General features: G+C 39.7%; 2 protein-coding genes across 2 annotated transcripts; both read right to left on the bottom strand.

Moving 5' to 3' along the window:
• Nucleotides 1-24,571: 24,571 nt before the first annotated feature.
• On the bottom strand, nt 24,572-33,533 carry LOC137428488 (uncharacterized). The gene is made up of 8 exons (XM_078777087.1): nt 33,335-33,533; nt 33,164-33,192; nt 32,750-32,932; nt 30,294-30,361; nt 30,001-30,063; nt 27,671-27,747; nt 24,781-27,495; nt 24,572-24,723 (listed from the first exon to the last, which is right to left on the bottom strand). Exons 1-8 carry the CDS (start codon nt 33,531-33,533, stop codon nt 24,572-24,574), a joined length of 3,486 nt encoding a protein of 1,161 aa, XP_078633213.1.
• Nucleotides 33,534-33,650: 117 nt separating this feature from the next.
• LOC144891969 (uncharacterized) lies at nt 33,651-53,079 on the bottom strand. Its single transcript, XM_078777086.1, has 6 exons — nt 53,018-53,079; nt 51,351-51,440; nt 50,970-51,209; nt 50,724-50,817; nt 50,375-50,595; nt 33,651-33,705 (listed from the first exon to the last, which is right to left on the bottom strand). Exons 1-6 carry the CDS (start codon nt 53,077-53,079, stop codon nt 33,651-33,653), a joined length of 762 nt encoding a protein of 253 aa, XP_078633212.1.
• Nucleotides 53,080-58,365: the final 5,286 nt, after the last annotated feature.

The following is a 58,365-nucleotide window of genomic DNA, read 5'->3' as shown; positions in this document are numbered from 1 at the left end:
ATTACAGTAATTACATTACAGTAATTACCTGAGGTAATTACAGTAATTACAGTTCCGGTAATTACAGTAATTACAGTAATCATTACAGTAATTGCAGTAATCTTATTACAGTAATTACATTACATTAACTCAGGCACCTTTTGAGTAAGGAAGCTGATATTTGGACATGACACTGACCAAGTGATGTGGCTGTCAAGGAAAATATTGATTTATTGATTAATCATTTAATAAATTAACTCGTTGATTTATAAATGACTTATTTAATTAAAATTCCTGAGAGATACATCTTCGGATGAAATACTTGCAGATTGGTTATGCTATGAGCCAATTGATTAAGGAAAATATTTTGTGATGGCCATATTGGCAATTTCGTGGCCATATTCGTGGCAACTCAGTTAGTGCCACTGCACCTTTAAAATGCATCCCTGCGTTCATTTTTCGATCGATTGAGTTGAAATTTTGAACAATCGGATCTGGACTGTCGTTGTTAACGACTCTAGCACGCACTCGTCCAATCAGGATGGAGCGGTATGGTCCCCGGATCATCACTGCCCGCAGTTTTAATTAATTTTACTTTTTCTCTTGGTCATATAATTTTGAAGACATGCGTGTCATGATAGAGGAAATGTTTGTTCTGTTGAACGGAATAAATGTTGTTTATTTGTGTGGGAGTGTATTTTTGTGTATTTCTTGTGTATTTTGGATATATTTTCACGACTAATTCCAGTTAACATCCTGCAAAATTTGCTCGTTTGCTGGCCGAGTCGAAATTGCGTTGAGTTTCTATGGCATGCGCCATTAAAAGCGCTGTGTAATGGTTGAGCTCCTTTTATTTCGGTTTGGTCATGCGGATGAGCAAACAAAGTGACAAATGCTGCGGCTGGAGCAGTAGAAGCGATGTTTTTTTAATGGAAACGATGTAATGAGTAATTAAAAGTGGGAGGGGGCAACACCACGCATACCTCTTTTAAGGTGTGTATAAACCCTGGAATATTTCAGCAATCAATACAATGCTGAAACTATGTAAGTTAAGTTAATGAGTAATTTACTGAGTAATTTAATGAGTAATTTAACGAGTAATTTAATGAGTAATTTAATGAGTAATTTAATGAGTAATTTAACGAATAATTTAATGAGTAATTTAATGAGTAATTTAACGAATAATTTAATGAGTAATTTAATGAGTAATTTAACGAATAATTTAATGAGTAATTTAATGAGTAATTTAATGAGTAATTTAACGAATAATTTAATGAGTAATTTAATGAGTAATTTAATGAGTAATTTAATAAGTAATTTAATAAGTAATTTAATGAGGAATTAAAAGTGGGAGGGGGCAACACCACGCATACCTCTTTTAAGGTGTGTATAAACCCTGGAATAAACGTGGGAGGGGGCAACACCACGCATACCTCTTTTAAGGTATGTATAAACCCTGGAATATTTCAGCAATCAATACGATGCTGAAATGATGTAATTTACTGTGTAAGAGGGTCGACCTTGGGTTTGTTTGGGTTTGTTGTTTATTTTGTGGATGTGTATTTTTTGTGTATTTTGGATATATTTTCACGACTAATTCCAGTTAACATCCTGCAAAATTTGCTCGTTTCTGGCTGAGTCGAAATTGCGTTGAGTTTCTATGGCATGCGCCATTAAAAGCGCTGTGTAATGGTTGAGCTCCCTTTATTTCGTTTTGGTCATGCGGATGAGCAAACAAAATGACGAATGCTGCGGCTGGAGCAGTGGAAGCGATTTTTGAATTGTTCAATGATTATTCGATATTGTTATGACTTATTGTCAATAGGTATACTGAGTGGCCATGAGGTAGCCTGTTGCTATGTACAGTTTTATTCTATTGTTGATTATACCACATAATTGTGGTGATAAAGGAAATGTTCGTTTTAAATAGATGATTATGATATGACCATGACTATAAAATCATGATGATTATTATGAATGATATCATAGGGTTCAAATGCAGAATGATTGCATGAACTTGGGAAAGAACTTTCAAGCCCTATGGGATAAATTGGGTGTTACAAGCAATGGAGCTTCAAAATTTAGCATGATTGAAGGAATTTTACAGTCTTATTTCAGTAGTTTTACGAAATTTAAATTGCCAAGAGATTTTGGGTACTATTAAAGAAAAAAAATGATGAGATATTTTTTCCAATGAACTTTAATATCTGCCATCCATTTTGGCTGTCTCACGAATGAAGGATGAGTTGCCTTTAGTGGTTGCAAAGAAAATTTGTGGAGACCAGGCAAAATGGGGAAATATGTCAGATATGACCCTAGGACAGGACGGTGATTCATCAATTGACATGAGGTACGAACCAGAGGTGACGACCGATGAGTCGATCTCAGTCAATGGATGGACCTGTCCTGACATCATTGGGGAAAGGGCTTATGCAAGGAGTCATTCAAAATGATTAATTTGATTTATTGATGAATATTGATGAATTAATTGAAATTGAATAATTGATTGAATTGTTAATTGATTGAATCTAATTGATTGAATTTAATTGCATAAATTGAACTGAATAAATTGAATTGAATATATTGATTGTTTGATTGATGAAAATGCGGTCTCAAGAAAGAAGCTTTGATATCTTTGCGAGATATTATCAATGTGGAGACAACCTGGGAAAATTGAGCAAGGTGGTGAGTTTATATACAGATATATATGTGCGGTTACCATTGTGTGATTTCCCCGTCAAACAGAGCGGACACCTGAGGATTCACCCACTTCATACTGACCCTCCGGCTCATCTGCAAATACTGATCTGTGAGATTGGATTGTGCAAAAGCCACAGCTGAGGGAGATTCTCTGGAAATCACCGTGCGAACAGGTGGAGAGATCCTTCCTGGAGGTACGAGTGAAGCTTTAGAGGAACCTGGAACAAGCTACAACACATCCAACGCTACTTTGATAAAAGGCAGAATGGGAAATGGAGCCTGCAAGAACACACAAGGACAACCAGAGATTCCACAAAAAGGTACTTGTACACATCATATGTACGACCGTTATGGTGCCGAGGCTATAAGGCAGGTCGAGAATTGGTATTTGTGGACAAAGGGACATGATGAGGAGTTTCCAAGAGATGGTACATTTGAGCGAAGTCGATTGGAAAGATTGGAACAAAGATTGAAAGCCAGGAAGAGACAGAATCTAACGGTAGACTGGCTTGCATTCCATCTTTGGGATGGTGAATCCAGACAACGGGAACAGCAAGAACGGATAACGGAACTAGAACTTAAAATAAAAAGGATACAGGATACAGTGGAGGAGACAAATGCACAACTGCCCTCGAAATTAGGAATGAAAGTCACAGTTGTCCCATCTGATTTCCAGTTGTCTCCCCAAAAAGGACGGTACAGAGAATTTTTTCGTGTTTCAGGAGATAACGAGAGATTGCAGTGGCAACTCAGGGATGTAGAGATGCAGCCCAGCAATACAAGTGCACAGGCGCACAGATCAGACAACGACAGAAACAGGTGTTTCGAGTGTGGAAAGATGGGACATTGGAGAAGAAGATGTCCGTATGTCAACAGGAAGACAAGGTCATGGGGCAAACCAAGATCAAGCGTACCAGTGCTCACCGGTACCTCAGACAATGATTAGGCCTTCATTGCTGCAAATCCCAAATGATGATTGGCCTCAACAGATTCGATTACTGGACAAACATGAACAACTGTCATGAAATTCTTGTGTCTGAAAAGTTTTCAGAGCAAGAATGATTCATTTTTCTTTTTGCTTGTTAACAAATTAATAATTAATTGATCAAATGCCAAAATTGGATCTTCTATTTTGGGCACAGCAATTTTAAATTTACAAAGTTTGGAACAATTGCGTTGCAATTGTTGGCAAACCAAGTAACAAGAGTCACATGATGATCAGGTGGGAATTTCGGACTATTGTTCCGCACGATTGATAGGTCAATGGTCGACTGACATGCAAATGGGTGTGTAGTCAAAATTTGGATAGATTATTGTGAAGGCAGAAAGGGTAATTTCAATTTGACATCATAAGGGTTTTCTAAGAATGGACTTTTGGTTTATTTGTCTATAAGCATTTTGAATTTGATTGACAAATTTTATGAAATTGAAATAAAATTGACACCCATCTGATCTGTAAATAATGGTTCCAACGCAAACAAATATGCATAATGCATGTGTGTGTGTGTTTTTGTGTATCAATCTTACAAGATTGTTGACACCGACAGTGTGCCTGTCTGGAAATGGATAGTTATATGTGGATGGGATTGGGATATGTGGATGGGATTGAATATCCAGAGAATCCGTAAAATAAAATAGAAATATAATTTGATTATGAACATTATCTCTTTTGTCAAGGGAAATGGAATATAAAAAAATTTGATGTGCTGGGTTATGAGCAGCCATTAATTAATAGTAAAATTGTGAGTAATTTTGGGATTCCATTTTTGATAGAATGTATATGAGAATAACATCTATTTATGGATATGAGCTTCATAAAAGGAAATGAGGAAGTACAAAATCATCCAAATTTGGGAGAGGTCTTACACTGACTTCCCAGAATACTCTGCTCATGGATTTTATATATATAAACTTGAATTTTATCAGCATATAAATTGTGCTGTATGTATGGATGTGTTTTAGGCATAGATGATATGGGAAAAGAGGAAAGAAAATTTTGCTGGTTTGAACTATTGTGGGTTTTTCAGTTCTGGAGTTTAAACAAAGTCACTGGTTAACAGATGAGAAAGGATAGTAAATAAATTATTCTCTGCTGGGCAAATTAAGTACGATATTACTAAGACTTATGAGAGCTATTGTTCCGCCTTACAGCAGTGGAAAATTATTGGAAAAAATTAGATCCAACATAATGAATCTATAAAAGAATGTGATAGGGATAATATCCTCAATTTGTACTAATTATTTGATTGTGGGTAAAGGAATTAAGTCATCGTAGTGGATTGTTAACAGCAGCCTGAAAATGTCCTGAGAGTGTGCATCCATGTAATCAGAAATCCCAGATTTGTTTTTACAAACAACATTTTGGTAGAGGTCTTGTGTGGAACACTTCCTTGGTAGATAAAAACGGTACTGCATGCTGGCAGCCACTTTTGCGGCCAGTTAGGCCAAACAAATTGAGAGGAAATTGTAGTTAAATACGTAAGTTACACATGGCTATTTGTAAAAAAGGAAATTTGTTGAGATGGGAAACATTTTTTCGAAGGTTTATTAAGGTGTTATAATATGACATGTGGCAAGGCAAACTATTGGATGGGAAAATTAGATCTGGCTATAGAATAAATTTATTGACCCCTTGAAGTTAATTCTTCGAATCATTGTTTCACTGGCATTTTTGTTCAAATTGGAAATAGTTTGGTAGAGCTTTGGTTAAAACCTTTGGTTGCGGTATCTTGGAACGAATTGATAAACCATAGGAGATTGATAAGAATAGAAACAAATATGGACCCAAAATAGAAAGTTGGATTCATGCCTCTCATTGCAAGCAAGCACATGGGGCTAAGGTGGACGATCCCACAGAAAATGAGGCTGCACCTAGCAGCCCAGCAGAACATTCAGTGGTAGAAAAATGATAGTCATGATTTACAGTCATTTGAATTACATTTTAACACCCCTTGCATTGATAAACATTACATTTTCAACATGTGATATTCCTACTTGGAATAGTGACATTTATTTGCCTACATGACATACAATTACCTGCTGATATTAATACAGCATGAGTGAAAAAATGTATCACAACTACACTCATGACCAGGGGATTGAGTTCAACCCCGGGAGATAGGGGGATCAGGGTAAGACAAATAATCTGATTATGTTACATATTAAGGGATTTTCTTTATTTACCTTTTAGGAAGCTTGTTAGTTTGGTATATAATGTTAAATGTCATCGACATATAACTATGTCATAGATATGAATATATACAAGGAGTAGCAGACTTGTTTGTTGGTTTAGTAGTTATATTGGCAATTGTTTTAGTGGTGGCTTGCTTGAAAGCCTTAGTGACGGTGTGTTTGAATAAGGTAACCAACAACACGATGATAACACATGAAGTGACAAATGAGGAAAGAAATGTGGAACCAGAAAAGGAAGACTTTTATGGCGACATAAACAGTAGAATTAAGATAATGGCATAACGACAATGTTATGAGTTGTGTCAATTACAATATCAATGAACTCATATCACCACGAGTGACACACTGTTAGGAAAAAGAGGGAAAAGAAAAAGTGGAGAGGAATTATGGTAATAATACATTATGCTTAATTTGTTGGTTTGGGAAAATTGTTGTTGGGAATTAGGTATTCCCGTTTGTGATTGTAATCATATACAATGCTATTCTTAGTTTAGTAATAAAATACATACCTGATTGAATATTATTTGTGTGACGCATATAAATGAATATAACTTTTTGAGTTAAGGAAAAACAACAAATTGTTGAATGTGAAACTGTCGGAAGATATACATGATTATGCTGATTTCATGGTAAGATGTACCCTATCTGATTCAGTGTGTGCGGAAAGCAGATTCAGATATGACTGAGCATAAGGATAAGACGAGATCACATTTTGGAGGGATTGCTAACGGAATTGGGAAGAAGAAAGAAAGAAAATTTGTGGCTAAAAAATGAAGTTAATCGTGGCATACACCCTCTTTCTCAAAGAATGATGAAGACATTCTCCCGTGTAACTTGGAGATGAATGCTTACCTTCACCAAGGAAATTTATGTGACCATTTGCCTGGATCACACTGCAACATATGAAAGAAAGGCGATCACTTACTCTTGTTCGAAGACTTCGAACATTCACCACATCAGAAGTTGCAGGACAACGACATTTTACCTGCAACCTCTGTGAAATGCGGGGACATATGTTATTACTTCACCAACGTCCGGGGAACCAGCATGGAGCTGCAAAAAACGGCTGTGCCCTTGTCACAACAGCTGTGCACGATTCTGCTGGATTGCTCCTGGTAAGGACCATGAATGACCTGAACACCATGGTCCCAACATCATTGTGGATGCATCCGGCATCCCTGTTCCACATCTTGCTGGCCAATCAATGTCACACCAATACTTGCTGCCCACTCACAATAAGGGAGGAGGCAAGTCGACTACAACTGGGTGAAGGCCTTGTTCAGGAATTACTATGGTTTACAGCAAAAAGTGGCAAGAATGCTACAAGGAGAGCAGGGTCAGTCTATGACTCCGCAATGTTACCACAACAGCGAAATCCTACACGAAGTAGTGCAGGAGCTATGAAGACATTAGGAGAAAATGTTTCATACCTGGATTCAAACACAAGTGATCAGCCCTTCCTTTCAAACAAAGTCAACATTTGTGTGGAGGCAAACGTTTTTGCCAGATGGTGCAGATGCTTTACAAAACTTGAAAATGAAGTGAAATTGTTGTATCTTGGTGATGGTGAAGTGTTGTTTTGAAAATATATTTGTGATGCAAATGCAATAGATTGAACAATATGGAAGGAGTCAATGACCAACGAAATGTTTTGTGATTCTTGCAGGATGACGGTGTATGCCTAAGGGAATTTGATTACCAAAGTTATGATTATTTACTTATACTTGTAATGATGTTTACTTGTAGTGATTGATTGTTTACTTATATTGATGTTTAGATTAATGGTTAATATAAACAAAAACAAAAAGATGAGGGAATTGTGGAAGTGTAATTCAGTGTAACTTATTAATTGGCACTGGTAACTTATTGGTTGACCTAGTAACAAAGCAGATGCATTTTACATGCAAACTCTGTGGGGGACGGGTTTGTAAATGAGTTAGGAATGTGCACGAACATGATGGTCTCTTGAAACACCTGGTCACAGCCCCAGGCTGGAGCACCCCCCTATTGTTTGATAAATGGAACTCACAGCAGGGGGGGCTAGCTGGCGCCAGGAAGGCGACCGGTGACGTCGGCGGAGAGGAGATTACGAGTTCAGCGGACAGAGGATTAAGTCGAGTTGGTCCATATAAGCGGGAGCTGCGGCTGGAGTCGAGAGTACTTGCTACGTGAAGCGCTGACCGAACGGGAGTGTCGGATGGAGAGAAGGACCAGCGAAAAGAGTTAACCTGATCCATTATATTATGCGGTATCATTTTGGTAATTGGATGAAGTGAATACAGTTTAATAAACGAGACCTTTTGTAACCTGTGTCCGGTCTTTGGAGTCCTGTGAGTCCCCCAGTAAATTCCCTGACAATCTCAATGGTTCTGGGCAGCCCTTTAATCCTTCTTGTTGCACATGCAATTGCTACAGTGCTCCTGAAAGCAGGAACACAACATCTTTCAGCGTCACAAGCAACAATCTACGAGTTGCTGTTACTAACACCATCAAACCTTACCATTCAACGTTGTCCAACACTTAACCCAGCGTCGTTGCTGCCAACAATAGAAGATGGTGAATCCCATGACTGTGCGGAGATATTGGCACATGCGCTGACACTGCACATTGATCTGAAAGATGTCCCACTTCCAAACTCACACTTGGTACTGAATGTTGGCGGATCGTCATCAAGAGCAGTGGGCGGTTTGCAACTATCAGGATATGCAGTATGTACGGACAGTGAGACTTTGGAAAGTAAAAATTACCAAACACCTATTCAGCGCAACAGGCAGAGATTTTTGCTTTAACCAGAGCCTGTTGCTTGGCAGAAAACCAGGAAGTGACAATCTACACAGACTCACGCTACGCATTCGGCGCTGTGCATGACCTCGGCGCCCTCTGGAGGGAGAGAGGATTTTTAACATCTTCAAGAACCCAGATTAAAAATGGAGATCTGATAGCTGCCCTTTTGGATGCAATTCTACTGCCATCTGCAATTGCGGTAGTTAAGTGTGAGGCCCACACAAGGGGGGGAAGACGATGTTTCACGAGGAAATGCCAGAGCAGATGAGGCAGTAAAACATGCAGCTAGGTCTGAACAAAGCCCAATGGTTGTGCAAGCAGCTTTGACAATTCCTGAGAGTAGCCCAACATTAGAGGATGTAGGTGCTCTGCAGGAAGTTGTTGGTGACCAAGAAAAGGACACTTGGGTAAAAGCAGGATGTGTATATGATGTTGAGTCCAAATTGTGGATTTCCTGTGATGGACGTGTTGTTGCCCCACAACAGTTATTATCGTGGATTGCTCGTTTGGCTCACGGTGTGACCCATACGAGCAAGGGGGGAATGTCTGCATCTGTGTCTAAACAGTGGTATGCACCTGGATTTACTCCTGTGGCGGATTAGTATTGTGCTACATGTCAAGTGTGTCAAATGTATAACCCGGGGGAAAGGGGAAAAGACTGCTCAAGCAGCTCATCCACCACCTTCTGGTCCTTTTGTGCATGTACAATTAGATTTCATCCAAATGAAGAAATGTTGCGGGTTTGAATTCATTCTAGTAATTGTTGACATGTTCACGAAATGGACTGAAGCTTACCCCTGTAGGCCGGCGGATGCGAAATCAGTGGTGAAAATTTTGCTCAAAGACTTCATTTGTCGATTTGGGGTCCCCTGCAAAATTTCTTGCGATCAAGGAACACACTTCACGGCACAAATTGACCAGGAACTATGTAAGGCAATGCAGATGAAGCTTCATTTCCATTGTCCTTACCACCCTCAATCGGCAGGGGAGTGGAACGTCAAAATGGGGTGTTGAAAAACAAATTAGCAAAAATGTGCGCAGAAACCAACCTCAAATGGCCTGAGGCAATCCCACTTGCTTTGATGTCGATGAGGGCTACCCCCAATAGAAGAACGGGTTTGGCCCCACACAAAATTCTAATGGGCAGACCAATGAGAGTGCCCCACTCCCCTCCCCTAAAGATCAAGGAAATGGATATACACCAGATGGATGACTTGATGTACACATTCTGCATCACTTTGACCAACACAGTGAAGATGTTTCATTCTCAGGTGAAAGAAACTTTGCCGGAGCCAGCAGAGAACGAGTGTCATTCCTTCAAGCCTGGGGACTTCGTGTTCATCAAAGTTTTTAAACGGAAAAGTTATTTGCAACCAAGATGGACGGGCCCCTACCAAGTGCTGCTTACCATGCATACTGCCTTAAAATGCCAGGGAAAATCCACCTGGATCCACGCCTTGCACTGCAAGCGGGCGAACAAGACTGACAAGAGCAACTCGGCAGAAAAATAACTCATCATTATATGGTCATTGGGTTTGCTGACCTTTTCATGCTGTTTTACTTTGACTTTCATTATTGTGAGGATCATTGATTGTGCTGCTGAACAACACACTTCCACCCATCACACTGCACCCTTACTTCAGATGCCCATTACTGATGATGACAACTACACACATATTTTTCTTGACATTAAAAAAACACACAAAGGTCTAAATAAGACCTCACAGCTACACCTACCTCAAGGAGATTCTAATGGAACTTGTGGACAAATGAGGGTTAGGTAAAAGTGGAGAATAGGACCGCATGATCATCACCTACACCCAAACAGTCTCAATGGTATTAATGTCGGCCTCGGCCATATTTACTCTCAAACTAATCCTCTTGATATTCATTTGCATAATAGTTACTCGTAGACTATTTGCTAACTTGTTGTAAAATCCCTTTATAATCGTAACTTTCAGGGATCTTTTAAAATAATGTAACTGGTAATGTAATCGTTAGTGTAACTTCTTAGGTCAACTTGGTAAGGGGCTCTTTCCAGACATATGGCATTCAAACTCGGGTAACCTCTCTCTCTCACAAAGGATAATTCTGTTTGATTTCTCGCAAGGCCCGACGAGTGTGAAAACCGCCTGCTGGGAAAAGCAATTAATTCCACCCGGGCTTCACGTTATCTCGAAGCACAATTTACTTCAAGCCTGGCAGGCTCGGGGGAGTCATTTCACCAGGGAACGACCAGATCTCAAAGTTTTCTCAAGGTCTATGGACCTGACGTGGGCGAGGCCACGGCCGGGCACCCATTTGACAAGGTGAGCCTTTTTGAGCTCGAGATTATACTAAATTCTGCCCGCGTCATCCGTCAAGTTTCGATGTGTCCATTTGAGGTTGTCTGTGTTCTGACTCGAACGAAACGTAGGAAATTTGTAAAGGCGGGGCCTTTTTCCCCAAGTGGTAGAATTATTGGCCAACCAAAGGGTAAGGGTATGTCAGAGAGGAGGGTTTGAGAGGTCCTGCTCGTTTAAGAACGTTGCGGAAAGGGACCGAGAACATACCCAGGAATGACAGTCGGAGAGACGATTGTTAACATCAAGCGATGCAAGTGAGGCTCTCAAGAGATGGGCTGTACTGACAGAATACCCTGAGTGAAATGGCCAGAAGGCAGGAACTCCAGGTGGTGAGATGAAGCTCGCACCAGTTGAGTTGGAAGTAGTGAAAACTACAAGGTGAGTTCAGGTAGAGAAACTCACAATTAGGAAATCGAGTTTGAAGCAGTGAAACTCAAAAGAGAAAAAGAACAGAGCAGGTAACCTCAAGAGAGACAGGAGGGCCCACAGAGGGCCAGGTGATTCCACAGGTAGGAATGTCGAGGGAAGCAGATCCTCCTGGAAGTGCAGGAATTGGAATTTCCAGTCAGGTAAAGGGAGGACAGGATGCAGTAGGATTCCTACCCCCCCCCGAACCCCCACTCCCCTGAACCCCCGCCACCCCTCTTCCTTACCCCCATACCCCCCTCCACTGCTCCCTCTGCCCCTACTGTCCCACCTTCCCATACGCACCCCCTTCACACCTGGACTATCTCCCATAGCCCCAGGCGGACCCTGCACCCCATCCTCAAACCCTCCCCCAACCCCCCCCCATCAGAGTATGGGGTACTGACCGCTCTGTGGATTCCCCCCCCCCCCCCAAAATCCCTGCCTCCCCCCTATCAGAGTCTCGGGTACTGACCGCCCAGTGGAACCCCCCCCCCCCGAAACCCCCCTGTACTCCCCCCCCCCCCAACCCGGCATGAATGAAATGTGGAATGAGTGAATGGGTGGTGTCCGATGGTGGTTTTTCTTCCTTCGTGGTGTGTGTTTGTGTATGAAGGAGGAATGGATGGGTACGGAGTTGCGTATTGTTCTCGAAATGGGTGCGTGGCAGTGTGAGTGTTAAGAATGATGCGGAGGGAACATGAGGGATGATGTGATTATTGTGAATATTGTCATGAGGTCTGCAGGCTATGGAGAATAATCACAAGAGCATGTCGTGAGGTTCTTGTATGCTCCAGGATGCGGCGTGCTGTGCCGGCCGCCAAATGATTGTGCCCTCGTCTGTAAATAAGTGCAGAGAAATCCGTGCCGGATGTTTGATGTTTGAGAGATGTCGATTCTAACGTCTATCCGAGGGTCCTGGTGGTGTTCGTTAAATTGAGCCAAAATTGATCGCTGTGTTACGGTGTTGCTTTCGGTGTGCTTTGTGCATGGATGTGAGTTGAAAGTTTGGATTTTCATTTGTTTGGGACGAGAGGCGAATGGTTTGGCGGCAGTGTTCTGGGTCAGTGCAGCGGTTGGTCGTTCTATTGACGGTGTGGTGCGAGCCTGTGGTTCCTGCCGTGCGGCTCCGTGGGAGGTGCGTTGAGTTTGGGAATGGAGTTGTTGCACATTCGGGCGGGAGCCGAACGAGTTTCGGAAGCGACCTGTAGGAGGTGGATTATACCATGGGCGTGGGTGAATGGGTGGAAGGATGGAGAAAAATTAACTGTTCGCTCGGCAGGCTAAAATTGCGTACATAATTTGTGAATGAAAAGAGATGGCAGCTGTGCATATGTGAGTTCGGTGGGATGGCCGCTCGGATGAGCGTCAAGGCGGAAAAGTTTTGCAGATGGAAAGGTTCTGCTCACATGGGAATGAGGTTAGAGTTAATTTGCTCACCTTGAAAGGATGACAGGCTGAGTCAACCCACTGGCTGTTAATTCAACGGCATGACAGGGGCTTGAACTGGGAAAAAATAAACTGGGATCGCGGAGTGCGAATCGTGATGGCGCGTGGGCCAACTTGGGATCGCGGAATGCGTTGAATAAAGGGATGTGAATTAGTTAATGTATATTTAAATCGGAAATGATCGAGGCGATCCGAGCGGCAATTTTACTATAATTCACCAAATGTCTGTCCGTCTGTTCGAAGGTACCGCAAAAACGGCTCAACCGATCGAAACGATATTTTGTGTGGGTAATCCTGGGATCTCCAGGAGTAAAATAGGCTATTTAGTTTTCCCAAATTCAGCTTTGGTCTCAAGTATTCTCAGGTTTGGACTCCCACATAACATTCACATTCACATAACGTCCATTGTGACGATGTTCTCATTGTGACGATGTATGTGTTCGCGGTAGTGTTTGACGTGACGGTGTGAACGTAATTTCGTAATGTTTTTCGTTTTGTAATCCTTTAATGAACGTTTAATGTTCAATGAACGTTTAATGTTTAATGAACGTTTAATGCCCTTCGATATCCAGGGCCACACGCGCGCTACACTGGACGGGCCAGCATGTACCTTGCCCTTCGCCGTCAGGCTCGGGTAAACCGCTGAGCCCCATCCGTGATGGGGACTGGGGCTTGAGACAGTGTCCTTCATTAAAAGTATAATAAATACTGTCTCCATCGATCTTGCCAAGGCCGTAACAGCCGTAACGTTTAATCTCTACATGAGAGAATTCCACATAGCTATGTGGGCGGTGAATACGCAAACAGATCGCTCTCTCCATCGATCTTGCCAAGGCCGTAACAGCTATCGGCTCAAAATCCTTTTAACTGTTGATTTGGTACAGTTACACGTATCGGGAATTTGGTACACCTATTGGGAGTACATACGACATAGCGATTGTGAACACTATTACCGATCAGGATTCACGATCACGATCATCACGATCATAGTGTATCGATCACGATTTGAAACACGATGGAATAATATTTACCGATATGAACAGTGATGTGGCTTTTATTGAAATTCTGAAGATACTGTTTAGATTTTGATGATTTGCGTGTGATATGATTCAACGGATGTTTGTATGAATCGTTTAAATTTTTTTTAAACCTTCAATTTCTGATGTTTTTGCCTTTTCATTTGGGCTTCCCAATTGGAGCCCCGCCCATAGGGCAGGTACCGTTGCTAGTATGAATGAATAGAGTTCGCGTGTGAGGCAGGAAATGCTCCGTACAGTGTGAGATATGATTTGATATGAATACTGATATGATATGATATTTGCGAGATATGATTTTAAAGCACGGGGCCTGGCATTATAACGATCACGTGAGACCATGCGCGATAGGAGGTCCGCCCTGCGTGGTGGCGTGCGCCAGTAATCTGGCGACTCGGAGGCTTAGGTTGAGGGATCGCTTGAGGACGGGAGCTCTGCGCTGTGAGGTGCTGTGCGGATGCGAGTCCTGCCGGGAGAGCACTCGGATGAACGTTGATGCGAAGCTGTTTCTTGGGAGGGTTACGCTCGATGGGCTGCCTTTGCCTCTGCAGCAGCAGTTGGGCAGGAATAGGGAATTTGCTCAGAATGCCGGCGATAACCCGCCAAAGGACACCATGGGATTTAATGAGATGTGTAATGAGAAGGATTAAAGTTCTGGTGGTGTGAAATGCTGTCAAGGGTGTATTTCACACCTTGACCTGCAAGGGAATTATGGCCACCTGTGAATAGGATTCAGGTGACTCAGGTGACAAGTTATTTTTAGCCACTTACTTTTGTGATTAGCGTTTCATTGGATGGGAAAATGGGAAAATATGGGATATAATATGGAACCTCCCTGTTTGTCTATCTGTCTCCGGCACGGGTGTCGGCGGATCGGATCCACCCGAACAGTCTCTGTGGTATTAATACCTATCTTGCCTTGTCACTAATGAAAGCACAGAGCATAAATAAGAGTAAATGTTGGGTTTGCACACACATACCATGTGATGAAATCGTCATCCACGTTACGACACTGATGTTATTCTCCTCATGGCCGCTACGCGACCCTTTCGCGGTTCCTATATATATATCAGCGCAGACAGGAGATGTAGATCCATCACCGCCGCAATGTAACTCTATAGCTCCTCTGGGCTTCCATAGAAAGGTAACGATTCTGCTATATATATCATAAGCTCCTTTATAGTCATACCACCTGTACGCACCTGTATTCACCTGTAATGTTAATACAATGTTTATTGGTTTCTCTCTAGATGCTGTTGAGAACGAATTTCGATTAAACCTACCTTATGGGTCGAAGTTGTATCTTGATTTTACAACACTTAATCGAAATTCCTCTCCTGACATCGCTCGGAATCCAGATAATGCCCACGCTCCTGCACTGCTCGCCTCGGAGAAGAATGCCCAGCGGAGGGCCCGTCAAGCTAGCTCCAGCGACGGAGCTCCGACTACTCTCGCCACCGGTCTGCCTCAAAAGGGCCGGATACGATGGGGACCTCGCAAGCCTTTGCGGAACCGCGTCGTCAAAACGCTAACTGCTCTCCTGAGGCCCGAACGCCGGAGCAGGCATGACGGACTCCGGCAAGGCGCCTGCTGAAGGAGGCCACTGGGAAATGTCCTGGGCCGCAACCCTGTCGGAACAACGGACCCGCTTGGAGCCGAAGGTACGAATCTAGCCTCGGTTGCTCGAAACGCTAACGGCTCCGTCCGAAAGAATCATCCTCGATTTGCGTGCCTCGGCCCGAGATGAGATTCCCACGCGAGTGATCACGACTCCCATGTCGGCCATGCCCCCACACGGCCGGCACACTCCGACCACTCGCTACTCGGTGGAACCATCACCTCAGCGCGAATCGCGCTCTGCTCGTCGGAATCACGCCGTGCCTCTCACGACCGGCTCACTCCAACCACTCGCTACTTGGTGGACCCATCCCCTCAGCGCGAATCGCGCTCTGCTCGTCGGAATCACGCCGTGCCTCTCACGACCGGCTCACTCCGACCACTCGCTACTCGGTGGAACGCTTCCATTCTGATTCCGATCACCTCCTCGCCGCGAAGCCGCACGTTGCTCCCTTTGCGGGCCCTACTCGGCGAGGCCGGCGATTCCTATCGCTGCTCGCCGGAATCACCTCCTACGCACGAATCGTGCGCACTGCACCCATCGCGGGCACTCTCTGCGACGCCGGCGATTCCTATCGCTGCTCGTCGGAACCCCTCTTACGCGCGAATCACGCGCTGCACCATCGCTGGATGGAATCCCTACTATGCCCGACGCGCCAGTTGCGCGCGCCGCATCTTCGCTGGATGGACCCCTTTGCATGCGATTCCCCTCGCAGGCCCTACCTACCTCCATTGAGGCGATTCTGATCGCGGCTGACGAAATCCCACCTACATGTGGCTACTCAACGAGGCCGGCGAACTCTGCTGCCCGGCATCGCCTCAATGGAGGCTCGCTTGACACCATGCGAGGACTCGTCGCAGCACGGATGAGTTTCTAAGGACGTCGAGCGGGACCTTCATAGCCTTTCACGACACTCGGGCTTATGCTTATGAGATGATCGTATACCATGTGTATTCTATAAGATGATCATTCTTCTTCGTCCTTTGTTTTACCTGATTTGTTGTTCCCGGTCTTCAAACGGCGTATTCGTTAAACACCTGCGACCATTGTACACCGACTGCTTTCATTCCTTTTCCACACCCCGCGTTTCACCCAATTAATTTAATTTGATAAACTGTTGGATTGAATTAATGTGGTGTTGTTGTAGAGCAGGCTTGACGGACCAAATGGCCTCCTCTTCATCCTTCATGCTCAATGCTCCTCAAATGAGACGCTACTTCAGGGCGTGATATGTATTCGATCCTCTGACCCGAAAACGAGACGCTACTTCAGGGCGTGATACGTATTCGCTCCTTTGACCCGACAGCAAAACAAACGAGATGCTACTTCAGGTCGTGCAGTCTATCGCTGCCAAGCATGCTCGCCCTCTCGACTCGGCGGGCTCACCCGCACTGGATCAACAGGCCGAGCTCAACTTTCGGTTTCCCTCGTACGCGGTGCGCCCTAGATATTACTTTCGCCCGTCGACCGGGTTCGTATTCCGTATACCGATCTCGAGCTCGCTCGAATGCTGCTGCCCAATGGACGCGAGACTTTAGATTTCGGAGTGCTTCTTTACTCCGTCTGGGGATACTGCTCAGCTAGAACTCGCCGTCAAACCCGCCCGCACACGCCCGAACTAATTGATGACGTCATCGACTATATCACGCGTTTGCTTTACAGCGTCATTAACGTAATTGCGTGCTTCACGCGATCTCATCGGGGATTCGTTTACATTTCCATGTACCTTGGTAAACTACGTACCAAATGTCCTTTACGTAAACGACGTAAACAACGTAACGCGGCGCTACCTCAGGGTCGCGCGCCAGCGCCGTTTAGGGAATACACGGTGACCTCGTGAAATGGTGACATTGAGCGTCGCGCCCGACTCCCTTGTCACCTGCGCATGTAACGGGGGCACCGTACTGCCTGCTCGCCCTTGACTCGGGGCCCGTTGTTTATCGGACAGAGCTCTTGGCTCGTACATTTCGAGACTGCGAGACGCCTCGTCTGATTCCATTTCCCTCTGCCCCAGTCTGACTGTGACTCAGCCTGACCCAGACTGTGAAGGTCGTCTGTCTTCGGTATGCAGCGCGCTGCTGCAACCTCGGTGGGGGGAGGGGGGGGGTGGGATCGGGAGCCTTAACAGATGTTTCGTCTAGGATCGGGAGCCTTAACAGATGTTTCGTCTTCCTCGATAGATAATCTTATGGTTTGTGGATATGTCCAAGGGATATGACCATGATGCTAATCTGCAGCGCTTCCTTGAGGTCGCGCTGGTATCACTTAACTATACGATGGATAGATTTTCTGGGGTACACCGTGGCCCATGGCTCTGTCGCTCCGGGTAAGGAGCATCTGCGACCTTTGCTCGACATGGCCCCTCCCTGTGATCGGGCCTCCTCGCCCCATGTGGGGGCCCGGGAGGTTATTGCCGTCCGGTAGAACGACTCCCACCTCGCCCCTTGTGGGGGCCCAGGATGGCGTCCATGGATGACTTTGTGTCTTTGAGTGAGTCTTTGTGTCTTTGAGCGAGACTTTGAGTCCATGGATGGTCGATCCGAGCCATTCCATGAAGGTGTTGAATGGATGGATTGGTCGGACATCCGTGGATGGACAGACCATTCGGGGCGATGGCTGTCTTTGGGTCTCTGTGCCATTGCGTCCGTGGATGGTCGATCCATCCGCGGTCCGGCTGGATCCGTGCCATGCAATGATGGCGTTGAATGGATGGATCGGTCGGACATCCGGGGATGGCCAATCCATCCGGGACATCTAGCATGACTATCATCTCGACATCTAGACAATCCATCCGGGACAACGCTGGGACAAACATGGTTTGTCCAGCCGGGACTCTCTCTCGGTCTGCCGATCTTCTCCGATCCTCCGCGCGCGCTGTACAGCTGGACAGGATTGCCCTATGCATCCCGGAGGTTCTGCGCGCTTTGCTGGAGAGGCGCGTTTCGGTCGTTTTGTGCGTCGTCGTAATCAGCCATGCCGGTCGTCCAGGCAGCCTTCAGAGGCCGCTCGTGTCTCGTGCGATCGCTGCCAACGGTAGTTCCCGTGCCGAAACAAGAGTTTGTAATGCGTATGTACCCTTGGGAGCCAAGGCAGGTACAGACTTACTGTACTGGACTTACTGTAGTGCTTACTGTAGTCCTGTCATGTAATCTTACTTACTGTTACGGCTTACTGTAAAGAGGCTTACTGATGTACACATCTTCCACATCGACACATCTTCCTGAAATGTGTTGCCTTGCGACGGATAGACATGGCTTACTGGTTTACACATCTTCCACATCGATACATCTGCCTGACATGCGTTGCATTGCGACGAATGGCCAGTCGCTCTTCGTCAAGGCACACCTTATGTAATGAGTTGCATATCGCAAAGGTACACCTTATCCATCTAGCTACTGTGCCGACTACCTCACTGTTCAACGAGGTACAAATTATCTAATCTAGCTACTGTGCCGACTACCCCACTGTAAGACTACTGCTACCCACGGGCTCATCGTCTTCTCCCTGGGATGAACACTGCTTGCTCGGTTCGATATCTTCTTGATTGGGACTTCCTCCTCGATACATATATATCTGGGGATTGATTGCTAACCAGGCTAACAGGCTGAAATGCAGTAACCCTGCCATCGGGATTGATGGCCCCTGGACGTTCGACCGGCAGTGACATCATTCCGATGTATTTCGTTCTTTGCATTCCTATGTATCCCTCTGTATGTGTCTGCTGTTCTTCACCGCCTAGTTAGGATCTAAGCGCGGGGAGAATGTGATGAAATCGTCATCCACGTTACGACACTGATGTTATTCTCCTCATGGCCGCTACGCGACCCTTTCGCGGTTCCTATATATATATCAGTGCAGACAGGAGATGTAGATCCATCACCGCCGCAATGTAACTCTATAGCTCCTCTGGGCTTCCATAGAAAGGTAACGATTCTGCTATATATATCATAAGCTCCTTTATAGTCATACCACCTGTACGCACCTGTATTCACCTGTAATGTTAATACAATGTTTATTGGTTTCTCTCTAGATGCTGTTGAGAACGAATTTCGATTAAACCTACCTTATGGGTCGAAGTTGTATCTTGATTTTACAACATACCACACTCAGCTCAAAGCGGAATAACCCTTAAGGTAATCCCGTTTAACGAAAGTGATTATATGGGTTGGGGATGGAATAAGGAGTATAATCTCACTTTGCCAAAGAACATCACGCCAAATGATTTTTCTGGTAGTTACAGGCCTAGTTATGATTACCGTAAGGACCCACCTCACTTTGTCATTAAGGACCCCTCCGATAGGATTGTGCTGTCCACAAAGGGCAAATAAGAGTGATTTCTATGCGGGAACATCGACTTGTAAGACCTACATAGATGTTGATAAACGAAAGGAGGGCAGGAACGGATCACGTGTTGATCGTCCTGAAGTGCCCAGTAACAGCACCTATTTTGTATGCAGCTTTAGAGCCTACCCGTGGCTTCTCCCCAGGTGGGCAGGCTCTTGCTTTCCCGGTTACGTTATTCCGCACATGTGTCTGGTAGCAGGTTCCCCGGTGGACGCCATGCATGCAAGGGGACGTAGAGCCGTCTCAATAGGAGACTGGGTTGGGTCGCTACTCATTCCTCAGGGTGGGACAGTTAGATTAGGACAGGAATTGATAAGATTAGCATCGAGCATAGAACGGCTTGCCAATGAAACTGCTGAAGTTGACATGGAAGTAAATGCTGAACTGGTGGCAATTAGGCTTTAGACTTGTTGCTTGCTGAAAAAGGTGGAACTTGTGCCATCATTGGCTCAGAATGCTGTACCAATATTCCAGACAACTCTAAACGTATTACTGATTTGACAAAAAAAAAAAAATCAAGAACGAAGGGGAAAAATTGCATAATTACTTTAAAGACACACGGGGAATCACATCTTGGTCAGTCAGTTCCTTTGGAGGCTGAGGTGCTTCTATACTGAAATTAATTTGCACCATTCTCTTTGTGATTCTGATTGTGTTGTGCCTTATCAAATGTATACTGGCACTAGTTACTAAATTCTTCCCTGCTAAATTCTTCACAACTACATCTCCAAAACCTCCAAATTGCAAGCGGACTTTTCGAGAGATGTGCATGATTGATCTGCATTGATTCCATTTGGCGTTAAACTCTCACACTTCCCCTCACGATTTAGATGGCTCCTGACATGGAAGCCGCAAGAACTATTGGCCATACTGCTATCACAAACAAGCATTCTGAGTATTGCGACTGCAATACATGTCCCCTACCAAAGTTCAAAGTGCCATAACTTTGTCAAAAATGATCGAATATGCAAATTTATGCACGGTTGATGCTGGTTTTCAAACTTGATCTGAGGTATGCTGAGACATGTGTGTCACGCCTCGCTGATCAGCCCGCAAGGTAGCTCCGTGGAGCGGCCTGCACGTATTGCACTGTGTGAATTATATAATTAACAACTCACGGTCTGAGATACAAGCGATTCAAGAGATATCCATTTAAAAAAAATATTTTCGTTTAGTTAACGATATCTGCCAAACCACATGACCTATCACAAATTCCAAAAGGACATTTTAGTAGACTGACATGCTGAACAGTTCTGTGAAGTTTCCCCTCGATTGGATAAAAAATGAGGGAGGGGCTCGGTTTTAAAGGTTCATGCTTAAAGACGTCATAACTCTGAAACCATGTGACGCATGATGTCATGCTCGTTGACTTTTTTGTTTGTCATGGGTATGCGATTCTGCCTGCAAAGTTTGGCCTCGATCTGTTCAGCCGTTGCAGAGAAAAAGGTGTTTTCGTGTTTTCACGAAAAACAATATGGTGGCCGAACCACGTGACCTGTGACGTCATAATTACTATTAAAATATTCCACAGACCGAGTCCCCCCTACGGTGAAAATTTGATCTCAATCGGTCCTATTATTGCAGAGAAATTGGTTTTTAAAGGAAATTAAAACATAAAATGGCACTGAGTTAAGGAGCATCAGAATTATCAGAATTACCAAAGTTCAAAGTGCCATAACTTTGTCAAAAATTAACGAAACGTCATGAGGTTCGAACTTGATCTGAAACCTATCATGAGGAAACCATGTACCAAGTTTGAAATCATGAGCATTAAGAGTTTAGAAAAAAAAAGTCCGGAAAACTGTTCTTTGCATGACGGACTGACAGACTGACAGACAGACGGAGGGACGGCATGCAAACCTATAGTCCCATCCGGTGTACACCGGTAGGGGACTAATGGGGATACTGCTGAACAATGGGCTCAGTAAAGTGGCCTATGTTGGAGACCTTTTTTCTGTTCAAAGACTTGCCCGGACGATGAGAAGGTATATCCGTGGAGACCATTTTGGTCAGCGATCCTCAGGTGAATTTGGTAATAATTTAACCTGAGGACCGAAAACTAAAAGAACAGGAATTATTTGTGAAAGCAGGGTTAAAATTCTGAATGATTGTTCCTCAAAACAGGGTCAACCTGTGACTGAAATAATTAAATTGAACACTTCTATATTATGGTCCTGGATACAGCACCAGAGGAAAGATTGGGGAAGTGTAAATTTTATCGATGAATCGAGTGATTTATATGAGCCACAACCTGTCACAATCGTGTTTAGAACATACTCACCTCGTGTGCAAGTTTTTTATGACTTCCATCAAGAAGTTAAAATTTGTCTCCAGCAGGCGAATTATCGCTGGCACCCTGACCAAAGTTATTTGCTCGGGAAAGTATAACTCTCAACAGAGGCAACATTAGACCACCTCTTGTAATAGTTTTGTAGAACACCACAGAATGGTAAATCTTTTTTTGTATAGTTTTAGTTATTTCTTTATGACTAAGAATGATACATTGTGCTGTGAAATATAATATTAGTATTAGATTGGGTCTTCCCAAATGATAAATAATTTTGTACAATATCGAATAATGATTCAGAAAATCTCGTTGCATTATGTTTTTAATTCACTCAAATATAGACATATAAAATGTTTTTTTTAAGAGTTTGATAAGCAAGTTGTAGAAAGATGAGGTTTTCTAGTTAAATAATACGACTGACAGCTGGCGCCATGTTGAGCCCCGGGAGAGGAGCAAATCAGTATTCAAAGAAACTTGTTTACCATTTCCATTGTGTTTGGTAAAAACTAATTTCCAGAGACAATGTTCTTCATTTGCATTGATTGTTTGCCTTTTGGCGAAACAAACTTGGTGAAATCATAGCTGTTCTCTCGGTCAAATTAACTCAGTATGGAGTATGTAACGAACATTGTTTGATAAGTGAGATGCAAAATATTCGTAAATTATTTTGCAGGGTGGAGGGGTGTATTCCCTCCCACTTGCATTCATGAAAGTAAATGGTTTTGCCTACGTGACCTCTGGGGGATGGTGATTCACATGTACCTTTCTTTCTTCCCACTTGCTTCACATACAAGTTGGTTTTATGACTGTTTTTTAAAGTCTTAAAATTGCGTATGGAATTGTCAATGCAGTCTTGTTTTTCAAAAACACCATAAAGGCAACAATTCGGAACTAAATACCTGTAATTGATGCAGTTGCATACAAGTTTGCTTCAGCAGGGGAGCTATCTCTGGCCTTTTGAGTTAAAAAAAACTGTCAGGAGTTCCCAGTAAATCTTTTTCAAAAACAATAATTAAAATTATAAAAATCCACTGAATTATCAGGACAGTGATGCTAAAATCCTGTGAAACAATAATGTTAAAGATGAATGAATTACAGATAACATGCAGGTTTGGAATTTGATGTGCTGGCAAAACTCAGGTATTTCTGATTATATTTAAAAGTTTAATAAGTAAAATATATAAAGTTTTTTTGTAGTTTACATTTACATAGTATAAAGTAAGTAACCTTTCAGATGTCCTTGTAGTGTCGAACATGAGTAAAAGATATAGCCACTTATTTCCAGGATTTTTCACTGAGGACTTTGATTTAGGATTTTGTTGTGTATCTGGCAGTGTGCACTTCCTGATTTGCAGTGTTTTCCTCTTGGTTTGATAAGGGTTTATTGTTTCTTGCTGTGTATCTTCTTGAAAACGAAAGTGATATCCTCCTCGGGAATTAAAATTTGTCAATCCTTCTTCTGACAAAAGGTTTGGACATTGAATTATTGATTCATCAATTACATACTGTCCAAATTCCACAACACATGGGAGAAGAAAGATTGGATCGTCACAGTCATTACATTGTGAGGATGGGCCTGTCCAAAAAGTTTGGATTGGCCACAGATGTTACGAGTGATACAGTGGAACAATGGAATGAGCCTTCCGTGATGTCAAACCTGTCAAGTGAAAATGGTCAAGGGAACTTTCTAAAATTGACTTTTCAACACTGCAATTGAAATGATCCTGGCATGGAGTTATTTTGACAATGAAATCAGAGTTTATGTGTATTTTCTCTTCATTTATTTCAAACTTATCCACAAGCCTTTATAATATAAAGAAAAACAAAAAAACACAAGCAAGTCTTCTCGTCTGCATTCGCAGGTGGGACTTGTACTTTATCTTCCCAACGGTGGATCTGCATCATATCATTCTGTTATGTTCCGGTCTTGCTGTTGGGCTTCTGGTAAAGAGCCATGGTCTGAGTTCCCATCCTGTTGCACAACTTCTCTTTCAGTTATTGTGAATTGGTTGTCATTATCTTCAGCTTCTCAAGAAGAACAGTATCTCAGTTTCTCTTGTCATGCTGCACGAGTCTCTCGTCTCTCCATCTGCTGTGCAGTTCCATTGGTCTGTTGAGTGCTCCTACTCTTCCAAAGTTCGTACTGTGGGATTTTCATCCCAAGTTTGTGTCATATTCATCCATTGTGGCATTAAAGGAAATTACCATTTGTTGGTCACCATTGACTTCTAATTCCATCTTCGACTTGTCCTTGCTGCAACCGCTTATGTTTTCTTAAGAGTTTAATTTTGTTCCACCATAATAATATTTTAATGACAACGTTTTTGGAATAGCCGCTCCCAAGTGTTTGCATTTGTAACATTATGCAATTTCCTTCTCACTTGTGTGAATGTCTCCATGTCTGATGAGGAATTTGCTAAATCTCATGCATAACTTACAGAACATTTATTTGTGAGGATCCTCTCACCTCTCCAGGGTGTACTTTTTGATGTTTATATAAATTTGATGAACAAGCATACGCGTTGCCACACACAGAACACTTGTACGGCTTCTCACCTGTGTGAATTCTATTATGGGTTTTCATTGCTGAGGAATTTTGAAAATCCTTACTGCAAACGGAGCACGTGAACGGTCTTCTTCCACTGTGTACTTTTTTGTGTTGATATAAATGTGAAGAATGACCAAAATCCTTGTTGCAAACCAAACACTTGTACGGCTTTTCTCCTGTGTGTATTCTTTGATGATTCTTCAAAACTTCCGAGAAAGTAAAGGCCTTCGGACACACAGAACATTTGAAAGGCTTCTCTCCTGTGTGTATTTTTTGATGCCGATGTAAATATGATGAATCACCAAAGTCCTTTTTACAAACTGAACATTTGTAGGGTTTTTCACCTGTGTGTATTCTTTGATGCCGATCCAAATCCCTTGAATCAATAAATTCCTTGCTACAAACAGAACATTTGTACAGCTTCTCACCTGTGTGAATTCTTTCATGTCTTTTCATTGATGAGTAAAATCGAAAATCCTTGCTGCACACAGAACACTTGTACGGCTTCTCACCCGTGTGAATTCTTTCATGGCTTTTCATTGATGAGGAAGTTATAAAATCCTTGCTGCACACAGAACACTTGTATGGCTTCGCACCTGTGTGAATTCTTTCATGTTTTTTCATTGACGAGGAAGATATAAAATCCTTGTTGCACACAGAACACTTGTGAGGCCTCTCTCCCGTGTGTATTTTTTTATGTTCATGCAAACATGATGGAAAAGTAAACGCTTTGCCACAGACAGAACATTTGCAAAGCTTCTCACCTGTGTGAATTCTTTCATGATTTTTCATTTTTGAGGAAGATATAAAATCCTTGCTGCACACAGAACACTTGTATGGCTTCTCACCTGTGTGAATTCTTTCATGTATTTTCAGTGATGAGGAAGTTAGAAAATCCTTGCTGCACACAGAACACATGTGCGGTCTACTTCCACTGTGTATTTTTTTATGTTCATAAAAATGTGAGTTTCGACCAAAAACCTTGCCACAAACAGAACACTTGTATGGCTTCTCACCTGTGTGAATTCTTTCATGTACCTTCAGTGATGAGCAAATTCGAAAATCCTTGCTGCACACAGAACACTTGTAAGGCTTCTCACCTGTGTGAATTCTTTCATGTTTTTTCATTGATGAGGCAGTTATAAAATCCTTGTTGCAAACAGAGCACCTATGCGGTCTTCTTCCAAAGTGTATTTTTTTATGTTCGGATAAATTTGCGGATTGAATGAAAACCTTGCCACAAACAAAACATTTGTACGGCTTCTCACCTGTGTGAATTCTTTCATGGCTTTTAATTGATGAGGAAGTTCTAAAATCCTTGTTGCACACAGAACACTTGTACGGCTTCTCACCTGTGTGTGTTCTTTGATGATTCTTCAAAAGTTGTGAAAAAGTAAAGGCCTTAGGACACACAGAACATTTGAAAGGCTTCTCACCTGTGTGTGTTCTTTGATGATTCTTCAAAAGTTGCAAAAAAGTAAAGGCCTTAGGACACACAGAACATTTGAAAGGCTTCTCTGCTGTGTGTGATTTTTGATGCTGATGTAAATACGATGAATCAGCAAAGTCCTTACTGCAAACTGAACATTTGTAAGGTTTTTCTCTTGTGTGTATTGTTTGATGCCGATGTAAATGTGATGAATCAGCAAAGTCCTTACTGCAAACTGAACATTTGTAAGGTTTTTCTCTTGTGTGTATTCTTTGATGCCGATGTAAATGTGATGAATCAGCAAAGTCCTTACTGCAAACTGAACATTTGTAAGGTTTTTCTCTTGTGTGTATTCTTTGGTGCCGATGTAAATGTGATGAATCAGCAAAGTACTTACTGCAAACTGAACATTTGTAAGGTTTTTCTCTTGTGTGTATTCTTTGATGCCTATGTAAATATGATGAATGAGCAAAGTCCTTACTGCAAACTGAACATTTGTAAGGTTTTTCTCTTGTGTGTATTCTTTGATGCCGATGTAAATATGATGAATCAGCAAAGTCCTTACTACAAACATAACACTTGTACGGCTTCTCCCCTGTGTGAATTCTTTCATGTATCTTCAATGATGAGCAAATTCGAAAATCCTTGCTGCACAAAGGACACTTGTACGGCTTCGCACCTGTGTGAATTCTTTCATGGCTTTTCATTGACGAGGAAGATATAAAATCCTTGTTGCACACAGAACACTTGTACGGCTTCTCGCCTGTGTGAATTCTTTCATGGCTTTTCATTGATGAGGCAGTTATGAAATCCTTGCTGCACACAGAACACTTGTACGGCTTCTCACCCGTGTGAATTCTTTCATGTTTTTTCATTGATGAGTCAGTTATAAAATCCTTGCTGCATACAGGACACTTGGAAAGCTTCTCACCTGTGTGTATTCTTTCATGTATTTTCAATGACAAAGAATTTGGAAAATTCTTACTGCAAACAGAGCACTTTTGGAATTTCTCATATTGGTCAATTTCTCCACTTTCTACCTTCAGGATATGGGAGGAGGTTCTCCCAGAACTCAAAATCTCCACATCCTTTTTCGGTGAAACATCTTTATTTAGGGGATTCTCACCTGTGTGTATTTTTTGATGAAGATTTAAAGATGACGAAAGAGTAAATGATTTGTCAAACACAGAACACTTGTATGATCTCCCACTTCCTTGGATATTGATTAATGTCTCTGTACAACTTTTGCAACTGCGGTTGTCAGACACGATGCCAAACTTGTCAGTTTCACCACAAATGGTCCGAGTCATGTGTGGATTGAAAACTTCTGGGTTGAACAACTTGGAACAGTTGGAACAAGAAACCAGTTTCATTTGTTTCTCTGCAAAGACAAATCAGAAAAAGCATAAAAATTCAAACCATCTTTCAAAAGTATTGGATAATTGACAAATATTTCACACAAATTACATTTGAGGAAACACAAACTACATTATCAGACGTTATTCTGGAAATGTATTCAATCAAAAGTGTGGCTCCATCCAACGAAGGGTTAACACTCGAAACATCAGCTCCTTGCCTTTCATGACAGTTACCAAACTTCAATAAAAATCTGTCGAATTCAGAATGCTTCGTTCTACTTGTCCGCAGACAAGGAATGATTGTCAAAGCTCAAGCTTCTCCAATTTCCAGAGAAGAGGGGTGAAACAACGTATGGGTACTGTTACGACTGTTATGTGCTCCTCCCCGACCCCCTGGTCACAGTGTACCTCCAAGCCCCGAGAGGAGTCACGGCAGAAAAATGTGTTATTCTGCATGTCAAAGATCAATGGAGAAGCCACACCAATTGTTACTCACAAACAAATGTTGTGTTAAGATCACACAAGAATAACAGTACAACAATAATAGTAATCAAAAGTACAATCAATATGTCCTATGATGGTACCATCAGTTTCGTAATATATACCTCACTGTGCTCCAAGTGAGTGAAACAAGAACATTCCCAATTTCTCTTATTCCCGGCTTCAAGCCAAAGTTGACTCGCTCCAGCGATCGTCAGATCAATGTCCAATCGAGACCAGAATCCCGTTGGGTTGGCAGTTACAGTCCTGCTGCCAAAGCTGTGCAAAGGCGTCCTCAAGGCGACTGGGAAATCCAAAGGCGCCCTCCAGGCGACTGGGAAATCACACCCTCGGGTATGGACGCTCACAGTCGGCGAACCTCCGATTTACCTTCAAAATCCGCATTGCGCGCGCACACGCACACACACACACACACACACACACACACACACACACACACACCAGATACGTCTGAATGCGGTGAACACGGCGGACGTGAAGCAAAGAAAAACCTTGCGCGACGCGCAAAGGCTGAAGCGAAGCAAAGAAACCTTGCTCGGCGCACAAGGGGCGCGAGTCAAAATGGCCGACGGCCCATTCTCGAGACGTAACGGCCCGACGATAATTCTCTCCGGGAATCGATCGCAAAACCTGACACGCAGGTTAATCTGTCACGGCGATAACCACTCTGTCGCAGGAATCCCTTTCCTGGTAAACCCAAAGTTCACTCGTGACTCTTGCTCGCCAACGTTCTCTCCGGACCGCAAAGCAACTATGCTTCTTGTCCGACTCCACTCACTCCGCCTTCTTTTTTCTCTTCTTCCTCTTTGTCGTCCGGTTCCCGATCTGGTTTCCGGTTTCTTTTAACTCTAACTTTCTCACCTTTTGAAAACAGTTCATAAACAATAAACCTTTTGAAAACAATAACAGTACATGGAATCAAAAATGTTTACAGTGGATGAAAACCACCACAACGGAAGTGACGAATCCGTAACACTTCCCCCCATCAAGAAAGAAAGTTTGAACATAGTGAAAACTTTCTTTGCAGGGAAAAACTCTTTTAACAAACAAAAGTAAAACTCACACCCAAATCATCAATTCACGTGAGCAACAATAATTAATATTTCCCAAAAATAAAGCAACAAAACTTCCAAACAACCCACAGAGATTTCCAAAGTTAGTTCACTCTGGACAAAGCATCAGCAACGACATTGTCCCTGCCCTTTACATGCTCAATTTCCAAGTTGAACTCCTGCAAACCCAAACTCCATCTCATCAACCTCTGGTTTTTATTTTTCATTTTTTGAATGAAGGTTAAGGGTTGTGATCAAAAATCACAAAGCAAATCTATAGCACTTTTTCAAGGAGGCCGAGCTGAGAGCCAGGTTTCATGGTGGTTGGGTGGTGAGGCCTGGAAGTATTCACTACATGGACGCCTTTAGGAACGTGGAGTTCACGGTTAATCCGTGTAGGAATCTCGGCTCGGCTGCTCCACAGCATTCAGTGCTTCAAACTCAAACTCTTCCTAACTTTCATAATAATCACGGTTGGAGCGCTTGTCGCTGTAATCACGGGAATAGCGGTCTCCTTCTCGGCCATTACCCTGATAATCATCCCTTTGGGAGCTGCCGTAACTCTGGGAGCCTCCATAGTAATCTCGACTGCGGCCACCACCAAAACTACTACTCCCACCCCAGGAGCCATAGCCACCCCTGAAACTACCTCCACGTTTTCCTCCTCTATAGCCCCCTCGAAGCCCATGGCCTGCCTTCACTACTGTTATGGTCCGACCATCCAAATCCTTGCCATTCAAATCCTTTTCTGCATCTTTGTCGTCCTTTGGGTTTTCAAACGTGACAAAGCCAAACCCTCTCGACTTTTGCGTCTCCCTGTCTTTTATCAACAGCACTTCCAAGAGTGGTCCATACTTGTCAAAGATAGTGTCCAGAACCTCTTCCCTTGTGTTGAAGTTCAGTCCACCCACAAAGAGCTTGCCAACCTTGCCTCTATCCATGACTTGTGTGTGCTGACATTTAGTTTCAGGGTACTTGACAATAAGTGTCTGTGCATAGCGTGACGTCAGCACCTTCCTTTTCTCTTCAGATCGCTTCCTACCCATAGCACGAGTCGCAGTACAGGATGGAAAGATACCCGGAATCTCCCGCTCCAACCGTGCGGTGTTATTTTCCATACGAGGCTTTTCAACAAACATCGGGTTACCAGAAACTTGACCACCGGCCACATCATTCCCGATAACAAAAGATATTCCCTCTACAGGTAGAGTGGCTTGTAAACCTACGGTGACCGGTCCTGACACCAAGTCAGACTTCAAATGGATGACATGAAGTGGAGCTTTAACAGGTCCACCAACCCCATGTAAAAGAACACGAACACCAGTTGCCGTCTTCTCTGACAATGGCAAAATGCCTTCAAGCATCAAAGATTGATGTGCTCCTGTGTCCCTCAATACACTAACAGGTCTCTGGATAGTCAAGTCCCCATCCAGTAACACAAACCCCTCTGAAATAAAAGGTTTGTAACCCTCTTGAGCAAGGTCGTTCTGTGATGCCGTGACTTTGGCATGGGAACCTTCACAAGGCACTGTCCTCCAAGGACGATTTCTCGCATTTGCCAATACATTCGGAGTTGCACTCGTCTGACTCCGCTCCTGATTTTTCCTTTTCAGGGCGTAACATTGGGACATCAAATGCCCAGGTTTCCTGCAAAAAGCGCAAGTAGGCCCGGAGGAAAAACTTGTGGTCTGCCTCGAGCCCCCCGGAAGATAAGTCTGTCTTGGAACTGTAGTCTTCTGATCCCTAAAAGTCGCGGTATCAGATTTGTCCTCATAGTCATCTCTAGGCCGCCTCCATCAATATTTGTTCTCCCCACCTGATTTACCATAACTCCCCTGGCTAACTCTAGGTGGGAAGTTAGGTTTGTGGAACCCCATCCTGTGTGTCAAGGCATAGTCATCTGCCACGGTTGCTGCCTCATACAACTCTGGTACCTTCTTTTCCTCCAGATGTACTTTAATGTCCGCGTGGACACACTGTTTGAATTCCTCCACTAAGATCAATTGTCGCAACAGTTTGAAGTCTTTCCCAATCCCCTTTGAATCACACCACCGATCAAACATGGTTTCCTTCATTCTGGCAAACTCCACATGGGTCTCACTCTCCCTCTTCCTGGCATTCCGGAATTTTTGCCGGTAAGCTTCAGGGACCAATTCATAGACTTTGAAAATGGTTTTCTTCACGATCTCATAATCTGCACATTGGTCAATCGGTAAAGCCGAATAGATATCTTGAGCTTTACCCACCAGAACACTTTGCACTAACATAGTCCAGGACCCCACAGGCCATTTTAGCATTTGAGCCACTTTCTCAAAGTGTAAAAAAAACTTGGCTACCTCCTTTTCATTGAAGGGTGGAACCAGCCTCACATGCCTACCAACATCCCAGGTGTTCTGACTAGTTGTCGAACTAGCCAGCATGGATACGACTTCTCTCCGTTCTCCCATTAATTCCAGCTCCTTGAGTTTAACTTCCTTCTGATACTCCACGTCACATTCCTTTAACTCCCTTTCGGCTCTCCTTTCCTCTGCTCTTTCCTTTGCTCTTCTTTCTTCGAATTCTCGTTCCTGTTCTACTCTTTTTTCCTCGAGTTCTCGTTCCTGTTCTACTCTTTTTTCCTCGAGTTCTCTTTCAGCTCTCCTTTCCTCTGCTCTTCTCTCCTCAGCTTTCCATTCCAACTCTTTTAACCTTTCCTGGCTCTGCAGTTGCATCTCCATTTTCCGGAGCTCCACATTTTCTTTTTCCTCGGGTAACCAATCCTAGGCTACCTCTGTCCATGTTCCCTGTCCCACCAGAGATTCTACCACCAATGTCTGCATCTCTGCTTTCTTCATATGAGCTCGGACCTCCAAGTTACCATGTTTGGCCAATATCAAGAGTTCCGATCTTTTTAACGCTAGGAACTGTGCCTCATTAGGGGATGCCACAAACTTTTCTGCGTCAAACACCATGGTGACTATCAGTTAACACCTGTTAATCTTCACACAAAAAATTTTCAAATTTTTTGAAAAAATTGGGAATGTTAGAAAAATTCCAAATTTGGGAATTTTGGGAATGTTCGGGAATTCTATCCCAGACGAATGTTATTAGGGAATTCTATCCCGGACGAGGACCCCAATTTCAATTTGGGCCAATTTTGGACGAGTTCCCAATTTCTCGGACGAGCCCCCGATTTCTGTTACGTGCTCCTCCCCGACCCGCTGGTGATGGTGTACCTCCGAGCTCCGAGAGGAGTCACGACAGAAAAATGTGTTATTCTGTATGTCAAAGATCAATGGAGAAGCCACACTAATTGTTACTCACAAACAAATATTGTATTAAGATTACACAAGAATAACAGTACAACAATAATAGTAATCAAAAGTACAATCAATATGTCATATGATGGTACCACCAGTTTCGTAATATATAACTCACTGTGCTCCAAGTGAGTGAAACAAGAACATTCCCAATGTCTCTTGTTCCCGGCTTCAAGCCAAAGTTGACTCGCTCCAGCGATCGTCAGATCAATGTCCAATGGACACCAGAATCCCGTTGGGTTGGCAGTTACAGTCCTGCTGCCAAAGCTGTGCAAAGGCGGCCTCAAGGCGACTGGGAAATCCAAAGGCACCCTCCAAGCGACTGGGAAATCACACCCTCGGGTATGGACGTTCCGCGGCTCACAGTCGGCGAACCTCCGATTTACCTTCAAAATCCACGTTGCACACACACACACACCAGATACGTCTGAATGCGGTGAAAACGGCGGTCGTGAAGCAAAGAAAAAACCTTGCGTGAAGCGCAAAGGCTGAAGCGAAGCAAAGAAACCTTGCTCGACGCACAAAGGGCGCGAGTCAAAATAGCCAACGGCCCGTTCTCGAGACGTAACGGCCCGACGATAATTCTCTCCGGGAATCGATTGCAAAACCTGACACGCAGGTTAATCTGTCACGGCGATAACCACTCTGTCGCAGGAATCCCTTTCCTAGGAAACCCAAAGTTCACTCGAGACTCTTGCACGCCAACGTTCGCTCCGGACCGCAAAGCAACTATGCTTCTTGTCCGACTCCACTCGCTCCGCCTTCTTTTTCCTCTTCTTCCTCTTCGTCCTCCGGTTCCCGATCTGGTTTCCGATTTATTTTAACTTTAACTTTCTCACCTTTTGGAAACAGTTCATAAACAATAAACCTTTTGAAAACAATAATAGTACATGGAATCAAAAATGTTTACAGTGGGTGAAAACCACCACAACGGAAGTGACGAATCCGTAACAGTACCAACTCTCGAGGGAGAATATGAATTCACAGTGCTCTGAAAAGGTTTTTTTTACGCCCATAGGGCAAAGCCGTCTGGAACAGTGTTTGTCCATCCGCATGTATGTATGTCCGTCCACTTAAATGTATACTACTCAGAGCTGAGGATCTGGTCACATGACAGGGTGATGTGATTCCGTGTAATATCATTACGGTGGTAAGGCGGCTGATTCTGTACACCACCATTTTGAATCCAATTTCGTTCAGGCCGAACATATCGTCGAACCTGTCATATATCACAATCGCTATGCTCTACCTTGTCGTTTTTCATTCAGTGTGAAATACAAACAAACCGATAGTTAAAATGACCATCAAATATCAAAAGCATGGGCGTTACTTGTCCTTGTAGGCCTTGGGCTTCATGCCTTCATGGATCAACTTCAGGCTGCTTCGGACAAATTATCCCAGGTTTCTTAATACAGTAGTATTGTTTTCATGATAATAATAACAGCATTAATACTAACTAGTGAGGTACCCATGCTACGCACGGGTGGGAGGCCAGAAGCAAACAGACAATGCAGAAACAGCGAATGCCAAAGCATGAAACCAATAAATTCCACATTCCTGTAAGTAGGTGAAAAATGTTGCTTCTGGGACACCTCCGTTTAACATGGGAAATCCCTATCTAATGTCATTTACCCCCTTGTCTTTTTCAAAAATCATAAACACCTCTATTTCTCCCTCTATGAACCTATAATCCTTCTCACCTTATGAACCTATAATCCTTCTCGCCTTATGAACCTATAATCCTTCTCACCTTATGAACCTATAATCCTTCTAGCCTTATGAACCTATGATTTTCTTCCTTTATGAACCTATAATCCTTCTAGCCTTATGAACCTATGATCCTTCTCACTTACATGTAATTTTTACCCTATTCCCCCCACTACCCCCTTAATGTAATTCCTTAGACCACTCTACTAATGAGCCTATAAATATATTATCTCTTTCTAACTTTTTAAAGAGTTCCATTCTCCTATAGAACTCATCCCCATCAAGTATATTTATAAAGTATACAGGTTCCTTAACCTTTTGTTGTGAAAGTATAAAGTGGTATGTTTCACGGAGGGTTCTTGTTTGACCTCCTCCTCTCCCACATACCATTTTAAAATTATAATATTTATTATCCAATTGGTAACCATTAAAGTTCTCACTCCACTCTAATATAATTTTCTTCCCGCCCTCCATTACCCCACTTAACAAATGAATACGTTTATCCGTCTTGAGAACCTTCTGACCAGTGATTCTCTCAACCTCTTGAATCTGAAATTTTTCACATTCGTTATGTTTTCCATTTATATACCAAGGTTGATTACACCTCCACTCTTTAGTCTGGTTAATACTTGGTTCTATCATTTATATAATAGTAAAAAAGGTGGCGGTAGCCCGTTAAAATCCCTAACCCCCCTTTTTAACTTATTACTTATATATATATCTTATCACTTATATATATCTTATCACTTATATATCTTATCACTTATATCTTATCACTTATATATCTTATCACTTATATATCTTAGCACTTATATACTTATATAACCATAAGGGAGACTATCAATTCCATTTTCTAAAATAAACCTCTTATCATCAAAAGCCCCCAATGCTTTCTTATTCACCTCTTCTGAATATAATTGATGTTTATAACTTCTTATTCCATTAATCTTTCTAAACTCTTCTTTCTTTGTTGTTAAACAGTTATAATAATCCTTAAAGTTTATTGTTTCTTAAATGACATTTTTCTTTACACCTTTTAACTTCTTATCAGTCTTTTCAACGTTATTACCTTCGCAAAAGCGGAAGGTTATGTTTTGATCGCTGTGTATTTATTTGTATGTCTGTGTGTGTGTGTGTGTGTGTATGTTATTCGCATAACTCAAAAAGTATTCAACCGATTCGCATGAAATTTGGTGGGATGATAGGTTATTATCCGGGAACCATTTGATTAGATTTTGGAATCGATCGGGTCAAAGGTCAAGGTCAAGGTCATGAAAAGGTCAAAATCGTCTTTTTACCATAGCGCGGTCAATTTGTGTCCAATTTGTATGAAACTAATGCCAAAATGTTCAGAATTCAATGCCCAATCTTGTGATATGCGACATGACACTCTGACGTCATAACCCTTGTTAGCGGTTGGGGGCCAAAGGTCAGGGGGGTCACGCCCTTGCAAAATGTGCGGTTTTTTAAAAATCATAACGCCCGTTCCAATCATATCGGCGAAGGTATGCGCTCTACCGAGTGCCCGTTCTAGTTCACAATGTATTTATAAGCATAAACCTTCGACCTCAATCCCACAAATTCACTCATAACATTTCCTCCCAATTCATCCTTGAACTTTCCAATCACCTTTTTATTTTTAGAAGAGAACAACTCACTCTCTGGACTGTAATTACTTGTATCATAGATATTAATGTCCTTTTTCATGTCTGAATAAACATCATCAGTATTAATTTTCAAAATAAAACCATATACAACTAGAACGGGCACTCGGTAGAGCGCATACCTTCGCCGCAGCTACTGTTCTGTACTTGGCATGGGAGTGTAGGGAACAGAACAGTGAACAGTTTGGTGCTGATTTCATGCAATTCTTAAAATACGAATTTGACCTTTTCGTGACCTTGACCTTGACCTTTGACCCGATTGCTCCCAAAATCTAATCAAATGTGTCCCGTATAATAACCAATCATCCCACCAAATTTCATGCAATTCGGTTGAATACTTTTTGAGTTATGCGAATAACATACACACACACACACAGACATACAAATAAATACACAGCGATCAAAACATAACCTTCCGCTTTTGCGAAGGTAATAACAACTCATATGATAATAGCATAATATTAATATTACGAAACAATATCCCTACTCCCCAAGGGGTTTGTGACTTCCGATATTTTCATCCCGACACCTTGCAGAAGTAGATTTTATTATCAGGAATTTAAAATGGTGAGGCATGGTCTGATCTTTTCAATGACCTGATCAAATATAAGTGATAGTAATAATAATTGGCAATAATAATAAGGATAATAACATGACCCCATGCTGCTCCCATAGTGAACGGGTGCACTTGTCTTTTACCAAATTTATCAATTTACATTCTAAAATGCAAGAACAATCAAACTTTATGTGAAATGCGATCGATTTTTAAAAATCAGAATTTGAGCAAATCTGTTTCATTCGTCTGTTAATATGCCTCCCCGATTGACAAATCTGCAATTTGAATTTCATTTGAGGTTGAAATGATTGCGGGAGATCGCGTTATAGTGATGACGTCTTGGATGGACATCCTCTTCTTCAGTCGCTCATAACTTTGAGTGAAATACGATCGAGTTAAAAATAGTCAGAATTTGAGCAAATCTGTTTCATTCGTTTGTTAATATGCCTCATCTCTTGACAAATCTGCAATTATAATTTTTTTTGAGGTTGAAATGATCGCGGGAGATTGCGTTATAGTGATGACGTCCTGGATGGACATCTTCTTCTTCAGTCGCGCATAACTTTGAGTGAAATACGATCGAGTTAAAAATAGTCAGAATTTGAGCAAATCTGTTTCATTCGTTTGTTAATATGCCTCATCTATTGTCAAATCTGCAATTATAATTTTTTTTGAGGTTGAAATGATCGCGGGAGATCGCGTTATAGTGATGACGTCCTGGATGGACATCTTCTTCTTCAGTCGCTCATAACTTTGAGTGAAATACGATCGAGTTAAAAATAGTCAGAATTTGAGCAAATCTGTTTCCCAAAATCTAATCAAATGTGTCCCGTATAATAACCAATCATCCCACCAAATTTCATGCAATTCGGTTGAATACTTTTTGAGTTATGCGATTAACATACACACACACAGACATACAAATAAATACACAGCGATCAAAACATAACCTTCCGCTTTTGCGAAGGTAACAATGACACATTATCCTTATACTTTGATTTTAGATTAATATAAAAGTAATCATACATTAATGACTTTGACAAGTCAAGAATTGATGTTCCAATGTAAATAGGTTTGTCCATTTCAATACTCTCTTTAACCAAATGGATCGCACAAAAGTTCTCAGTAAAGACCTCAGCTCTAGTAAAACTCGGTCTATTAATTAATTTTGATGCTTGTTCCCAAGATGTTGCTAGTCTGATATTTTGTCTTTTTCTCACATTCTCCATGGTCTTACCAAAGACCGCATTATTCATCAATTTATAAAAGTCTTTCTCAAAATTTGTTTTTGACTCTGTTCTTCTTTGTGTATTAAAATCAATGTACCCCTTTAACCAATGACTTTGATTGAACTTTAGAACTCTGTGGATCTTCTCTACTCTTAGACCTTTTGATAAATATTGTCGCAAATTTCTTTGGTGTAGTACATAATTTTTCTTGTTATATAATGTAGTAAGTAATTTTTCTGTTGATTCACCTATATCAAACGATCGTTGATAATCACTCAACCATTCTTTCTTTGGACTTTCTTTCTCACAAGCAAATGGAAGATCTTTATGTTTGATATGAAGTTCTTCAGGATATTTTAAATCGACCTCAAAATAATAACCAACCTTTGAATCATCCAATTCTTTTTGTGTAGAGATACATACATCTTGTAAAACTTTTGTGTAGTCTTTTTCCTTTACCCATCTTAGTTTCCCATAAGGAAGAGCTTGAGACATTGCCCAGCCATACAAGTTGTTTGCGTCATAGTACATCAAGTAAGAACTCTCTTTCGTTGAATCATAATTTGGAAGATATTTGTTATTTGCTTTTGCGTATCTGCTCGAGCATACTTGTGAAATTCCACCTCTTTTTGCCTTTTCAATCATCAAAAGCATATCGACATCGGTTATCAAACCCAAATCTTGTTTTGTCATTTTCAACATCGTGCTCCAAGCCAATCCAGGTGCTGTGTAGTAGTGAGCAGGATCCAATCCATATCCAGTGCGACAAACAGATCTAAAGGCTTCAACTACATCGGCCAATAAAAGCACATCAGTTTTGAGATACAAATTGTGATACTCGCCAAGATTCTTGATGTTATATTTTTCCCAAACATTTTGTGCGTGTACATAATCTTTATCAGATATATGACTGTTGTTTAATTTGTTATCGAAATTTTCTTTTAAAGGAAGTTGTGTTTCATTGCATCTCTCAAATGAGTCCATATAGTCATAGGGGTAAATTCCCTTTTGTGTTAGAAAATCTATATCTGAAAAATACTCTGAAAGACATGGAAACTCTTTTAGATTTTGAACCAAGTTAGCCAATGGACTTGCCATGAATTTAAATGTATCAAGAAATCTGATATGAGTAATAGGAGATGTGTGAATTGTTTTTGTGAATGAAATGTATTTCTGATCCGTGTTAGGAATTGCTGAAATGTGTCCAGATGTCTTTGAAAGTTCATTAATAAATAGATGCGTATCATAATGAGCGTTGTTATGAAGAAAGACAGGAATGAAAGAGGGGAGTTGATAATTAATATTACAACTTTGATGAGCTGGACCTCTATATTTACCAGTGAGATGACAATGATCTCTAACCTTTAGACCTTCACCAATTTTTTCCTCACAAATATGACAAACATTGTTTTTTCTAAATTCCCTTTTCTGTTCACTCGTCAAGGACATTGGTTTATTAGTTTCTCTCATTATCTTGGTTAATCGGACACAGTCTTTTTCTAGTCGTTTCACAAACTCCTCTGGGGTATTTGAGCCTCTATACTCCTCTAACTTGTTATATTTATCACAAACAGATGATTTGATATAATAACAAAAACCGCAAGGAGTATGTTTTTGATATTTATTTGTGTATGATTCTTTTGGATCTGGAGAAGCAGTATCTATTTTTTCGAGAATACTTTCAAAATCAGCATATATAACAAATGGATGTTTGATCTTTTTCTTTTCATCTTTGAATGTGATATTTGAGCCTTCTTTAGGCATATTGATTACCATTGATTTATGTTCACCACAATAATTTGAATGTTTTTCTAATCTTTCTTGTGTATGGAAGAAGTTAAGACAACGCAAACAAATATATATTTTATTTGTTCTTTTACATACTTGTGGTTTTATTAATTTAGCAATATCTTTAATGTATGTATAATGTGAATTTTCCTCTGAATTAAAATATAGAAGATTAATATGAGTTTGTTTACAATTGTCAGAAAGCTTTAAAACCTGAATGCTGTTTGTTTCTGTTAGACCATAAACATTAACTGATAAATTATTTATCTTTTCAAATTTAGGAATATCATTTAAAGCCATCGGAAACTTTAGATCTTTCGTATTTAATGTATTCTCATATTTTTTATAATGAGATACTCTTTCATCATGAAAATGTGGAGGATGTAAGTGTGCTAGAATAGACCAGAGAAAACATTTATTGTCTTTATTTTTGATATTGATAACTGCTTTTCTATTTTTGATAACACTGGGTAAATCAATGTAGGAAGAAGCTTTTAGAGGATCTGATTTAAGAATATGAATGTCTATGTAAATAATTTTTCCTATATTGAATCCACTTCCTAGGATTGAATTATCCACATCTTGCTCTTGTTTAATAAGTTCATCATAGACTCCTGATGTTTTAAAATCTTGATATGAAGATATAAAGTGTGGCTCAGTTCTCATGTATGGTGTATCTATATCTCCTTCATCCTTTGTCATTTCTAATTTTACTCCCATATAAAATTTAAGTGGTTTCATTTCTTTTAGTGTTTTTTCAATCAACGTTTGAACAGCAGGTTTAACTATTTCTACAGCATCAACTATAGACTCTGGTTCAGGAGGTTTGAAGTTAAAGACTCTTATTTTAATATGTCCTTTGAATGCGCCATCAGAGTTTTTAGTTGTGATAAAATTTGATAAATGTAGAATTGTTTTAAGATGTATTTCGAAGCCTTTCTTGAGGATATTTTTATTACATGCAGAACAGTGTTTTGTTTCCTTCTGAATAGGAGATAGTAGGTGAAGTAGATTAAATGTGTGTTTGTTAGTTTTAAGGTGTCTTTTGTATTGTTTATATTCTTGTTCACAAACGTCGCAATACGTTGCTTTGATCATATTTATTTATATAGTAAAATTATACTTAAAACAAAGTGCCTTTTTTAGAGGCTTTTTAAAAGATGAAACTGTGCTTAAAGTAAAACACCTTTGAGCTTTTCAACTCGTTTTATGTATATAACTTTACTTAAAGTAAAACACCTTTGAGCTTTTCAACTCATTTTATGTATATAACTTTACTTAAAGTAAAACACCTTTGAGCTTTTCAACTCGTTTTATGTATATAACTTTACTTAAAGTAAAACACCTTTGAGCTTTTCAACTCGTTTTATGTATATAACTTTACTTAAAGTAAAACACCTTTGAGCTTTTCAACTCGTTTTATGTATATAACTTTACTTAAAGTAAAACACCTTTGAGCTTTTCAACTCGTTTTATGTATATAACTTTACTTAAAGTAAAACACCTTTGAGCTTTTCAACTCGTTTTATGTATATAACTTTACTTAAAGTAAAACACCTTTGAGCTTTTCAACACGTTTTATGTATATAACTTTACTTAAAGTAAAGCATCTATGTATTAGCCAGAAAGTTTAGATACTCTAGTTCATCAATTTCAATTTCACTATCTGAGTCATCAATAAAGCTACTCTCATAACTATCATTTGAACACAAACTATTATTATCATAACTATCTTCAGATCCTAGACTCTCAGTATAATAACTCTCAGAGTATTGACTGTTAATATCACTCATTTACATACCATTAAACTTCCATCAATATCTATATATTTTCTTTCATTAGAACTAATAACCACAATATTTTTTACATTAAATGTTATTTTCAAATAATCTCTAATAATCAGAGTACGGAATGATAGTTCACCACTAATATTCATATTATTAATTTCACCCACATCTTTGGGTCTATTAAAGAATATACAAATGTTTCCTCTAGAATCGTTGATGGTCTTATCATTCATTTTCAAAGCTTCTTTATCAATGACCTTTTCAAGCTTTGAGTAAATTGTTAGTAGTAGTGGAGAAACTTTTGTCAAATTTACTTTAATAGAGTTATTAATTAACATAGCTTGTCCCGTAAATTTAATAAAAGGACACATGTTATTCTCCATTATGGGTTTAATCCAAAAATTTCCATATTTATCTTTGTTCAATTTAACATCTTTGACATATTTTTCTCTATCTTCCACCGAAGTAGAGATTGATTGAAATTTGTCTTTTGTGTTTTACTTTAAGCACAGTTTCATCTTTAAAAAAGCCTCTAAAAAAGGCACTTTGTTTTAAGTATAATTTTACTTTATAAATATGATAAATTCTGAAGGATATTTAGAATTTCCAGACTCTCCATATGATAAATTAGAAATCTGCCACCATTGTGGTAGAATAGGGCTTAATAATGAGGGTTCATATAAACAATGTATTTTCTGTGATTAAATTTTAATTAATGATAATAAAAAATATAGAAAAATATATAACTCTTTTAAATTAGAACCAAAAATGAATTACTTTACAAGATTAATAAGAGAGATGAATGTTAAGTATTATGGTGATAATACACCATTTCTTACAAGGGAAGAGACTATTTGTATTGAGGAAATGTATAAGGGTTTAATGATATTTATTATTCAAAATAATTTTAATGGAAATGTTAATACAAGATACTATATAAACAAAATAATGGATTATTTTGAAATTAAACCTGAACTCAGGATAAAATATAGAGTTTCTCAAAAAACTCAAAAAAAGTTAGATGACTTGTTTTCCAAATATATAAATGAATGATTTTTTACCCGTTTGGGAAAATAAGATAAAATTTAATAACCATAAAAATCTTCCAAATTCATTGAGATGTCTAATAGTCAGTTCAAGCGGATGTGGAAAAACCTGTTTACTTTTAAAGATGCTCCTTAGTCCTAATTTTTTAGATTATGATAATTTAATAATTTTTACAAAGTCAAGTTTTCAACCCGAGTATCAACTACTCTCACAGGGTTTTAATGCGGGTCTTAAAAAGGAAGACATTATCGGTTTATTTAAACTTCAAAACAAACTAAATGATTATAATATTGATGATATAATACAATTATTTTGTGATACACAGAAATCAAAATCAAAACCAAAACCCATAACTTGTATTCTCAGTGATAATACGGATGATATACCTTCACCTCAAGATTTAGATAAATCAAAAAAGAACCTCGTTATCTTTGATGATTGTGTTAATGAGAGAAACCAAACAGTAATGAATAGCTACTATACAAGAGGGAGACATTCTTCTTGTAATTGTATTTATCTTAGTCAGTCATATTTTCAACTCCCTCGGCGCTCAATAAGAAACAATGCTAATACTTTTATTTTATTTAAGTTAAATTCAATAGATACAAATAATTTTTGGAGAGATAATTGTGCTACATTATGTAGTAAGAAGGAATTTGAAAATAATATGAAACACACGATTGGAAAATATAAATATATTGTTGTGAAACAAGATGAGATACTAAATGATATTTTTCAATAAATAAATACAGAAAATGAATACCGAAGAAAGAGTAAGAAAGTTTAAAGAACATCAAGAGTTGGTTTCAAAAGTTGTAAAGCAACAGGAAGACATAAAGAAGAAAAGGAGACAGAAACTAACTGGTGAAGAAGCCTTTGAAAGAAAACAAGAGAAATTTTTTAAACCACTTTTAAAAACTCAACAAACGATTTCACCTACAGTTCCCACGGTAGAATTTACTCCGAAAAAATTTCAAATGCTCAAAGATTTTAGTCAAATGACAGAGCAAGAACTTGGAGAATTAGAATATGATGATGAAGGATTATTTCGGCATCTTGAGAAGGTAAATAAACTTTCCAATTATATTGTAGAAGCTCTTCAAAACAATGAATATTTGAAGGGTTCAAAAACCAGAGCAGGTCTCATTCCAACAGAAGAACCAGCACAGTTCCATCTTGTGAAAGAAAAGTTATTGATATTTAATGATAAATTGGTGTTCTTAAGTTCTGACCAACCAAATGTTGAATTAACCCCAAGATTAATGTTTCTTCTAACAAAAGATGGACATGCTAATTCACCTTATTTTGATGAACCACTTGATATGGAAAGAGAGGAAGATAGAGAGCATATTGAGTTGCTAAACGCACTTGATTATGGAGTTTCTGTTGCTGGTAAAAGTAAGAAGAATGAGAAGGAGAAACATCTTATTGATGCTTTAAGTAAGCTTGGTTCGGGTGTTAGTTTTCTTCCAAATGACCCATCACAATTAGTTAATAGGTTATTATTGTTGTTAGGTAGTAAGAAGGCTGGAAACAACAATTGTTTTAATGAAGCATCCGCCATTTTAGATCAGTTGATGAATATGAAAATAATTAATAAATGTCAATACAAAGATATTTTATTAGATATTAAATAAGATGAGAAGCACAATTCTTAGTTTTAATTTCACAACGAGTGATTACACAGCTTCATTCCCTTACCCACTACAGCTTGACCCCACAAAAGAATATGAGGCTTCTTTGTTGTCAATGGAGACTTACAATACCCTTTTTAATATCACAGAGAAAAACAACAAGTTTAGTTATAATCCAGGAAGTGGATATAAAACTATAACCGTTTCACCCGGTGCTTACGGGATTTCTCAAATATCTTCAGAAGTCTCTCGCCTTATGAAAGAAAAAGGTGATGAACCAAAAAATATTGTAATAGATATTCAAAAACACACTTCAAAATCAACTAATAAACTTAAAAATAATTATAAAGTTGATTTCACGATTGAAAATTCGTTCAGAGAGCTATTGGGTTTCTCTTCTAAAAAGATTGAAACTAACGGGACGTCTTACAGTGATAATGTCATTCAAATATCCTCCGGTATAAATTCAGTATTAATTCATTGTGATTTGATTGATGGTGCTTATAACGATGGAATAAGAACAAATACAATATTTTCATTCAGTGCATACTCAACCCCGATTGGTTATAAATTTAATATGGAACCAAAAAATCTTGTCTATTTACCTGGGTCAGGAAAAACCATATACAGAGTAAATTTTAGGATAACCGACCGACCATATACAGAGTAAATTTTAGGATAACCGACCAAGATAATCGTATGATATCCTTTAATGATGAAATTATATCCATCAGAATTCACCTACGTGAAGTTTTTCAATAAATAAATAATGGTTATTGTGAGAAAACACGAGTTGGGAAAATATAAAAGAATTACAGGGGATGGGATGTTCCTTTCACCATACTATAAGGGTGAAGGTATGTTTCTTGGTAGAGGATACTATAAACCAAAGAGACAACGGGGTGTGGGACATCAATTTAGAAATAAAGGAGATGGGATAATTGATACTCTAATGGGTATTGGTTCAACCATCCTTAAACATAAAGACCTAATTGGTTCAACTGCTTCAGCCGTGGGCTCAGTTGCGGGTGCTATCAAGAGTATAAAAGATGCTCAAAAGGAGTCTCATAAATTACAAGCAATCAAAGAAATTAAAAAAGGTAAAACTCAACAATCTTCACAAGAACGACAAAAAATCATTAAAATACTTGGGTCAGGGTTTCAACGATTTTAATGCTATATAAATACAAGTATGGAAGCGATTGATAGTATCTATGATTTGGATGATACGATTATCATTTCAAACTCTACTAAAAAGGAAGACTATTTTAAGGTAAATGCTATAACAGGAACAGACTGGAATTCAAACGGACCAAAAAGTTTTGAAATAAATAATCAACAAACCTACTTGAATATAGCTGATAGTTTCTTACTGTGTAAATTTAAATTCACTAAGGCTGCGAATAATACTAATGCTACACTCATAAATGATTTCTTCTGGAAAATGTTTGATAGTGTCCACCTGTATATTGGAACACAAGAGGTTAAAGCGGTTGATTATGTCTCTGCTATATCTGAAATGATGAAATTTACACTATATTCGTTTAGTGATAGAATGGGTAAGGGAGCTGTTGAAGGTTTTATTCCTGATATGTCAATGGGAACAAATGCTGACCCTGGTTATAGTCAAAGGAAGTCAATGTATAATGATGCTACAAAAGCAGAGAATAGTTTTACCGTAGCAGTACCTTTGAAAGGTATATTTGGATTTTGTGATTATGATAAAGTTTTGTATGGTCTTAAAATTAGATTTCAACTACAAAGGAATGATAATGTAAATAGATTGCTTTTTGGGGCTGAAAATGCTTTTGGCGACAATAATAAATTTGTTATTAATGATTTGTGTTGGTATATTAGTGAATATACTCCTAATCTTAAAACGGAAGAGATGTTAAATAGAAGACTTAACTCAAAGAAACCGCTAAATGTATCATACCTTAAAAGAAGATGTCAACACGTTAAACTGGAACACACTACCTACACTTGGAATTTGGGTGTTCTTGAAGGAAAGCCACGATACCTATGGCTCATTTTTAAGAAACCAGATGGAGAGGAGGGTACTGATAAGAATAATGCGCTGAGTGATAATGCTAAGGTGAAACAACTTCGGGTTTCTCTTGATGGAACATTTTATCCGTGAGATAGATTGGAAATTGATTGGGAAAAAAATGATTATGCGGAAGCGTACAAGTCTTACCAAAAGGTGTGTGAAAGCAACGGTAATAATGAACATATTTTGGATATGGTTGCGTTTAAAAAACTTTATACCATCTACGCAATTGACCTGAGTTCTCAAAAGGAAACTATAAAGTCTAATAGAGTGGATACTTCTCTATACATTGAAAGAGGAGAGAATGAAGAAGTTGATGCTTATTGTTTGCTTTTGGAGGAAACAGAATTACAGATTAATACAGATAATGGTGTTATGATTAATATCACATAGGTTTTTTCTCATAAATAAATGAGTAGGAAAGAACTGGTATATGTTAATCAAATCAATCTTAATAAATTAACATCTTGTATTCAAAATCAAAAGCCTTGTATTATTAACGTTAATACAATTCAAAGAAAAGGAGCAGTAAGAATTGATGTTTTACTCACAAGAGAGCAGGTAAAAACACTAAATGATGCTGGTTCACTTAAAATTAAAATGACAAAACCTATGTTAAAGAAATGTTCAATACAAGAGGGAGGATTTCTCCCGTTTCTAATTCCTTTATTTGCTGGTTTAAGTGCGGCGGAAGCATTGACTGGTGGTATTTCAGCAGCGGTAAAAACTGCTAACGAAAGGAAGGCACAACTAAAAGCTCAAAAAGAATTGGAAAGACATAACAAGGAGTTGGAGAAACAAATTAGTGGAAGTGGTGTAATTGTGGATTTTGCTCAAAAACTTGAAAGTCTACCTGATAAAGCTAGATTGTTAGTTGGAGATATGCTTTCCTCTATCGCTCAAGCGGGTGTTAAACTAACTAAAAGGGGTAATGGGTTATATCTTTCTCATAAATAAATGGATAAATGGTTTAAACAATTTGGAAAGAATACAACGTCAAATATAGAACTTACTAAATATTGTAAAAAACTAAAAATTGATAATGTGGTTATTTGTATGAGAGATGAATTAAAAAAGTTGTCCAAGAATACAATGAATATTATTATGAATTTAGACACACAGAATGGTTCTCATTGGGTTTATATTCATAATAGTCAGGATAAATATTATTTTGATAGTTATGGTATGCCACCGCCTGTTGAAGTAATACAATTCTTACAGAATGGTGTTTATCAAACATTTCAAGTTCAAGAAATTAATTCTAAATGTTGTGGTCAATTATGTTTATATGTATTATTTCAACTCAGCAATAATGAAAATTTTTATGATATCATTTTAAATCTAATATAAATGACTTATGTTGGAAAAGATGGTTCTATCTTTGGAAAATCCTCAGGATATTGATTTATCAAATTATTATACAAAGGCACAGGCTGAACGACAAAAATATAGTAAAAGTAAAAATATTAATATGAAGAATACTTATAAATTAATCAATTATCCAAACCCGACAGATGCGAATGACTTAATTAGATTTAGTGATTTATCACAATATATATTTTTAAAGAAAACAGCACGTTTTGTTCAACAAGTAAAATTTACAACCACAACACCCGGTTATACTGACCATACACCTTTCCTCATTCAATTTAACTATCTGCTTACAATTGAATTTTATAAAGAAGGACATATAGTTAATATGCGAATCAATAAATGGGGGTATGATATGCCTGATTTAGGGTATAATTGGTATTTTTCAATAAACTTAGAAGACCTACATGATTTGAATCAGTCTCGTAAAGAAGAATATTATCCGCTTGGTGAGGATAAGGATTTATGTGGAAGTACAATTAGTAAACAACAAATACATGGTTTTAAGAAAAGAAAAATATATGATAGTATAGCGATGGTTAACATGACAAAGAAGGAAGGTAATGAGATAAGGATAGAAAGCCGAGGAATACAAACCGATTTGGTAGTGGGAAGATGGGGTGGTATTACCTGTTATAATATTAATCTCACATATATTTCTGATACATAAATGGCAGGAAAAAGACTACAAGAGAATTATAATTTTTGTATTCAGGGATACCTACAAGAAAAGGGTGCTCGGTATTACATACCTTATGATTTGGAGCATATACATGGAAATTTTGTCATTAAAAACTGGCCTTATACTGATATTGCTAAACCCACAAATAGAGACTTGTTTAAAATATTAAATAAAAATGAACTTCTCAAAGTTATGAAATATAAAACTCTTTTAGAAATCGTCAACAAATCTTATTGGTATCCTATTATGAGAAAAATAATTATAGATACAAGAATATCTCAAAATCCAGATGAGTATATGTATAATATTCTTTGGGGCTCAAGCTCAAGGGTAGCAAGGGATGAGGAAGGAGTTGAAGAAGAGAAGGAGGAAGGAGTTGAAGAAGAGAAGAAGGAAAGAGAGAAGGAGGAGAAGGAGGAAAGGGAGAAGGAGGAGAGGGAGAAAAAGGAGGAGGAGAAGGATGAAAGGGAGAAAAAGGAGAAGGAGGAAAGGGAGGAAAGAGAGAGGGGGGAAAAATAAAAAAATATGACCATTCCTGAGATTAATGAAAGATTGAAGTTATTACGACAAATAAATCAATCTCAACGCACCGAAGAGGAAAATAAAGAACTAATGACTCTTATGAAGATATTGGTTTTAAAATTTGCTATAATAAATTCAGAGAGCAGATATACAACATATAGATGATGATGTTGGTGTTATTGACTTTAGTTAGTTTTATTTGTAAATAAATGGAGGAGAGAGTGAAGGCATTCCTAAGGATTCTTTATGTTTTAAAAATCAAGATAGAAATGTATATGTTGAAAACCCAAAAGGCTTTGGCACTATGTAGGACTTTTTCTCATAAATAAATATGAGTTATTGTCTCAAATGTAAAAAGAAAACTAAATCTAAAAATATCTCCTTTGTTAAAGCTAAAAATAATAGAGTTTATCAAAAAGGAATATGTCAAGTGTGTGGCTCTAAAAAGTGCCAATTCATCTCTCCTAAAAGTGGAGGAGACATACAAAAGTTTTTGTCAGGAAGTAAATTTACAACAACTGGAATTCCAGGGGAACTACATCTACCTGGATATTCTTTCTGTGGTCCTGGAACAAACCTGGATAAAAGATTAGATGAGGCTGACAATCCTAAACATTGGTCTAAACCTACAAATAGGGTTGACGAAGTGTGTATGAAGCATGCATGATATTGCTTATGGGAAAACCGCTACGTTGACTGAAAAACATAAAGCCGACAGAGAAATGTTGTATAATTTGTCTTTGATACAAAATCCAATGTTGAGAGAGAAGGTTGATAGATTTATTGTGAGAAATTTGATAAATGCTAAATTGAAACTTGGCCTTGGTTATTCACCCTCAAAAAACTATTAGGCTCTAATGATGTCATCAAGACTGAGGAGCTTTTGGCTGATGAATTACATAAACCTATAATCACAAAGTTTAAAAGAAGGAAAGTTTATTCTAAATGCACCGACCACATATGGTCCACTGATTTAATCGAACTAAAAAATGATAAGGGATACAAGTATGCTTTAACCGTTATTGATTTGAGGAGTAGATTTGCTTGGGTTGTTCCTTTGAAAAACAAGAGAGGTTATACTCTGATGTTAGCCTTCCAACAGATATTTAATAAAAGTAAAAGAAAACCAAAGAAACTGTGGACCGATGAGGGAACAGAGTTCTATAACAAAATATTTATGAAATTTCTTAAGGGGGAGGGTATTAAATTATACAGCACCTTTAATGAAGGAAAAGCAGTTGTTATTGAGCGTTTTAATCGTACTTTAAAAGAGAAATTATATAAAAAATTCACACAACTCGGTTCCCAAAAATTGGTGTATTTTATTCAGGATATTGTAGATAATTACAATAATACAGTTCATTCATCAACAAAATCAAAACCATCAGAAACATTTACAAAATTAGAATATGAAAAGGAGATTAATTTGAGAAAGCCCAAGTTCAAAGTTGGTGATATTGTAAGAATATACAGAGGGAAAAGTCATTTTGAGAAAGGTTATACAAAGAGATGGACTAATGAATTATTCAAAATCGTTGATGTAATGGATACTATGCCTTGGACTTACAAATTATATGATATGAATTGGGAAGAAATCTTGGGTTCATTTTACTCACAAGAATTACAAAAAACAAAACTGATAATTCATTAAACAACAACCATCCATACTTTCATCCACCCAGATTAGCTAATTTAATTAGTAGTAATAAAAAATAAAAAAATTTTTAAAAAAATCATAAGCCACACCCACACAGACCCCACCCACAAACCCCGCCCACACAGACCCCGCCCACACAGACCCCGCCCACACAGACCACGCCCACACAGACCCCGCCCACACAGACCACACCCACACAGACCCCACCCACACAGACCACACCCACACAGACCACACCCACACAGACCACACCCACACAGACCACACCCATCATCCCCCACCCCTGTGCGCCCCCACCCTTGATCCCCCCTCATCCCACCCCCACCTTCCCCCCACACACACAAGGGGACACACACCTTCCCATCTTTTTTCCCTTTATTCTCTTTTTGTAATTAAGAATTAAATAATTCTGGACAAAGCGAATAAAATCAAAATTATGAAATAACATTAAAAACATAAAAATTATAATAAAACATTTTTCACGAGGTATAAATTCAGTTTCTTCCATAAATTCAGTTTCTTCCAAGGTATAATATCCTCTTGTCTCCCATGTTGGCTTCACCAATTTCTTTTGTGTCTGCAAGGCACAAAATGGATTTTAAATTAAATTCACCAAACACAGTATTTGCCTGCCGTGTCATCCCAAAACCACATGAGGGCAGTCTCGGACCATAAATGAGAAACTCCATTTTCCAAACAACTCACATGAGCAGGAAATTGGTTGACACTCCTCCGGTCGTCGAAGTTGTGAAATCCCTGGGTTTCATCAAACTTCATGTTGCTTGGTTGGTTTTTCATGCTGGAATAAAACAAACAGTTAGTTAAAGGAAATAACACACAGCTCACTTTACCACACAGCACCTTTAACACACAGTTATTCAACCACCAACTTTGATAAAAAGGAGAAAATTAATGGATTGAAGTTTGTGAATAATTAATTATATCTCTTACCTCTCGCATAGAATTTCAAACAAGGTGTTTAATTCGTTGTCAGTCATTGGTTCTGTTGTTGAGACAACCTTGGAGAATATTAACGGGTGAGAGAGGCTTTCTAAACACTCAACCATCTCATTATGAAGACCCCTCCGAACTTCAGTGAATTCTGTAAGAGTTTCATTCAAATTCTCCCTTTGTTGGTGAAAATCAATGACTTCATTTTCAACATCAATCACCAGGTTTGATAAAGATAAACTGCAAAAGAGAAAAAACAATAATTATTGAGAGGCTGTTAATGATGTTCCATATAAGACAATGAATAATTAATCGTGAGAACAAAAAAACTTACCTGTCTTCTGATAAAGCTTCATCCTCCATCCTCCAGAGAAACATAACGTGTGTTTAAAAAAGCAAGGTCTGGTTAGAGCCTTTATAGGCAAGGCTGAGTCATTGGCTAGGCTGTCATTTCCTGTGCCACATTGGCAACTGGCTCAACAAAAGATGATGCAATGTTTCGCCATAAATGATAGAACCAAGTATCAACCAGACTAAAGAGTGGAGGTGTAATCAACCTTGGTATATAAATGGAAAACATAATGAATGTGAAAAATTTCAGATTCAAGAGGTTGAGAGAATCACTGGTCAGAAGGTTCTCAAGATGGATAAACGTATTCATTTGTTAAGTGGGGTAATGGAGGGCGGGAAGAAAAATATATTAGAGTGGAGTGAGAACTTTAATGGTTATCAATCGGATAATAAATATTATAATTTTAAAATGGTATGTGGGAGAGGAGGAGGTCAAACAAGAACCCTCCGTGAAACATACCACTTTATACTTTCACAACAAAAGGTTAAGGAACCTGTATACTTTATAAATATACTTGATGGGGATGAGTTCTATAGGAGAATGGAACTCTTTAAAAAGTTAGAAAGAGATAATATATTTATAGGCTCATTAGTAGAGTGGTCTAAGGAACTACATTAAGGGGGTAGTGGGGGGAATAGGGTAAAAATTACATGTAAGTGAGAAGGATCATAGGTTCATAAAGGAAGAAAATCATAGGTTCATAAGGCTAGAAGGATTATAGGTTCATAAGGTGAGAAGGATTAGAGGTTCATAAGGCGAGAAGGATTATAGGTTCATAGAGGGAGAAATAGAGGTGTTTATGATTTTTGAAAAAGACAAGGGGGTAAATGACATTAGATAGGGATTTCCCATGTTAAACGGAGGTGTCCCAGAAGCAACATTTATCACCTACTCCTGTAGCACCTTCAGTCACACGTCAGACATGGACAGCAAGTTCGTTAAGGACTCCCATGAAAAACGTACCCGTTGGCAAACAAACGGGTACGTTTGTTCCATACACAGTTAATGGCGAATCTGCATATGGCGATCCGCGAATTCACGCTTAGAAAGTAGAAACCATCACGACATTCCGTCATTCACTTGAACTCGATATCTCTTTTTTCATTCCAAACAACATAACTCCAATCACAAATGAAATAACATTAATATAAAAAATAAACTTTCAACAACATTCGTGACATAAACAAATATTTAAATCCTGATGTAAAGTTCCGTACGGTTGGGTGAATACAATTACAAATTCAAAATCGTAATTGTATTCACTCAATTCCAATCATCAATTTATACTTTAACAAAACGATGAACATGATTAACATTTAACGATTTAACAAATGATTGAATGACGGTTGTATTTGGTTATTATCAAACCCGCGCATTGCCATCATCTGTCCACTTCCGCATTCATGGCAGGTTCATAATTGTCATCAAAATCGAAACAGTATTTGTATAATTTCAATAAAAGCCACATCACTGTTCATATCGGTAAATATTATTCCATCGTGTTTGGAAAAACTGGAAAATTGGAAAACTTGGAAGAATTGGAAAAACAATATAGCCTATTTTACTCCCAGGGGTCCCAGGAATACCCACCCAAAATATCGTTGTGATCGGTTGAGCCGTTTTTGCGGTACCTTCGAACGGACAGACGGACATTTGGTGAATTATAGTAAGATAATATAGTAAATATAATCGTAACACTGGAATCCGTTTGTCATTGTTGCAAAGTTTTGAGATTGAAGCGGTGTATGGTTTGTTCATTGTCGACTCGAAACACAGAATAAAGTAATGCAGTCATATTGTTTTTGTAACAATAAAAATGGCGTTAATACTCCCACACTCTCTTCAATTGTTGCAAAGTTTTGAGATTGAAGCGGTGTATGGTTTGTTCATTGTTGACTCGAAACACAGAATAAAGTAATGCAGTCGTATTGTTTTTGTAACAATAAAAATGGCGTTAATACTCCCACACTCTCTTCAATCCCACTTCTCCTCTCCTTGGTTTTGTCGGCAACGTTTTGGGTCTGCCTTAGCATCACAGATGGGCACTCCCTTCCTGCCACGGCGGCCCTCCCTCTGCTCACGAGTCGATCTGCTCGCCATCGGGCCCACCACCATGCTTATTCCTGCGCTCCTCCGCCCACTGCTTGGTCTGCATGTGGACCTTGGTGTCTCTGAGACACCAAGGTCCACATGCAGTGGACCTCAGTGTTTTTCTACGCAAACGCTGTGGATATCGCTGGAGTTGTGGGATGGAGGTCGGGGAGAGGGTCAATGTCACAGCCTCCATGGCTTCTTCGGTCTGATTAAACTTGATGGGGAGGTTTGGTATAGCTTTATTTTATTTATCTATTTTCATACTATCCTCTTCAACTGAAGTATCAAACAAGCCCGGCTTCGCCGATGTTAGACTTTCGGTCTTCTTTTTTGACAGCGCGAAGAATTAAGGGAAGACAAGCCTGTTGTAGAATTTATAATCTACTTGCACTTTCCTTTGGAAGCTCACATGGAAAACTAGCCCTTTCATGGAGACATCATCTGGAATGGTGATACCAACAAAGTTGTCCAAAAAAATGTATTTCAAAATAGCACAAGGTTCATCCAAGAAGTAAATACGAGAGTTGGTTGGTTTATCCTTTCAGAGAGGTACTGTGAGTATTTAGGACTACCTGGGTTAAAACTCATGCTTCAGGTGTGGGAGTATTTTTTGTTCTTCTGCTGGTTGTCTGTGAGAGTTGGAAGCACTGTTTTTCGGGCAATGGGCTGAAGTATTTTCATATGTCAGATGGTACGTGAAATGTTAAGAAAGGTTTCCAGAGAAAATAAAAACAGCAATCAGGAATGGAATCTAGAATGGGGTCATAGCACATGCTGGTGTCCAATAGGAGAAACAGTGAGATGAGATTGAACCCGAATGGTGTGATGTGCAACTCGAGCTTACCTGGGAGGCTACCATTAAATCAAAATATGTTCCAGATTTATTGTTCTCAGAAATGTTCCAGGTTTAACACATTGTGGAGAAGGAAACATCAAATAGTAGATATTTTAAGATTGTTATGAAACTGATTTGGAGAACGTACTTCCACAGCAAGTCATCCAAACACGGTGCATTCTTCTCACTTGATTTGTTATTTCCAATGCTATTTCCGAGGTGTATATTAATAAAGCAGAGACTTTTCCAACTTGGCTTTATGTGTCCGATCCATCCTGAGCAAATGCCAGAAATGCAAATTACATTAAAATTTCTGGGTATTTTATTCAAATACAATCCCTGTCCACATCTGCGTCTTTTATACGCAACTAATATCCATGTCCAGTGAATGTAAACAAGCTCACAAGGTTGAACACAATTTAATGGATCTGTTATTCCAGAGTTGGGAACAAAAAGGTTTCATCTTTAAAAATAACAAACAAACAAGTCAAAGCCATGTGATATGTTCATTACAAAGTTTGGCTTACCCTCAAGCAGCTGAACAGCTTTGCTGGACTCCATGGGAAGAGAATCACGTGTTTCCTCCTTTCCATGTTCATTGCTCAAAGCATCTTGGGAAGTCTCGAAATAACTTTGGAAAGTTTCCATCGTCCCCAGAAGAGCTTCATCTGCAAACCATTTGACAATTTATTGCTTTCCCATGAAGGCATGTTATAGGTGTGCCAATTTAGTGATGGTTAGAACCATCACTGATGATTAATATTTTTGTTTTTGCTGTTGTTCTCCACACCTTTGACAAGCCAGGGGTAATCGTCAATGAACTCGGACTCCACCTTTACTTCCACAATAAAATCTGAAAATAAAAAAACCCCATTCAAACTCTACTTTAAATGGTACTTCCAAATTAACGAAAATTCCCAATGCAGTTCTGGACAGCAAGTGTTGAGTTTTGGAGAAATGGACAGAATTCAGGAAATCGGTGACTGGAAACGGAAAAGTAAATCTGACAAAGAAAAAAGAAAAATCAGCATGTGGCACTCGTAGAAAAAAGGCAAAAATAACATGTGCACTTAGTAAGGGAAACATATGAAAATCTGTTAACTAAATTGTTATCAAAAAATTTCTTCACCAATATGTTTGTAAAGGTGTGTAATAACATGTGTTAAAATGTTGAAGGTCAACTCCCGTGGGAAACCCAGAAAAAAAGCTGTTGAATTCGGGTACCGAAAATTTATTTTCGAGAATTTTTATTTTTTTAATCGGCCCTTAAGTAACTTATGAGGGGTCAAATAAGGGTTTTTCATGATTCTGAGTTGATTGTTAACATTTATATTTCACCACAGACACTCCTTTGTGGAAAAATAATTTCTAAATATATCTCATTTTCTACTTTGCAGGACATGGAGTCTAGCAATATGGATGAAGACGTTACTCCACCTGTGCTCAATTGCTTCATCTGTGCACGCTCGGATACACCAGCTGAAAGGCTCATACAGGCAACTCCAAAGGGATACTCAACTTTATTGAAACAAGCAGAAACTGTCGAAAATGTTACTGTTGTGGAACGTATGAAGGAGGCTCAAAAGGAAGGAAAACTGAGGTACCACCAGAAGTGTAAAAATGATCTGTACAACAACTATGTTGCAACCACCAAGAAGTCAGCTCAAGCATCAAAGGCAGAGAAAGAGTCATCAAAGTTGAAGAGAAGACGCACTACTTGTGAGTTCAGTTCATCAACTGGCTGCAGTTCTAGAAGATCACAGTCAGTTGACCTCCTGTATAAGGATGTATGCATTCTTTGCAACCAACCAGCCCAGCTCTACAAAAATAATCCAGCACAAGCTAGAAAGAAATACAGAGTGCCAGATAATTTGACTGCAGATACACTGAAGGCAAGCTTGCTGAAGACAGCACGGAGTCGCGGGGATGACTGGGGCACTGAAGTCACTGGACGCCTGGAAGGGATCAACGACTTGGTAGCAGAAGAAACACTGTACCATTTGCGATGCAAACTTATGTTTGCGAGAGGTGACAGTTTGTCCAAGACTGATGAGGAAGGAAAAAGGAAGAGAGGACAGAGGAGTATTGATGAGGAGCGAGAGGCAGTTTTTATTGAATTCTGCGAATGGTTAGACTCAATTAGAGCATGGGGTAATGAATATGGACCAAGTCCATGAAAAGCTGCAGGAGTTTGATCAGTCACCAGAGAAGAGCCTTTCTTATTCAAAGCATTGGCTAAAGATAAAACTTCTAGAGAAATACGAAGACACCTTGTATTTCACAACACAGGAAAGAAGGGCAGATGTACTCTGTCTCAAAGATGGCACCGACAATATTCTGCGAGAGCATCATGCTAATCTTGACCATGGAGATGAGAAGACTCAGATCATAAAGACGGCACTCAAGTTCATATCCAATGATATTGCCTTGATTGATTTAGGTCCAAAGTCATACCCCACCACACACAGTATGACTGACATCGATAGTCAGCTGACACTTGTTCCTGCAAGCCTTCAGATGTTCTTGAGACCGATTGTCAAGACAGACGAAAGAGTTGCCGTTTGGGGGCAGAATTTTATTAAGGCCTGTCGACCTCGGTCTGGAGTATTGCCACACCAAATGGGGCTTGCCATACAACTTGATAATAGATTTGGGTCAAAATGGATGCTCAACAAGTTCCACCGGCTGGGATACACTGAGTCTTACACGGAGACACAAAACTACAAATACTGCTTCCTTAATAGTAGGAGTGGAGATGATGTTCCAGATACTTCTGGCACTCTTGACACCATTGTGGAGGAAACCGATGAACAGATCAATGATGAGGTTGCGGTTGATGCTGCGCTTGAGGATCAATCAGTGATGACAGCCAAAGTGCCAGCCAGTGAAAGTGAATTGTCAAGTAATGATCAGGTGGTCTTTATGGAGGTTGGGGAAACAAACAATGCAGTCACTCAGTTTGTTGGAGACAATATAGATTTAAACATTGTCTCTATTCACGGAAACACTCCCTTTCACTCAATGGGTTGGATCGAAGTCACCTCTCCGGCACCACCTTTGCCAGATCCACAGACAACAGCAGCTTTCCCCCGGGTGAAGTTGAAGGCACTCGACAAAGCTAAGATCCTGAGAGGAACTGAAGTAAAGATTATTCCATTTACGAACAGGAAACAGATAGGAACGAACGCGATCATGTTTCTCCCCCTCGCTGAGCTTTCCTCCTCCCTGGCTCATGATCAGCCACTCCTCACTCCAGGTGACACACTCTGGGCAGCGGGGTGGGTGATCAAAGCCAACGATCCTGAGTTCCCACACTCCAACTGTGGATGTGGACTATGGATGGACAATAGGTGTGCATGGGTATGAGCCAGTTCCAACACTGGACCCCACGGCTCCTGAGGAGCTATTGCAGTTCACGAGCTGTAATTGTCATGGAGATTGCAGCAACCGGCGATGCAGCTGCAAGAAGAATGGGGTCATGTGCATCTCAGCCTGTGGAGTCTGTAATGGCATTACATGCAGAAACTGCAGTCATGATGTTGTTGAGTCTGAAGAATACATAGACAATGACTGTTGAAACTTCTGACATTGTGAATGAGAAATAACTCTTGAGTATTATATATGTATGTGAAATAAAAGCTACTTTGTGTGTAAATGTAAAAGTGAAAATATAAATGTTAACAATCAACTCAGAATCATGAAAAACCCTTATTTGACCCCTCATAAGTTACTTAAGGGCCGATTTAAAAAAATAAAAATTCTCAAAAATAATTTTTCGGTACCCGAATTCAACAGCTTTTTTTCTGGGTTTCCCACGGAAGTTGAACTTCAACATTTTAACACATGTTATTACACACCTTTACAAACATATTGGTGAAGAAATTTTTTGGTAACAATTTAGTTAACAGATTTGTGAAATATCTCATAAAATGCCCTTACTAACTGTATTGTCTGATATATATTGATTATAAACACGACATTAAATACAAAAAGTCCCATTGGAATAGAAAGAATCCTACGTGGAAACGAGACAAGTCCCATGCAGCAAATAAACAAGTCCCACGTGGAAAAGAGACAAGTCCCACGTGGAAAAGAGACAAGTCCCACGCGGCAAA

The sequence above is a fragment of the Myxine glutinosa genome, chromosome 5, assembly GCF_964187855.1.
Source record: "Myxine glutinosa chromosome 5, kmMyxGlut1.1, whole genome shotgun sequence".
NCBI lineage: Eukaryota > Metazoa > Chordata > Myxini > Myxiniformes > Myxinidae > Myxine > Myxine glutinosa.
The sequence above is the reverse complement of the archived record's forward strand: the minus strand, read 5'-3'. Positions and strand labels throughout refer to the sequence as shown.

Coding starts and splice junctions, on each gene's coding strand:
- LOC137428488 (XM_078777087.1), bottom strand. CDS start 33,533: ATGTTCGGCCTGAACGAAATTGGATTCAAAATGGTGGTGTACAGAATC. Junction 32,933..33,163: donor TTATGAACTGTTTCCAAAAG/GTGAGAAAGTTA, acceptor CCTGCGTGTCAG/GTTTTGCAATCGATTCCCGG. Junction 30,064..30,293: donor CTGTTAAAGCTCCACTTCAT/GTCATCCATTTG, acceptor TGCTATGGGTAG/GAAGCGATCTGAAGAGAAAA.
- LOC144891969 (XM_078777086.1), bottom strand. CDS start 53,079: ATGAACAAACCATACACCGCTTCAATCTCAAAACTTTGCAACAATGAC. Junction 51,210..51,350: donor CCTTGCTTTTTTAAACACAC/GTTATGTTTCTC, acceptor TCTCTTTTGCAG/TTTATCTTTATCAAACCTGG. Junction 33,706..50,374: donor AAGGGAAAAAAGATGGGAAG/GTGTGTGTCCCC, acceptor ATTTGTCCGAAG/CAGCCTGAAGTTGATCCATG.